This window comes from Siniperca chuatsi, linkage group LG6, assembly GCF_020085105.1.
Source record: "Siniperca chuatsi isolate FFG_IHB_CAS linkage group LG6, ASM2008510v1, whole genome shotgun sequence".
NCBI classification, from domain to species: domain Eukaryota; kingdom Metazoa; phylum Chordata; class Actinopteri; order Centrarchiformes; family Sinipercidae; genus Siniperca; species Siniperca chuatsi.
The window spans coordinates 24,325,352-24,395,904 of record NC_058047.1 but is presented as its reverse complement, the minus strand read 5'-3'; the positions used below and the strand labels follow the sequence as shown (position 1 = coordinate 24,395,904).

Sequence of the window (70,553 nt, the reverse complement as noted above, 5' to 3'; positions counted from 1 at the left end):
GGCTGACCTTGAGTTGCTGTTGGAGCTCGCTATTAAGGCGTGTCAACACTGCGTTGGTTTCCTTGTTTTTACGGATTGCTGTCTGGATCTCCCTCTTCTGTTTGGACAGCAGCCTGAGAGAGAATTTTATCCACTTTTATCATCAGGTTTTAAATAAAATAGTATAACATAACTGACCTTGTTCAGAGCACAACTTAAGGGAATGTATGAATAAACAGATTCCTGAGCTACCGCCAATTCTTTCAGTCATATTTGGGTCTAAACACTGTGTTTGGAGATGGGATTAAATGCATTGAGTTAAAGTGAACAAACTCTGAAACAATGGGTTGCTGCACTCAAAGACGGTGGACACCAAAATGATCAGAACAAAGCACGGGGGTTTTACATCAATCAACCAGCCATTGCTAGCAGTCACTACTGTTCTTGATGGTCACCGTCTACTGCACTGACAGACAGTTTCAATGAGCTGTCTGGTCAATAAGGAGACAGGAGCACATATGCTAGAGTCATTACGGTGGGTTAGGGTGTGCCTTAATGTCTGTTGAATTCCCCTTTCTGGATAGCTTTAAGGGGTTAACCATCACCTTACAGTACTGTAGGTACATTTAAGAAGTTCTTAAACCTGCATTAATTGATTTTTTTAGCCACTGGTGGGCAGCGCAACAAGCTGTGATCACAACACTGACACATATCACCTAATAAAGTTGATATGGTTAACGTGCTAGCAAACAGAGGCTTATTCACACACCAAGCAGACACGACGCAACATTAGCATTCATTTAGAGTCGTGTTTCTTCCCACCTGATGAATGTAAGTCTAATATTCACTCTCCTTTTAGGTCTGCTTTGCTCTCTACCATCTTCTGAGGGAAAGATGTGTCTCTTTAGTCTGATGTTTATGCTGATGTGAGTGGGGAGAGTGAAACTAAATATTAAAGTCGCGAGCTGTAAAACCAAAACAACGAGTTAAAAGAAGCTAAAAAGCTTCACAGAGCGGAGGGGAACTGCAGAGAGGAGTGATGATTCTTTGCTAGGAGCGATCCTTTCACATTACACATAGTCATTTGATCCATTCAGGATTGAAGAGCGAAATGTTTAACTAACTTTTGAGCAGGTTTGGTGGGGGGAGGAAATGGCATGGCAGGTGGAGGTACGGGCTCCAGGTTCTGGCTCTCTGTGTGGTATTTCCTGCGGACTGGCTTCTGTGGTGCCTGACTATGAGAAACTCCAATCACGTCCTGTGAAGGAAAGTTTCAGAAAGCCTTGGGGTGAGGAGGTGAGAGCCTCCTCACCCCAACAGAGACATAGACACATAAAATAATATCAGCATGGCTCTCACATGTCTATGTTAGCGGTTCCGACCTGTTTTGAAGCATTTGTCGAGTCTTCTGTACTTGGACCAAATCTAGAGCATGGACCCTTTTCTTCAGGTTTCACACTGCTCTCTTCCTGCAACACAGACAAAAGCATGAGTAGAATTAAATTACTCAAAACAACTTGCTGGGACACTGGCCACATAAGCAATACTATAAAACATCTCTTCCTACTGACGGCCGACGTAAGAGTGTTGATGTCACGATGAGGTGAAATAAAATGAAGGAGCTGCTTAAGAGGCAGGATGAAATGTGTCCGCCCTGACCGTGGATAAATCAGCACCTTCCCTTCAGGCACCACGATCTAGTGCTCTCCAGCCATCGCTTCCTGCCTGCTCAGGGGCAGCCATGATGGATTAGCTTGCCTTTATTGCATCTCCCTGCTGCATTTCAGCCATTATTCTTTTCTAGACCTAATGTATAAAAGTATCACCACCTCCTTTCATTCAGCAGAGAGGTTAATAGTGCAAGAGTGTGAAAATAGGGCCTACACGTGAAGGTCAATTTCTTAAATTTTAGCTCATAGCAAGACTGCAAGATTTGTTGTTGTGAAAGTTGAAGGAATTTCATACTAGGCAGCACCTTCTCTACTTTTTCTGCACTACATCATTTACCATCTGTTAATGTTGGATTTAGTGAATTTGATCCACTAATTTCTATGGGCTGCTGTCTGCATTGCGGTGGCAGTTGAAATGCCTGGGCTTTCCTGATGGTTTAAACAGGCTAATGCTGCTGCTGTAAATTGTACCCAAGAAACCCAAAAATCTATTTTGCTGAGCAACGCAACTGACATGCAAGCAGAAACAAATAAATGACCCTGAGATTCACTGCACCATTAGATGTGAAACACAACCACAGCATGGAAACATTTAAAAGTACTGTAGTAGTTGCTACAGTGGCAATAAACCACAGGAGCTCCATCAGCAACATGTGTGGTCACATCAGCCATAAGTCACGGCTGTTTCACTCCAGTACAGTCATTGTCACATAAACCTTTTGAGGACAGGATCTTTACAACTGGCCTTATTTAACTCTTAAATAAGAGCAAACCAGCAAAAAGAATATTCAAACCAGGTGAAGTAAAATTATAGATACTAAAGCTCCCTGTGGTGGTGTTGGCACCACAGGGAGCTTTTGAGTGAAGCAAGCGAAAAACAATAGGAACAAGAGAGGAGAGATGACTTTGACCCTGTCTAGCAAATTTCTCTACTCGCTGGAGGAGACGATGAGCCTTGGTGAGTGTGGATGGTAGTTGCGCTGACAGATATGTATATTTAGCTCTGCTGTGCTTTGGAAAAAAAATACAAAGATGTGGCATTTAGGTCATGGCTGCAGTAGCATCACTTCTGGCTGCCTGCCCAGTGTCTCATCGACTGCACTGTAGTTTCTTCTTACTGACCCTGCTGTGGTCCCTGGAAAAGTTTGTTGTTGGAAAAAGTGAAGTGAAATTAAGTGAAGCGAATAGATAAGTTAAGTGAAGGTAGGTGAAGTAAAGTGAAGGTAAGTAAAGTAAGGTGAAGCAAAGAAAAATCGTGAAGCAAAGTGAAATTAAGTGATAAAGTGAAGAGAGGCGAAGTAAAGTAATGTAAGGTGAAGCAAAGAGAAGGTAGAGGTGGAGTGAAGGGAGTTACAGTGAAATTAAGTGAAGAAAAGTGAAGTTAAGTGGCTGTAAGTGAAGCAAAGAGAAGTGAAGTAAAATAAAATAAAGTAAAAGTGAAGTTAAATTAAGTGAATTTTAGTGAAGTCAAGTGAGGTGAAGTTAAGGTTAGTGAAGTGAAGTTAAATAAAGTCAAGTAAAGTGACATGAAGTGAAATGGGTTTAACTTAACAAGTCACACGCAAGTTACTTCTTTGCCCTTTTCTTTAACAGAACAAAGAATGAACAGTATATGACAGCAGATGTTAAGCTGTTTTTCCATTCACCATAACTGCAAATTGAACAACTCCCAAGGTCTCCCTGCAAAAGCAGGTATCAAATATTCACCCGTAACTCAAGATAGACATGTTTTATGTTAAGGAAGCTATTTTTAACTACCCCTATAGTTCACTTATGTCTCTCTGAGGGGTTTGGGCTCGTATGAGTTTCAGTTCCTCTTACTAAGTAAAAAATACAGGGTATTTATACATACCCCGTATGTATAAATATCTTGTATTTTAGGATCGTCCAGTCTTCTTGGTTTTAATTAAGACTAAGTAAAATATCCTGTGGGAAGACAGAGGAATGGTGATACTGCACAGGCAACAGTGAAGGAGAGGAGGAGTTAAAGATACAAGAGCAGAGAGAGTAATGAGAGGGCATGTCTACTGGATTCAAGAAATACAAACCATGAGTGATTAAAAAGACAGCCTAATAAAGTCTAACTCAGTAATGGGGGACGGATTTGAGGGATCATATGACATCCAGGATAGAAGAGGAAGGATTGAGCCAGTCTGTTTGAATAAAATTAGGAGCTGCAGTGCCCTTTGACCTTAAAACTACATCTGATTTGTCAAATAGGAGTCAGGTGGATGCCATAAAGATAGAAACCCTTCAGGCTGTCTCCCAGAAGCATGGTCAAAAAAATACAAAGAAGAGCTTTGTATAAACATAGCTTTTACCAGGAATCACCAGGAAACGCCTAAACTTGAGTCCAAATAATACAAAAGTTGAGCATCTGCACATTTTGTGTATTATGTTTGTTGTGCATACAGCTAATTTCAGAAATTGGAGGTTTGAAAAAAGTATTTTTCATATTAATCTGCACATCCGTAGACTCCCAAATGTGGTGCGGTAATTAGCATCTATTTAATTTATCTTGCCTATGACTGAGTAAATCTGATAAAACACTATAAAGAACAGCTTGAGACAGTAAAATGACATTTAATAAGTTGGTGTGTTTTAACCAAGAGTAGACATTGACCACCTAAATGCTGGATCATATCATATAAGGCAAACATTTTATAAATTTTACACATTTTCATTTTGGCTTTAAATGTCCCTCCTTCCAACTTTCTATGGCTATTTTCTGTGTGAGAATGATGTGTTTTGTCATGAATATTAAACATGCACTGGATTGTTGTGTTGTGTAATAGGATACAAGTATATACTCAAATGAAATAATAAAAAGCGTCAGGAAAGACAAATGAAGGACAAAGAGAATGGGGTTGAAAAGGTTGAGACTAAATGAGCGACACGTCACCTCAGTCATAAATAAATCCTTGATGGATTCGCTCGCTTGCAGTTTGATGTACACCGCTGTCATAACCTTTGAGTTCATTTGTGTCTTGAAATAGAGGCTCGTATATTTGACAAACATGACATGGAAGGCGGAAAATTGGGGAGTGGAAAACGCTGACAATCTGGGATGGAGTTTTGAGTTTGCCTGCTTGTTTTCCCCCAGTTTTGCAGTCAATTTGTGTTGCTGCTTGCTACATTTGCAAACTCCAACCAAGACAAATCAAATCAGAAAATCTGATTTTATGCTCACCTCTTCTCTAAAGTGACTGAAGTCAGCAAAGTTTGGCTGCTGCACTTTTTTCTGGGGAGTTGTCTCTGAAACGTTGATAAAATGAGACACCTGACAAAAGAGATGATAGGTACTGATTAACCAAAGCTTTCTTTCATGATTAATTTATGAGAAATTTGTACAGTTGGAGTTCAGAGGAACAACAAAGGCTTTGTTCACGTGATATAAGAGCATGTCAAACCATGCTTACCTGTGAAGTTGATGGTCTAGGTGGGAGGGCCGGAGGCGGTGGCAACCATCCACTTTTTACCCCTAAAATCCAGACAAAATATCACCAAGATATAAACTAGTGTGGCTATATTTTGCTCTCAGGAGTCACATTTCACTCTTTAAACAGAAATAAACCACCCATATTTTCAGAATCAGACACTGAATTGCACTCTTGTGAGCCTCTCACCTCTCCGACTGAACAATAAAACCTACCTATCTCCACTTCTGCTTTTGTTCTCCATGAAAGGAGAACTGTCATAAACAAAAAACAATGATTCGGTTGCAAAATGCACCGTAGCTCCAGGCAGTGTGAGTGAGTGTGTGGTAGAAAACTAATATTGTGAGAGGAGCTGAGTGAAGACAGGAAGCGTCCTAAGGTGTGAATCGTACCTGGAGCGCCCTGCTGGAAGAGCTTGTTGAGGTCCAGAGAGGAGGCTCTGGAGTGGGTTTTTTGGGGTCGAGGTGGAGGGGTGGGAGGCTCTTCTGCTTTCTTCATCGCATCTTCAAAAGAAGTGCTGGAGTAGGACCTGGAGGTGAGGTCACCGGAAAAACAAAGAGTATAATGAGGTTAGTGAGCAATGCCGGAGTTCAGAAGACTTGTAATCCATTTCTGTAATTTTCACCTCGGCCTAGTTTTTGTCCTCAGCTGTGGGTCCAGGTCCTGAGGCGGCTCTGTGAGGAAGGACACATTAAATGAATAAAGGCCCATTTGGTCTTGTTTGTTAAAGCACTGAGGGTGCACTGTGGTACATGATGTGTGCATGTACAGGAACAAAGTATTCACTGTCATTTTCCCACGTTAAAAGGAGTTTTAGTATCACCTGGCCTCTCAGGAAAAGCACCGAGTTGTAGAGTCTTTTTCTCTCGAGATGTTGTCACCCTCTTCACACCTACATCTGTAGACACAGGGATAAAGGCATCAGCAGTAGGACAAGGTGCACGAAGACTCGACTGCTTCAGAATATACAATACAATATACATGAAGAAAGATGCTACAGTATGTTGTTTTAAAATACTTGTATCAAATTCTAATACTTACTAATATAGTATAATCTGGGATGGCAGCACTCCAAAATCACAAATCATTTTATGAATATGTTGCTTTCCTGACATATTCAGATTTGTAGTTTCAAAATAAAAAAAAAAGTAGAAAAGAATATTTAAAGATGTTTTTTAAAGCTTTTGCTACTATCCCAGTTCATATTTTGTGTGTAACACCCAGTTAACTCAGAGGAAGTGCATGTGCCTTACATCTGATTTTAGAATGTAATGTTTTTCAGTATTTTTGGATGAATTGCTTAAATAAACAAACTGGAAAATGGTGCATCTCATTTTACCTTGTTTACGTAACTCCTCTTTCAAATCTTGTTTTGTTGTGGTCAGGCTTGGATGGAGACTCTCTATAATGCTCCGATCCTAAAAAAAATAAATAAATAAAATAAGCAAAAAGAATGCTCTGCGACATTTAGAACAACAACAACAATAATAAATAATAATAATAATAAAACTTTATTTATAGAACACTTATCAAAACAAAGTACAAAGTGCTTCACAAAGAGAGAAATAAAATACCACAGTGAATGATAAAATATAAAATGCATAAAAACAATACAATAAACAGACAACTCAGGTAAAATCAAGATATGCTTTCCGACTTAAAAGAAGACACTGACTGAGACAACCTAATTTCTTCAATACAACATTGCTGCCAGCAAAGACTGAAATAATGTCAAGTGTGTAGTGCATTTTAGAAAGTACAGGCTTATGCTCTAAGCTCAACATGTTGATGGGGATACTCTTGGAAGAACTTGGAGCAGCCTCATGTTCAGCTTGTTAGTGCCCCCTACAGGCACCAAAGACTAGTGGTGGAGGAAGTACTCAGATCTTCTACTTAAGTAAAAGTAGCAATACCACAGTGTAGAAATACTCTGTTACAAGTAAAAGTCCTGCATTCAAAATTATACTTAAGTAAAAGTACAAAAGTATTAGCATCAAACTTTACTTAAAGTACCAAAAGTACTCGTCATGCAGCACGGCCCATTTCAGAGTAATGTACATTAGATTACTGGACTATAATCATTGATGCATTAATGTGTTCATCACTGTAATGTTAAAGCTGGGGAAGGTGGAGCTCATTTTAATTACTTTCGATCCTGCTGGATAGCTTGTGACCCCCCCGGGATCAGTAAAGTCTTATCTTAACCTGTAACAATGGATTTATTTGTTGATTATATTTTGTATTATTAATCTGAATCTGCAAAGTAACCAGTAAGTTTAGTTATCAAATAAATGTAGTGGAGTAAAAGAACAATATTTGCCTCTAAAATGTAGTGGAGTAGAAGTATAAAGTAGGAGAAAATGGAAATACTCAAGTAAAGTACAAGTACTTAAAATTGTACTTGAGCAAATGTACTTAGTTACTTTCGACTGCCAAAGAGGGACTCCACATGAACTTTTTTTTTTAAACTGGCATTAGAGTATCTGAGGATTTGGTTTACCATCTGACTAGGCCTCAATTCAGCGTCCTCAAAGACAATAAGAGCCTCTGCACTCTGCAAAAAAAGCACAGTTTAAAGGGTTTAATTCTAAAATAAGAGTAACCAGCAAACTAAAGCAAAGACAAAGACATGTTTCATATAACAGATTCATGGCTGTTTTCCCTTACTTCAGGAGTATCCGGTATGTCCTCTTCCTGCTGCATGAACCCTGGCCGCAGGGTTGGAGGAAGGCTCTCTGGGAGAGGGTAACCGTTTTTGCGTGCCACAATCAAGTGAAAGGCTGTGCAGAACTCGGAGAAAGTGAGAGCTCCATCTCTATCCACATCACTCAACTCCCTTGTAAAAAAAAAAAAAAAAAAAAAAAAGTTGAAAAAATGAAACATCTGCAAAGAGTGAAGTTGTAGAATTATGTCTCAAACAATAATCATGATTATTAAATTTAGGTTATCACTAATACGATACGATAGTTTTTAACTACATGATACTCATTTGAGGAAAAATAGAAATTTCCTTGAAAGAAAGTAGATGTTCATTAGTAATTCATAGACAAATGTTACATTGTTCACAATAATTTCCATGTTCAGCGGATCTGCTGTGCACTGACTAAAAGACTCTCTAGTTAAGCTAGCAATTTATTGCTAATTTATTTAATATTGCTAATTGGAAAAGTACAATTGAACACAGTTTGTATTTTCGTTATAGTTTGTGCCAAATTACATAGTTCTTTTCGGAAACCTTATAGGAAATAACTAGCAAATTATTTCAGTAAAATAAAGTGCTACCACTATTTTTAGCCTCTTTAACACGATGCTGTATTATCATATAGCATAGAAACATCTTGAAATTGTTTAATAAATACGGTGTCAACATAAAATCTTGCCTGGCTCTGTCCACAAAAATCCCCCTACCAGCACCTCTAAAACTCACAGCCCCCTGTAAAACCACAACATGTCGCTTTTACACCTTGGTTTTTGAATGGATTAAACAAACTACATATAGCATGTTAATTAACTAACTAACTTTAAAGGGAAAGTTCCATATTCAGGTTAGCTAGGCTAACCAGTAGCAGCTTAGCACAAAGACTAGAAACATGGGGTAACAGCTAGCCTGGCTCCGTCCAAAGGCAACAGAATATAGAAACTGAAGAGTAAAAACGACACATTGTGCTGGTAGGCGGATTTTGTTACATTTGGACAGAACCAAGCTAGTTGTTTCTCCCTGTTTCCAGTCTTTGTGTTAAGCTAACTGTCCCCTGGCTTTTAGCTTCATATTTACCGTACAGACATGAGAGTGGTATTGATCTTCTCATATAGCTCTTGGCAAGAAAGCAAATAAGCATATTTCCCAAAAGGTCAAACTATTCCTTTAAGATTGTGAGAAACATCTTATTAACTAACTGATATTTTAGTGCAGATCACAATGTTACATTTTCCAATTAAATTTTCTTTTATCCAGTCATCCTCTTTGTTAAAATAAATGATAAAACAGCTCAAAATATACTTTTTAGTTTGAGGATGAGAAGACAGTAAAAAGGTCTGCACCTTTAAAATGAGGCCTCTGTCTGACTCAGTGGGCATGCTGAGGTGGCTTGGCTGATAAACCAAAACTGACACCCAACTGACCCCAGAACAGAACAAGGACAGGCAACACTATGAGTCAGCACTTACCAAATGTGGGAAAGTTCTGGTATTGGGAGCTTAGATTTTGTGAAGAAGTTCTTTGCAATGGCTCCTATAAAAGAAACACAAAGTGGTAAATTTGTTTTAAAAGTAATTTTTCAATTTAGAGGGTGGTGGGGGGGGGGGATCCATACCCAGGATGAGAGCCCCTAGGTCAGGCTGCAGACTCTTGAACTGATTAGTGTAATACTCCAGCTGTTCCTCTGTGATCCTCCAGGGGTCATCGTCAGAATAGTCTACTACACCCTGCTGGTCCAGCCTCTCTGACGAGGAAGCCTGGGAAGAAAGAAATCAGAACATAAATCATAATATAGACTTAATGAACTATAAAGAACCATTAACATGGCCGTACAGCTATAAGAAATCTGGCTTTACCCGAGCCATTGCAGGATGCTCCACAGTAGGTTTGGTTCCGTAGTTACTGGGCGAGGAGTGCTGCTCTAGCTGAACGATCAGCCGTGAGGAATGTTTGCTTTCATAGGCTGAAGGATAGGAGAGAAAAACACAGCTTTGGTGGAGTGGAAACCTGAGACTAACATGCAATGATTTCCTACCGATTACACCCCTCAAAAAAGATCAAAGGACCAGGAGAGAGTAAAGCGAGGAGAGAGCTTCCCATTTTGGAGGACTAAACAGGTGTCAGAGATGCAGTAAAACCATGAGTAGTGCAAGACATGCCCTTCTTGCAGTTTTAGTCCACTGCGTAATCAACAAGGAAAGTGCTTTATCAAAGAGACCACAAGCAAGTGTAATGTACTGAAAATGGTCCAAACATGCTGAACTACAGTATATTTCTTAGTAATGAAAACAGATGTGAAGTTGAGTTAAAAAAATAAGTGGCTGAGTTGTTTCTACCAACAGTGGAAACTTGAAAGCTGAAAAACACTAATCAAAACTGAGGTATTAAAAACTAAATAAAAATCATGAAACAAAGGCTCTGAAACCTACAATGGTGATAGGTTTCTTACTTGAAGCCAACATTTCTATTCCTCTGGTCTGACCAGTATGACTTTAAAACAAACATATGAGGTGTATTTGCAGAGTGGAAATTGTCTTACTGATCTGTGAGTCAGCTCCGTTTCTCTGCTTGGTGTACGGGTAGCTGCAGTAGGTCAGTGGAGAGCGAGGTGGTGAGCTGCATGGTGATCGTGGTGGGGACCAAGGTTCCTTCAGGGACACAATATTTGCTATTTCACATACACAGAACGAAAGAAAGTAGCCGCAATGCACATACTCCTAGTTACTCCTAGAGCAGGAAACTCTCCCACTAACATGACAGAGTGAATGGATTATGCACATTTTCAGTGGCACAATAATGTTATGAACAACCTGTTAGAACTCATGCCAAAATGTGCACTATTGCATTGAGGTCTGGTGAGGGTGGAGGCAAATGTAACCTGAACTAAAGTAACTGTTATGTACCTGTAACTATCCTGAGATAATGTTTCTTTCGTGGCACAGCGCACTAGCTTCTTGAAGTATCTATTTGAGAACAGGCAGACTGGTGTCTCCCAAGAGCAGGACTACTGCGGTAGAGCACTGACCTGGAACAACTCTTTTAATTCAGTCCATGTTCCAGTTTTGAGGGGGTTACAATAAATGCAGACTAAGGTTGTTAAAAGTATTGATACTTTGATACTTTTTCGATACCATGTGTTTAAAACGATACGATCTCTGTTAATTATACCTTCGACAGTATCGAAAGTACCGAAACCATAAAGCTGCACAGATGAAACAACAGGGAAGAAAAATGTGTTCAGTGACTTTTTCTCTACCAGCACTGTGTGCAAGTTGAAAAAAATATATCCTATTTTGTGTGCCTAGGACTGTTTTTCTTTTTTCCGTGGTATCGAAAGAGGAATCGAGTATCGTTTTTTAATACAAGTATTGTATCGAAGTTTAAAATTCTGGTATTGTGACAATCCTAATACAGATTTCTTAATACAATTTCCAATGACGATGTTTTTTTTTAAACTCATCTTTTAATTACATAGAGGACAGTAGAGAGATGAAGAGATGACAGGAAATGAAGGGGAGAGAGATGGGGAATGCCATGAAACAAAGGTCTCCTGCTGAACTCGAACCAGGGACATTATGATTCATGGTCGGCGCCTTAACCCCTAGGCTACCAGGGTGCCACAATGACAATGTTTAAAGGTTAGGTTCACATTTTTTCAAGTCTGTCTTAAATCAGTAGTCATGTGCCCATTTAAACATTGAAACAGGTTTTGCTTGCTGTAATCGTTCCTCCTGTTCATACTGACCATGAAAATATGCCTTCCTTATGCACTTTCAATGTAAGGGATCAGGGACAAAATCCACAGTCCTCATTTTGTGCAAAAATGTATTCCAAGGTTAATCTGAAGTTAATATGAGTTAATCAAATCAAATGGATATCTTCCAACGTTAGTCTTTTTAGTACATTTTTGTTACTATCATTCCACTTGCAGCACAACAGGGAAACACTACAATATGTTTTTGTACAAAATGAGGACTGTGGATTTCGTCCCCCATCCTGTACATTGGAAGCACATTAGGAAGGAGTCTTTTAACGGCCAGTATGAACAGGAGGAACGATTACAGCAAGCAAAACCTGTTTCAATGTTCAAATGGGCACATCCCTATTGTTTAAAGACTGACTTGAAAAGTTGTGAACCTATCCTTTAAGTATAATGCAGCATTAAAATAAAATCAGCAAGTTGTTACAGGTGTTGCCAGAACAGGCTGCATTTTGTCGACTCTTCAGTTATCCAGTTTGGGTGATCCACATCAAGTTTTCATTAGGTTTGTATTCTGAGATGCCCTTCTGCATATGAGTGTCTGCATACTTGTGGCCGGTCGGGTACCTTGAAGGAGCTTGTCATTCTCCTCTAATCTCTCATCAACAAGGAATTTCAGCTCTAATGATTAAAGCTGACCGGAATGTCTTTGCTCAGTGCACCATTCTTGGTCAACTCTAAGCATTTCCTCAGCATTGCACCCACTCAATGTTGTTCTAAAACATCTTAATAGTGATCTGTGTTTTATTCTGAACTCTCTTCCAAACTCAAAATTAGCTATTTAAATCTAAGATGTCAGAGAGTAACTTTCACTGCAAGCTCACCTTCTTCTCTACATTGGCCTCCGGGGGCCTGAAGGCGCTCCTGTCTGCTGGACTCCAGGAGACGGAGCCAAGTGCAGTCCCACACTGAGTCCCCTGACTGTCTACGCTTGGAGGGACGGTTGAGTATCGCATCTCTGGTTCATTCTTCAGCCCAACAAATCTGGGCAGAGGTAGATCTAAAGGGAGAAATAAGGCTTATTTTTGATTCTTGTTTGCCATGTTAGTTTGGGATTTTTTCTTTCTCGATTATGCAGCCTTTCCTTTTTTTTCTTCTCCTTGGAAATAAGTCAATAACAAAAGTATTTAATGTATAAAAAGATTGTTTGTCTTGTCTGATCAGGAGCTTTCTGTATGATGACCTTTGGCACATCTAGAATTACACTGAGGGAATTAATCAGGATGAGCGTCTTAACATGTCTTATTCTACCGAGGTGAGCTACTACTGAACCACACCACACCGTGACTATAAAACTCTGAACATGCTTTTTCTAATAATCCATCAAGCTACCATGTGCTAATTAGAAAACAGATTTTCCTCTTTGGTTGGGGTGTGACTGATTGTGTGCTCTTGTAATAAGGCCAAACCCACTTAGCCCTTTCCACGCGACTCCCCTTTCATCCAGATTAGACCAAATCCTGCCATGTTAAGATAATCTCCTGATCCCCTTTTGCTCTCATAAGACGCCTCCTCTCTGAGCAGCATACTTACTGGCTGTTACACTCTCCAGATGGATGGGCAGACCAGACTGGGCGGCCGCGAGCAGCTTCAGGGCCACATAGAACTGAGGGGTACCAAAGTAGCCCAGACGCTTTGCTCCACACACCTCGGTCACCTGAAAAAGACAGAACGTTTAGAATCATTTTGGACATGTTGTAACAATATATTACCCTGATAAATCTCATCTTTTATATTGCCTACAGTGTTTTCCTCTTTTCAGAAACCTAATCTAGCCAGGACCAGAGTAAGCTTAAGTATGTGATTATTTTACACCGTGATCAAGATAATGTGTAGTACAAAATTACAGGCTCTGCTAACTAAGCGGCACAGTGGGATCTGTTTATCCAGTACTCTTTTGATTAGAGGTACAATGACTGCTTTGGGAGAGCAAAGAAGATTAGGATTATGTGGGACAATCAAAGAAACATTCCCCAAAATATAACTGAAAGAATTTTTCTTTTGAAAAAAAAAAAAAAGTAAGACTGTTTATAACTGAGTTTATAACTGCTGATATGAATTCAAGCTCCTCTATGATTAAATGTACATATGGCTCTTAAATACAATACTGAAACAAAGCAACCGTGAATACAAACAGCAAACACACACACACACACACACACACACAGCTTGATGATTGGGTAAAAATGCATAAAGAAATAGTTTGACAAGTTGGAGAATATGCATATTTGCTTCCTTACTGGGTGTTAGATGAGAAGATCGATACCACTCTCATGTATGTACAGTAAATATGAAGCTACTGCCAGCAGACAATTAGCTTAGCCTTGCATAAAGACTTGAAACAGGGGGAAACAGCTAGCCTGGCAGTAAAAAGGTAACACAATCCACCTACCAGCACCACTAAAGCTCATAGCCCACCTGTAAAACCACAAAGTGTGGCTTCTACACCTTGGTTTTAGTGTAGATTACACAAACTAGATATAAGATGACACACTAACATTAAAGGAATAGTTCAATATTTGTGCTAAGCTAACAGCCAGCAGTCCGTTAGCTTACCTTAGCATAAAGCCTGGAAGCAAGGGGAAACAGCCAGTTTTGTAAAAGAAAGCAAATAAGTGAATTTTCTCTAAATTTACTACAGTTGTCACAAAGACATCCTGAGTCCTCAGGGGCAGCGGGACAGTTTCCTTGTCTAACTGGTGCTTCAATAACCCTCAAACTGTAACCAGAAACTCTGAACTGTAGTTTTTCTGGGAATTTTTTCTCACTTCCTCATCAATGTTTGTGGTGTGGAAGAGATTTGTTCTAATTTGACAGTGAACTTGTGTTCCCAATCATTTCAATTATATTAGAGTTCAACCCCAAATTGTAACTATGACAAAAGGCCCGGACATATCGAGAACAACACATATAGTATTGTTAAATAAAAAAAGCAATATGGCTACAGCTTGATTTTCCCGAGTCACTTCAACAACACAAGGATGTCCAATGGACTGTTTTAGTTTCAACATGGAAGGGGTGACTGACAGATGACAAGCCAAACAAAAGAGAAAAGCTTATGCTCTTCTTGTGGCAACAATGGATTAACAGTGTTTACCATGAAAACGTTTTTTTTTTAATAAACATGCAAGATCCAAAAGTCCACTGTCTAATGAGGTCGAGGGGCGGGTGGAGTGTGTGTGGCTTATATCGCCTTTATGAGACATTATTTCTGCTTGACCTGCATTGTATTCATTCAACAGCTTTCACTGGCAGATGAGATCTAAAATAACTACAGGCCAGTGAGAGGCTAAGCAGACAGCAGAGGTCAGCAGAGAAAGATTAATGATGAGATTATTTCAGGAACACCGGTGAAGGCCTTGAGGAACCAGACTGGCAGGTCAGATCTATGGGCTGAGGGGGAAAGTTATTTAAGGAAGATGGAAAAATGCCATTTCAGCTTTCGACTTTCCGGACATCAATAAATCATATTCCCTGTTGACAATGTGAATGAGAAAATTTGAATATTAGCCATGTTAATATGCTGGATATCTGACACACATGACCAACAGATTTGTCCTTTTTTTTTTTTACTTTGTAGCAGATCACCTTAAACTATGACTAAAACATTTCTGTTATTCAATTATTTGTAATGCAAAATAACAAATAAGCTAAGAGCACATATTTTGTGTTTACCAGATTCAGTATCACTGTTGAAGTATGAAAACAAGCATGCTAACATGCTCACAGAGACAATGCTGACATGCTGATGCATACCATGTTCAGCCTTAGTCTAGCATGTTAGCATGCTAAAATGTGCAAATTAGCACTAAACAAAAAGTACAGCTGAGGCTGATGGGAATGCCATTAGTTTTGGAAGTATTCAGTCATAAAAACCAAAGTACAGGACACATTGAAATGTTGACCTGGTGAAAGGGCTGGGGGTGTGGCGTTAGAAAAAGTGAGCTTGTCAGACCTCTGTAGCCTGCTCCTCATCTCTGCTTGAGGCTAGCAGCTCAAGGCTACATTAGATGATACTAGCATGACACACCTGAACATGAATCAGTGGAGTACTTTTTTTAAAAGGGATCCCCAACGTTATTACAATTCATCCTGAGGGGGGCATGAGTATTGGTACCAAATGTCATGGCAATCCCTCCAATAGTTGTTGAGACATTTCACCAAAAGGCAGCAATGTCAAGCCTCAACTCTCAAACAATGTAGCCGATTAAACCAAGATCAATGTGCCTATTGAGCATTTCAGCAACTATTTTGCAAGCAACATGTGGCCCGACCAGACCTGGATGTGACAACACCAGGAGAGATGAGTTCCGGAAAGTTACATCTTGAACAAGGCCACACCTTAGTCAACCAGACAGGTTCTACAGCAATGTCTCTCAACACATAATTACGTGTAACTCAGCACGTCACTATATTCAGCACACACCAGAGACTTCCTCTTTAACTTGACAATGTAAGCAGAGACATTAATGGGTAATTCATGCAATCTCAAATCCATACTTAAATTACATGAAATAATTTGCTCACACAGGGGAGGCATCCAACTAAACATTTAACCTTCCACTGTGTACTCCAAATGGCTACTCTGGCTGTTATCATGTTCACACGATAAACCGTTATGGGAAACATTTGCTGTACTCTTAAGTCCATGAAATCAGCATAACAATTGATTTAATCGCAGAGTAATGTGTGGGAAGCTGAGCCCTTTCTCTGAGAGACTACTGGCTTCACAGACAGCAATGACAGCTCAGCAGGAAGAAGGGTCATGCTTTTTCTACTTATCTGCTGCAAACACAGGTTACACATAAAGATCCTTCCTCTGTAAATCTGGTCAATCTAGGTGACTCATGACTTAACAAAACACACCTCTCCATACAGTACATGATGGAAAATAGTTTTGACAAAGAGTGTATTTACAGTAAAACCAAGTCAAATCAAAACACAACTTCTATCTCTCATTATATATTGTGGGGTAAGTACACCATGTATGATCTGATACTGTTTGACATAATGACCCAGAAGTCAGCACTGAGTCCAAGAGTGATCGAGCAGGCATCCTGCGGCGGGGCCAAACACAGCTCAGAAGGCTGTGTGTCAATCACCCCCGTGTGGTGGCGGCAATCCAGGCCAGACAGGAAGGAAGCAGAGCTCAATGCCAAACTTCCTGACACCCACACAGAGACACAATAGGCTGCGATCGCTGGGAGCTGACCCCACGGGACAGTAAGTGGCGTGAATGGAGGCGGCAACACGCTGTGTTCATCTGAGCTGGAAAAATATGTTTATGTCCCTGTCATGGGTCAGCAAAACGACTGAGCTCTAGAACCAATGAAAAACAGTTTAGCACTACCACTGCTAACATATTTACGGTTAAGTATGTATAGTATCATCCCTTGACAATAAATCATTTGAAAGGTGATAGAAATATTTCTATCTATGAGATGGTACAGAAAAATCTAATTGTTTTAATCTTACATGTTGTTTTTTCCAGGTTTGAATTCGACTCCCAGTCTTCACTGGGTCAATGGTAAAATAGTGGGTGCAAACTTAAAGGACCATGCTGGTGTTTTTGCAAGTTTTAGCTCCTTAACTACAAATTATGTGTACTTCACATTTTTGTCGATTTTCTTTCAAATACTGCATAATTTAGTTGTATTTTTCCTCTTGCTCCAGGCAGCCATTGGTTTCCATTCATTTCTGTACTGTATAAAAATCAATTAGCGGACTTGAAAATTGCACGAGTTGTGTAACAGCGAACATCAAGTCTGTACAAATTTAGTCACATTATCATTATGTGGTAATGCAGTTTGAAAAGTTTGGATAAGCCTGTACAGCATTACTTCATACTAACAGAAAGTAATGCAGACTCAAAGTGACTCTATGTAACTTTACTGTTGCCGTGAGTGACAAATACAGGATAGTGTAAAGGTAGCAAGTGGGGAAAAGTTAAGAAGTCAAAAAACTCACTCATTAATGTATACAGCAATATCTTAGCTAAGGTTTGCTAACATTAGCCAACATAAACTACTGGTCATACCAGACCAGTGAAGCTGTAGCAGCAACAACACTGAACAGAGCAAAGATGCATTTTATTGCTTATGAATTTAACTTCTCATTTGGAAGCGTTAGAGTGTTATTTCTTCCTTCAAAAGTTACATAGTCTCGCTTCAATGTTCCCTGTGATAGATTACACAACTCAAGCAAGTTTCGAGAGTCTGCTATAGATTTATTAGATACTGTGCAGAAATGAATAGAAAACAATGGCTGCCTGGAACCACAGGAAAACCAAAAATCTAAAATACAGCAGCATGGTTTGCAAAATTGTTATCTGAAGAGCTGAAACAATTAGCCAAATATTTAGTCGACAGACACAAAATTAATCACCAACTATTTTGATAACCGATCAAAATATTGTTTAAATCAAACATTTTGTGGTTCCAACTATACTGTAAGGACTTTAAATCGCTGTAAATTCAATTTCTTATGATTTTAGAGCGTCGGAAAACAAACAAACAACCTGAATGTGTCACAGTGGACTCTGGCAAACTATAGCAGACATGTTTCATTATTTTCCAACATCTAATAGACAAAAAGATGAATGGATTAATTGAGAAAATAATCGGTAGCTTAATCAAGAATGAAAATAATCATTAGCTGGGATGTAAGGTATATGTGGTTTGTAGTAAATGGGCTAAAATGCAAAACCACTTCAGGGTCCTTTAAATAGAGAAGATTTTGCTCTTAGTAGCAGGCGAGTATGACACCAACAGCAACTTTAATACAAACCTTGAGACATCAGAAATTCTTCTGCTCACAGTAAGTTAACTAAGCAAATAATGATTTATGATGTGGACAACTAGTGCACACACCTGGATATTGAAATGCCATTACTATCTCTAATGTGACACTTACAACTAAAAGCCTCAACCCAACTATAAGATACATGTTTTCTTTTTTAGTGGATCAACAGACAAAATAGTGGGCTAGGAATGTAGTGAGGGGGACATGCAGACACATTTCCAGCTAATGCAGTAAGTGGAGGGACTGCCCTACTGTGTGCGACAGAAGGGGTGAGAGAGAGGAGACACTCCACAAAGCAAATATCAAAAGATCATACACTGCAGCCCACAGCCTGATCATTTCGACCCCTGCACATCACTGAGGTCTGGTGATCAGCAGCCGCAGCTCCCAGCCCTTCACACTTGATAACATGTGATGACCAAGCAGGCGCAGATGTGCGATACGGGCAGCACTCACTTTATGCAGGGATTCGGGAGGTAGCTGAGACGCCTTGAACAGCTCTGCCACTTTGCTGGACGACACTTTTCCTGAAGTGTCAGCTTGGCACAGACCGCGGAGACCTGAGTAATACCTCTGTTCATGTTCATTCAGGGAGATGAAACTCCCTGCAGACGCCACACCGGATTCCTGATCCATTCCCGGGGCTGGCGCATGGAGGAATCCGCCGGAGAAGCACTACAAGCAAACAGATCGATACATCCTGCTCCGGACACCGGCTCCTGTTTCAAGTCGGAAGCGGGGGTTTGGCAGGAGGAGGGCGGTATCACCTCCGACAGGAGCGTTCCTTGTGCAGACAGAGTGACTGTTCGGTTCAGGCTCATCCACTCCTACTGCCTATTATGGCTGATTGTGTCACTCCCGGCCTGCGCCTGCTGGGGGCGGTAGAGCACAGGAAGAAGAGGGAGGCATTGTCTGTGAAATAAGGGGCTGCTTTGTCTTACCACCCCATAATAAAGAAACAACTGTACTGGTGGGGGTGGGGGGTGGAAATTCAGATCAGCTTGATCTTACTAATAAATAAAAATCTATGTTAAATCTGTGAATGACTCCAGGGAAACCGAGGAACCCACTTTGGGAGTCACTGTATTAATTCACACTTGTCAGCATTGGTGGAAGACATGTTCAGATCTTTTATTCAGGTAACATGCCTGTAAGTTAATATATACAGTAAATACTCCATTACAAGTAAAACTCCTGCATTCAAAACCCTACTTGAGTAAAAGTACAGAGGGATTATCAGCAAAATGTATTTTAAGTAACAAAAGTAAAAGCACTCATTCTGCACAAAAATGTCCCCTGTGACTGATATATTATTATAAAGTATTACATTATTAGACTGTTAATATGCATCAATGTGTAAGTAGTATTTTGCTGTCGTCGCTGGTTGACGGTGGAGCTAGTTTACATACAGATTGATATTTTAATACAGTGTTTCCCAACCTAGGGGTCGGGCCCCTCCAAATGGTCACAAAATAAATCTGAGGGGTCGTGAAATGATTAATGGGGCAAGAAAGAATAAAAACCAAAGTTCAGTTACGTCTTGGCTTTTTGTGAAATATTGGATCATTTAACTGTTTGGACCTCAAACAGTTATTTAAATGAAACCACGTGAGACGTTTAGAGGGGGAAATCGCTCTTTGGTGGAACTGTTAACAGCTTATAAACATATCAAATGTGACAAGGGAGAAGGGATCTTTGACAATGCGTTGGATTTTCCAAGTTTATCGTATGTTTTTTTAATTGAAAAATCTTAATCTGAAAAGTAATAAATTAATTTCTTCACATTATGTAGTCGAGTAAAAAGTACAACATTTCCATCTGAAAAGTATTGAAACAAAAGTAACGTACAAATATCTCAGAATTGTCCTTAAGTACAGTACTTAAGTAATTGTACTTCCACAGTCACTCGTCAGTAATAAAAGTAGACTGAATGAGTTACCATAGCAACATCATTAATGCTACAAGACCTATAGCCCAACTTGCAACACTGAAACCAGTCAATTATCTAATTACCTTTGGCTGTAGAAGCACCAGCCAAAGACAAGACTCAGTCATTTTTTTGAGATATTTCAGAAACAACAAAATACAAAAATAATGAATGTTGCTCATCATCAGTGACTTTAGTAAATAGCCTGAATTCATTCTTGCTTTCGTAAATCCTAAAGCCCCTGTGATGCCTCTGCTGCCATCATCTGTTCAGGAAAATAGCTGCAGTGTGTGGTACTACAGCAAAAGCAGGTTATGTAAATCAGTCAAAGTTGAGTGTTTTACCTCAGTTTATTAAGATTTACTTCACATTATGGGATATCCCCAATAATCTTAGGAGAACTTTAGATTTTCCATTACGTTTTTCTGCATAACCAGACTTGGATAGAAGAGAAAAGAACAACACAACACGAAACAACAAAGTATTTTTATTTTATTTTTCTTTAATGTAACCGGCATCGTAAAAAAAAGGATCAAGCAGGACTTTTCTGTCCTGTTCATATTCTTACGCCATGGGTGTTGTCTGTTTTATGGAAAAACACTTAGGACATGTTATGGGAGCAAAATATCGTTTATAGTAGGCCAAGTGCACATTTTAATGTGGTCAACTATGGTCTGGGTTTATTGTCTGCTATCATGAGAGAGAGGGACTTAAAAAGCAAACTTGGCAACAGACTTTGCCTCGAGTGCCCTGTGTCAACTTAGTTTCTTATAAATGGCTTCCGCCACTATGCAGTGGTTGAACAATTAACCAAATTGCAAACCTGATTGTCAGGGCAGAATTGATGATTAACCTTGAATATCTGTCTCAACTGGGATGGTTAAGAATTTTCACTGGGATTTTCTATTGCCTGTTAAAGCGTTTCTCACCTTCGTCCAGTGAAGTGAGTCTACCAATGGGAGACTTGGTTGAAATGAATCAGCATTTTATGTCTGCCTCACATAGTAAAGCTAGATTAGGCGTGATAAGCATGTTTAGGAGAAGCAGGGAGTAAGAACATGACAATGTGTCATGAACATCAAGATTTGGCACTGTAAAGGAGGCAGAAGAACTGCTTAGTCTGACATGTACTAGTGTTGGGTCGCTATGTGCTGAGTTTAGTGTATACCATCAGCATCCTGTAACCAAAATCAGTCATTTACCCTACAAGGAATGCAGCTGCTGGTCTTATCTTAACTAATGAGCAGATATGGTCAGATGCTTTTCCAGTCGGTTTGACTTGATACAATCAATGTGTTCCTGTTTTCATGCCACAAAAAAAGAGGAAAATATTGCTACTTATATAAAGGTGCCTGGCACACTGGCTGGCTAGGTCACACTGTACTGTGCTGAGTAAACAGAAGCAGACTGAGCCGTTGCATTTCTCTCCGTGAGGTCTGCCTCTCTCACATTAGCAAACCTATCTGGCTCCTTGGAAGCTTGAACAAACACTAGCACTTCCACTGCAGCACACACTTTACAGTTTCCATGTTATGCAGCGACAGCCATAAAAAAAAAAAAAAAGGGGGGACGGGTTGGTTCAGGTGTGTCCTGGCTTAAGCATTAACCTCAGTTTTATCCAATGAAGTTCCTCTGCTGACCTCCTCAAATTACTGATCACTGGGAATTTCACTTGCGCTTTATGCAGCATTTTATTATTTTGCTTCTTGTTCTCTGGGGAAATGTTTGAAAAGATCTTATTCCTGCTCTGTTTGTCATCTGCTTTGGCAGAACAGCTCTGTACACCAGGTAAGTGACCGTACTTAATACCTTAAAATGGAAAAACGTTTGGTTAAATATTTTGTATTCACATTTTATCCTACATTGTATTTCTACTAAGATACTGTCAGCAAACACAGGCACTGTTACTGGGAAGCCGCCAGTCTAGTTCTTTTTATTTGTTGCCTTTCAAGTGCGTAATGCAGTTTCTAATCTGAAACAAAGTCGGATTAGATGCATAACTCAAATGTTTGTCTCATAACAATGGCCTCCATTTGACATCAACAATTATTCTAAAATACGTGCTAGACTTTCTCTAACTTCTTTCTCTAACTCTATGAGGAAGCAACTGATGAAGCTTACAGGAAATGATGGGAATTTCTCCGAACAGGGCATTTGAATGTGTTTTATCTATTTAGATTCTTCAGATGGCTACAAAGTTCGACTCAGCATCAAAAGCGCTCTGGGAGATCAAGCAGTACGTATATATTTAAATATTCATCCGCCTGCACAAAATGATCAAAGTGTCAGATCAAAAATAACTGTTTGAAGTCTTACTATGCTATACGTTCTTCTAACACTGTAACATATTATTCATAATCAACTGATCATTCATGCAACTAGCACCCCTTATGAATAGTAATATGCTGAATATTGTCCAGTGTGTGTGACTGCTTACTACGAGGACAAGGTCCATCTGGTGATCAGTTAACCTTAAAGGTCTTCACTGAAAACAGCACATGACCTGTTGTTGTTATTGCAGTATGTTTGGAATGAAAATGAAATGTACCTTTTCCGAGCAACTCTGGCTTTTGCCATGAGGAGTCACTTCAGCGGCCAGGAATTTGAGTAAGAAAACTTTTGTGTGTTCTCTTTTGCTGTTTGATAAAAAAAACAACCCAAAACAATAAAAAGTGTGTGTGTTTATAAAATGGGCACAATAACTATAAAACTATAATATAATCTCTTTTTACCGTAATGAAATCAGTGACTCATGGTTTATGAACATGTTACGACACTGACATGGTCTTTATTGTCTTGTGGAACTTCACCAGTGTGTCAAACATCATTGTATGTGATGAGACTCCCAGAGTGTCGTTCTGGTTCGTGGTGACGTCACCGCTGAACACGTCACGCCTTGTTGATATAGAAAATGTGGAGAAGGCTGTAAGGTAATCACATGATACAGTGACACTGCAGCTCTTTTTAAAATCCCCATTTGGAAATATCTTGCCCATTTCTCAAAGAGGTCAGAGGTCACATGTCAAGGTTCCTTTTAATGCTTTATTTCTCATATGTATGGTTTTGATGCAATTTTATTCTGTTTGGTGCAATTGTGCCATTGTCATAATATGTGGGGATCATTGATGTAACTATATAGCTATGTACCGTAAGTGCAACCATTTATTGATCATACAGTATTTTAACATGGACCCCAGAAATAGTAGTGCCAAGATGACTAATGGATAATGGGGGTCCAGATAAGCAATAAAAAATAATTTCTCAGTTACACAAATATAATTCCTTGAGCTGGCAATGATTAAATGTATTATATTTGTATTATAATGTATTATATATGTATTATTATTATTATTATTTATTATTATTTATTATTATTTACTATGAGATTTTGCCTTTGTTAACTAGTTAAAGACTATGTAACTTTTGCTGAACAATTAAGTGATAATTGTAGGATAATAATAAATAATAAAATGCAGTGTAACAGTAGCACAATTAGAGAAGACTCAAAATAACTCAGTTACTCAACAGTATCTATCTTAAGTATGCTAATGTTAGCAAACATTAGCCACCAGAAGCTACTGGTCATACCGACCGGCTGTAGCAGCAAAACTCCTGAGTATAGTAAACTAGGAGAAACTAAGAAGAATGTGTGACTATGCTAACATGTTAATGTGTTTGCTAACATTAGCTAAAATTAGCCACCATACAAGCTGATACCAGAACAAGTAAGGCTGTAGCAGCAAAACTATGCTGAACTGTGCAAACATGCGCGTTATTGATTGTGAATTCAGCTTTCATTTTTATAAAAAAGAATTATGCTAACAGGTTCATGTGAATGTGTTATTTTGCTAACATTAGCTAAAAGTAACATTAGCCACCATAAGCTCATACCAGAACAAGTAAGGCAGCAACAGAAAAACGATACTGAAGGTTGCTTTGGTTGTGAATTCAACTCTTCATTTTGATGAAGAAGAGTTTGTTATTTTTTCCTTCGTAGTCTCATAGTCTCACTTTAAGGAGCGGCCTCTCAATTCATTACACAAACCTGCTGTCCAAAGCTACATTTCAAATACTTCAACTGCAAATACCACTGATATGGACCCCAGTAAATTTGTAAATAAAAAGTGTAGCACTTTTTGTACCCTCTTACATAGTATGGAGGGGTCTTATGAATTAGCGAATCTGTTGTAGACCTACATGTGTTTTTTAGTTCTTGAAACACAGAATTGAATGGGGGTCAACAACCTTAAGACCTTAAGTAGTGGACCTTTGACTTGAGCCACGACTCTTTCACACTGGGAGGAGCCAGTTTAAATTGTTTGGGCACCTAGTAAGGATTTCGCCCTGGCCTCTTACCTTTGGAGGTTTTCCAGGTTCAAGTGAGGTTACAGTGTGCTGTGTGTTGTACAGACTGTAAAACCCTCAGAGTAAAATTTGTGATTTTGAGCTACATAAATAATTAAATGGTCTTGACTTGACGAATCAAAGCTTGAGCCACATTTGTAGTATTGAGAACAACTTTATCACTGATGAAACATGTTTTGTAACTCATCAGTTTCAAGTAGAAATCCCCAGGAGGAGCTTGAAAAGTTGCCAGGGAAAAACTTTGTCTGAACTGTTCTGCGCACCTGTAATCACTGACCCTGACCAGAATAAGTAATTCAAAAACTGATGGATACATTTAAGCATCAGCGGCACGCTACATTTGACTAGTGACACACATGTTGGCCTTAAAATAGTCAGTATTTGAATGTCTATGTCTAAATCTAAACTTTTTATTTTTACAATAGAAAGTCCAGGAATCGCATCAACAGTGCATTTCTGCTAACTGATAAAACTCTGGAGTTTATCGGCATCGCTCCCACCCTGGCAGCACCAGCCAGCCCTGGCACCCCTCCGTGGCTCATTGTGTTTGGGGTGGTCATGGGTGCTGTGGGTGCCGGCATCATCGTTCTGCTTGTGTCCTCTCTGGTCCAAAATAAACGGTGAGCTGATGATTGCAGTTGCATTACATTGATCATTTTGTACATGTGATTACTGAGCTTAGTCAGTCTTGTTTCTGGCTTCTTATTCTAGCAAAAAGAACGAGAAAAGTGATGATGAGGACAATGAAGAAGAGACGCGGGTGAAAACGGTGGAAAATGGCACTGCAAGTGAGGGTGTTTACAACATGTCATTCTCAGATGATGAGCGTTTCACACAGATGTAAACCCCTTCTATAAAGACTCTACCATGTCAGCAATAAGAAGGTAAAAACGTTATTAAGCTGCTCCAGACAGACTTTTGTTGCACTGTAATATTTAATCTGCAAAATCATTTTTAAGTTGAAGTTTATCATAAGTTTGTATGATTTAATACAGTTTCATGATTTTTTTTCTTTTGGAGAGGTCATTTGCTGAACATTTCTATACTGTCATTACCTGCTGCCTCAAAAAGAAACAAGCATGTGCAATTTGTTAATGCCAGTACATTCATATTGAATTCCAAATGAATGTATATTTTCTGTATGTTTTCTGTGTTGAGGACTGATGAATTAAAGATCTCTGTGTGAGAGGGTATGTGTGTGGATACTTTGCAAAGGCCTACATCTGTAATCTGCTCTTTAAAAAGAAATCTGGTGACTGGGCTATCCATTTACTCTACTGTATATTTAAACAAATAAATGAATGAGATGGAAACAAGTCAGAAACTGTTCCCAGACAAGAGCTCATTCCCAGCTCAATACGGCCAAAAGTGTGTATGTAGAACTGGGATTTATGGCAGAAAATTAAATCTTGATATTTGTAAGCCTTTTCATGATACAGAATACACAGTGCAGTATTTTTCTGATCAGGAACAAATAAGATATATAATAGTTGCTTGCTATATTTAACCTGCATTTTTTTCCAAAATATGATTGATTTTGATGTGATCAAATCAAAACGAGGGCCCAGAGGTGATGTCTGCTGCTAGATGTCTGCTGCTGTCTTGTTTGCTGCCATCCTCTTTCTTTTTCCAGACTACAGAGTGACAGTGGAAAACCCCCTGAAGTCAGTAGCAGCTGCAGTATTGTAGCAGCATCCCTAAATTAAATGCTAAGTTGCAAAAATGCAATTATTGTTGTGGCTGACAGTGGTCAAGCTCATTATCATGATGGTATAAAATTTGGTATCCTTGTTCAAAATAGAGTTTCTGACATGTACTGTACACTAACCAGTATTGTGAACAGCTTAGTAAAAGCCAACTTTCCCAAGTCTAGGCCACTGAACATGCAAAACAAACGGACAAAACAATATGGCCGTCATTGGTCCAGATGAAGGTCTGATTTTGTGGAGACCTTTGGGGAAATTTCATAAAATTGTGGATCAAAATGCTCACGATGCCTTATCTGTACTCAGTATTGGTAAGAAGTGGTCAGTTTGACTGTACTGCCTCCTGTAGGCCATTTTGATTAAGAGAGTAATATGTTCACTTTCTTCTTCTTTTTGTCCCCCACGTCTCTGCAGTGGTTTAGAATAGATCTTGTTTCATAGATGCCCTCTAAAAGTATTTTTGCTTGCATATGTACACACAGATCTTTAAGTGACTCTCTATCTATGGACACTGGATGTTACAGTAAAAAGACTTCTTGTGTCTCCCTGTGTGTCTGCTTCCCCAGGTGTGCACGGAGCTTTTAGGCCAGTGTTACCCAACCCTTTTGGCTTGTGACCCCTTAAAACAAAGCCATGTTGACTTGCAACCCCATGTCTTTGCATATGTCTAATGGGTTTGACCAATTCAACCAAAAAGTTTGTTTTCTGTGAACAATTTTCAATTTTTTAGAGGTCTGAAGAGCAGTAGTAGTGAAGTAGCAGGATTATGTTTTTTGCTTACCTATCCTGTTAATCATCTTGTGACCCCTTAGATATATTTTACAACCTTTATGGGCGTCCCATCATGGTTTGGAACTACTAATGCAGTAAGAAATTGGTAGCTATAAGAAGAAATAATTAGGGACTGTACACAAATTATTGGGCTGGGGAGGGGGGACTTTTCTTTTTAAACGCAACACCCTTCCCCAATATTTCTAAATAATATGACATTATTAAATTGGTACAACTCATTTGGCCATTAATAACTACAAGTGCACAAAGAATTTAAACTCTAATGGAATAATAATTTTCACATGGCACCCAAATCGAACAATATGAGTGGAGGAGCCATTTATGTTTGTTGTTGGCATGTCATATTATTTTGTTTAGATATATCTTGCAGTATCATTTTGGACACTTGGTAGCGGTCATTAGATACACAGAGTAGTATATGTAAGGGCATAAGTGACAGGAAATGGAGAGCACAGGGAGAGGGGGCGCACACAGTTCTCACCAGACCAGGACAGAATATCATGCTACAAGTTACAGCACTGGAAAACCGGTACGTTCATCTCTTTGTACCAACCACTTCAATAAACAACAAACTAAACTGTAATATTGACATTAGTAATTGCAACAGTTAGGGAAAACATAACAAAATGATGTGCCATGTTTACAGAATATCCCAGCCGTTCTTTAGTTTTGAACCAAGAGCTGTCACTATCACTTTATATGACACATTTAACACAACTTACTGTAGTTCTGCTTTCTGTTAAGATGCAGATAAATGTAAAGGCAGGTGCTATTGTAGGCTAAAAAAATATCACGCTCTGACAAAGTGAGCTGTGCCAATTCAGTAGTGTCATATTATTTTGAAATGTTTGGACGAAGTTGTTGCATTTTTTGCCCTCCTCCCCACCACAATCATTTTTGTACAGTCTCTAATTAGCTCTTCTTATAGCTACCAATTTCTTACTGCATTAGTAGTTCCAAACCATGATGGGACGCCCATAAAGGTTGTAAAATATATCTAAGGGGTCACAAGATGTTTAACAGGATATGAAAGCAAAAAACAAAAACATATTCCTGCTACACAAAACTATTTGTCAGACTTTCCTCAGAACTTTGCTTTTTTTCTCCTTCCCCCATAATTTTCATACTGTCCCTTAGCTCCATATGAAGTCTTAAAATGAATGTGAGCCATGAACAGTGTGATAGTCAGTGTCCCACAGCAGGAAGCAACTAAAACTTTCTTGAAAATCAAAGTTAATCAAACCAGTCTTTTATCTTTTTATAGATTATCATGATCTATGGTCTTTATCTAAACTGAATCTATTTTTCTGTTGTTTTATTTGTATTGTATTTCCAGCTACTGTGTCCTAATAGTACAATTAACTGATTATGCCATGGCAAAGATGCAATCCATATGTTTAACTTAAGGTGGCACCATTGTACTGTCAGTTGCTGTTGCCTGGATAGACTCTGCTGTCCTCTACTTCACAGCACTCTTCTTAGCACTCTTTAAAGTGTGTGTGAATGGCAATACGCCTTTTAAACATTTGAATTTCAAACATATTTTAATTTACTATTATTCTATTTTTGTCTAACTTTTTTTAAAGTGGTAATACAGAGTCTTTTGCGTTCTAACTTGTGTCTATATTTAGTTCATTGTTAAATTAAATCTGTTCCTGATCTGTAGGTGAGGATCTGTCTTGTTCTTAAGCTTTTGTACAATGATATTTCTGCTGCAGTCAGTATTATGGCTGAAGCTACCCACTGTGTACTGACAATATGCAGCGTGGTGATGACTAGTTATCATTTGGCATTTCATGTAATATCCTACTCCGTTTCCTCTGCATTTCATTTTCTCGCCTGAGGAGTCCAGTCTTTTTTCACCTCATTTTTCTTGTCAGGACGCCAAAGATTTCCTATCAAATTTGGTTTGAAAGCATCGCAATCTTATTAGAGCAGCGGCTGATTAAGACCTAAATTCCCACTGTAGAGGAAGATAGAAAGCGGGAATAATTGCAGAAAGCTAAACACATTTTATCATATTATTGAAAATAATGTTATTATTTTAGTAACTCGCCCTTGTACCTTCTGAATAATAAATGAGTCATTGTCAAATGACAGATTGCCTGAATAACATTTCACAATTTCAAAGTAAATTATTATTTTGCTGTTGCCTCTGTGTTCTGGGCTCATCACAAGAACAATGTCTGTGTGTCCCGCATCGCATAATAACTTTTGCATAATTTTGTCTCTTTAAAACATGGCAGATAAATAAGCCTTTGGAGATAATTCTAGATGAGAAGACGCAAACACAATTGTGAATTATGAATAATCTTGTGTGGGTGAAATTATGGGGAACGTTGTATATTGTAAGTCTGCAACACTTTAATGACTGAAAATCAAATGCTTAATTTCCTGTGTGGATTCCAGTAAATGCCCCCCCCCCCCCAAAAAAAAGATTGTCCACTCTACTAAAGCAGAAGTTGATATTTATCTACATATGGACATTATTTACTGTACTTTCACAACAGTACACACGTCTTTGACACTGACAATCTAATCATTTCTAACTGTGTGCAAATTGCATAGTGAGCAGGTTTTGCTACCGTAATGGTGACTACTTGCTGGAGTGGAACTCTCTCTACGGAGCTACAGAATATAAATGTATACACTTAGACTCATTGGAGAGGCTCTGTGAACAGGTGGCAGTGTAGGCTTACAGTCATGTACGCTTGTGTGGTTTTAAAATTCTCAAATGCAGATGCAAATGTCGCATTCAAATTCCAAGGATTTCTAGTGAGCGTGCCCCTATTAAACTATCAATATTAAATATCACAATTCTGGTCAATATTAGATGAGGCCTATTTTCTAACAATGGAGCTTTCAGGGTTCAAAATCAAAATTTCAAAAAAGTTAATTTTTCATAACTTTAGCTTTGAAAGCCCAAGTGTATTATTAATATCAGTTACAGGAGCAGTGTGAAAAGCGACAGATTTCATATGCATTTTATAAACATAGTGGAGGTGAAAACTATACGCTGTGCACTGATCCCACCATGAATCTTGACTATACTGTCAACCTCCTGGATTTTTTTCTGGCAGGGGAGGGGGGGACAAGAAGATTTCTGTCAGAGGCTGTGTGTTTTGCCTCCCCTGCGGTGTTTAAAATCCATCACTGTGAAGAGAGTTCTCCTCTTTCTAACTTTTCTTTTACTGCAGTCTAGAAATCCCATCTCGGCTGTTCTTTTTCTTTGTCCTTTTGTTTATGAGTCTCATCGAGAGTAGCCTCTGCAGTCTCACCTCCCTCGGCCTCTCGTGTCTCTCCTCCTTCTCCCTCCTTCTCCTTCTCCTTCTCCCTCTCTCTGATGATCTCCACCAGCCTCTGAAACTTCTGGTTTAACTCCTCCATCCCTCCCACCACTTTCCCATCGTCCTTCTCTCCATCGCTCTCCAGTGAACTCAGTGACTCAGCTCTTGAATCACGGCCCTCAAACTCATAAGTCTGCAGTGAGTCATAGGGCGGCTGCGTCAGGTCAAAGGTGACCTGATCCAGACGGATATTCAGGAGGTCTTCCATGCGAAGAGGCTGCGGGTTACTGGCTTGTGCTCTCGCAGGCTCCGCCCCGCACGCCCAGCCTCTGTTGTTGCCAAACACCCCCCCAGGTAAGGACAAAGGCTGTGGGGTCAAATGCTTTCTCTGGAGTCTGCACATGTTCAGTAGCTGCACACCCGGTGGGTACAACCCACTGCCACTAGTCCCGTTCATACACGTCCCTCTGCTGTTTGGATTTAGCGAGCCCACGATGCTGTATGTATCTCCTGTCAGGTAAACAGGAGGGTTTACGCAGTTGATTTGACTGCCATTTGAATAATTTCGCTCTGAAATGGAGGGAATGGAGGAATCAGTATCAATGTCATCTAATGTGCAGCTGGTGGCTCCAGTGCTGATCTGAGTCTGCGATGACCCCGGTCGCCCCTCTTGCTGGTTTGATGAGGAGCTAGTGTGACTTTGGAATGAAGACTCATTTGGGTCACAGTGGGTCAGATTTGCAGCGTTGTCGTCTGGTGTCGACTCTGTTTCTGTCGGGTTTATCTGTAAAAGAGAAGAAGGGAGATATTAGATTAATTCAGGAAGACATGCAAGGATAATTGTATGGAAGCAAAAAAAAAAGGCCATGATAATTTTTTTTAAGCAACTGAATAACTGCTAATCGTGAAATGTAATCACTACTGAATACTTAATGTTGAACTTTAAATACCACTAAATTGACTGTATTGAAATAGTTTACTCTGAAAATTAATTGGTTTGAATGAGATCATTTCAAGTTTTGCAACTGCAAAAACTTTATTGGAGGGGTTGATAGATTCAGATAGAAAAATCAAATGCATCTAATCATCTAAACTTCCCTCTCTTGGATCATGTGACTGACAGAACTTAAAGTAAACATTTTTAATGTTATAAATGAAATGGTACTGAAATTTCAAGGCCCTGAAAACTTTTTTCCTTAATCAGCTTCTTACTATGAGTGATGGGATACTTTTTGGTTATTTCACATGACAGATTTCTATATCTGTGTTTTTGTCTGAGCTCTTCTTGCTGGTTTGAGTTGGGCGGGACATGGTTAAAAAAGGTGATGTCACTTACTTCTGTGCACCAATCAGGATTCAGCAACATTTGAATCAGAATCTGATGACTGTTGGTGGGTTGCTACAGTGACAGTCAATCAAATCTGATTAAACCACACCCACAACTTACATTGTTGCATATTTAGTCATGTATATTTCAGGCTTTTACAGGGAAACACTGTTATTCACTTGCTTATACTATTTGAATCCTTATGGCCCTTCTTTGCTTCCATATAACTGCTACATATGTTTATCTGTTAGTATTAACACTATCATCTGACCGTGGCCTGATCCTGAATCTCTTTTGTGTCAGCAGTGTTTGTTTCGCTGCCTTCATTTCTGTCTGTGATTTTGCTCTTCGCCAGCATGTGTTCTTGTTCGTAACAAGCAGGGCTCATCTCAGGAGAGCGCAGCAGAGGCTCAAAGGTGCTCTGGTTCTGGATGACAAGGGAATTGCCGATGTGACCTCCGGTGAGGCCATGGGTCAGCTGCGTTAGCTGCAGACCTGCCTCCAGTGGCCCGGCTGGATAATCTCTGAGAACAGGCAGCGTGTGGATGCCGTAGCAGAGGCGTCCGTAGAGCGGAGCGGAGCCTGGCCGCTGCTGAGGGTCCAGGCTGGGGTGTGGGTTACGACTCCAGCTGTACGTCCTGGCCCTTGGCGGGTTCTGCTGGGTGTACCATCTGTGCCAAAAGATAAATGTCAGAGAAGCACACAGTCACACACAAACATGCACGTGCTCCCATGAGCCACAATCGCAAGGATACACTTTTTTTTTTTTTTTTTTTTGAGACCAGCTCACATGTTTCTGTTGTTGTGCATGTGCTGTATTCTGTGCATGCTCTGCAGCGCTGTAATGTCAAAAGCTGCGGTGTCTGCCTCCCCTCCCCCCTCGTCATCATAGGATATGATGTTCTCCCTGACATCATCCTCCTCGAAGGGTGAGTGGGAGTCTCGCTTCTGATGGCGCAATGACAGCGAGAGTGCACACACCACTAAAGGGCAAAGAGGAGACACATGACCACATACTCTTCAAATATTGCAGAAGCAACCTGACACAACTGCTCAGCATCTTTCAAAAAGTCCCTAACAACATATTTATAGTGCTTCAGAAGCTTCAGAGAACCAACCACACCTACCCAGCAGAGTGGTGACACAAGCCAGCATGGCCAGTAAGGTGACCAAGCTGAATATGAGAGATGTAGAGGCGGATGGCACAGGGAGACAAACCATGTGTCTCTCCCATCTCCTGTCCCTCTGTCTCCCCCTATCCTCTGTCTGCATGCCCCCTCGCAGACAGGGACAAATGGTCACAGTGACTGTGCCAGTGTTGGTCAGACCCGAGGCCCCGTCACGCAGCACAATTGGCACGTAGAGGGTGAGTAAGGATGAGGAGAAACCAGGGAGGGGCTCCAAGGCTGACTGGAGCACCAGGCTGGCTGTCACACCTGATAACGTAGCAAAAAAGCATACATCAACCACAGTCACTGCACAACAACGGTGCACCACTTGTGGCTGGTGTCGTGTTTCTGGATTGTGCATGAAATAGAAAAACAGAGCAACCTCCAGTTTCCCTGATGGTGAGGTTGAGGGCAGAGCTGGACTCTGGAGGGATGCTGAAGTGGACCGGGGTGTCCTGCCCTGCTTGGTCCCTGTCGATGGCTTGCAGAACCTGAACTACCTGCATAACACAGATAAGGATGGAATTACATTTTGGTTGACTTTTCTCTCAGTTTTTTCTCTGAATATTATTCAAATGAAAGAATCTGCCATATGACCATATCCCTCTTTGGTGGAACTGCTGACAAATGCAACATGTGACGAGGAATTTATAATCCTTATGATTTTAATGAAATCAACCCCCCGTTTTAATACAATCTATTGTTGGCATTTTGTCTTCAGTAGCCATTCGATGTATTTGCATTCTGTAATTACCTCTCCGTATAGTAGTTTTCATTGTTAGTGGCGGAGTCTACCACAGGAAACTTTGCAGCATGTTATCCAGTGTTACTGTTTTTAATTTTATATCAGCTTCACTGTTGACTGTTCACTCTCCTAACAATGTATCAGAGCTGCATTAAGTTGCATTAACTGCTAATGCTAACCCAACATTTCCTACTGCTGTTGCTTCACAAAAAGTATTCAACTGGCATTTTTTAATTTTTTGATTAGTTTAACAAGAAAAAGCTTTGAAATTATTTACAATTACAATTATTATTGACCAACTTCTTAATTAAAACAATGTACGTTTGTTTGGCTGCTCTGTAAACAGATACACCAGTTGCTCGCCGTTTTTTCTGACAAAGTAGCTGCTCAAGGAGTATTAAACCACATTCGTTACCATGGTAACCTTGGGTGTTGCCAAATAATCCAGAAATGAAATCTTTAGGATTAAAACTTTAAAGTCATACTAATGTTTTGGTTTTTCAGGATTCCCAATTTAGTGTAACATGGATAACATGGATAGTAGTAAGGCAGGATAGCTTATTTTAATACAGTTAAGTTTTGAAGAATACAGCCCCTTACAGTTTATTATTAATATCCATCATATCAGCTTATATTAGAATAAAAAATCGATACTATTTGAAAATGTAAAGATGAGGTGAGTTTGCCTCCACTATACACATTTCTAATCATGGACTGTTTTAACAACAGAAGAACAAAATGAAATCATGTCAAAAATCAGAAAGAAAAAAAATAATCAGAGACAGAATGGATAAAAACAGGAATACAATCTGAAGTAAAATGTAATATCAGGCAAAAACAAAACAAGAACAGACCTGACCGGGGGCACTGGAGTCACATACAGATGTTGTGTACTGCCTGTCCAACTCCGGCGCATTGTCATTCTGGTCTAGTGTCTCTATGGCAACCACAACTCTTGACACAAGATTTGGATTGTCTGAAAGAAAAAGAAACCGACACTAATGTTGAAATCATCCCTGAATATTTATCATTTTTACTCCTCACTTTGTATTCCCAACTCCAGGCGGTGCTTTCGGTGAAATATGACTCTCGTAAGCTCTGCTGCTCATAGCGCCTGAGGGCAGAGGGGCTGACATACCCCTCTGTGTGGCGATGACTGTGATATTATGCCACTGCTCCTGCTCACGGTCCAACTCCATCACTGTGCTGATAAAGCCTGTGTCAGATGTGATGCGGAACAGAGCCTCGGGGTCTGACTGGGGATCGATGGAGTACCTGAGATACAGAAACAGGCACGAGCGAGAACAGGGAGGAAAAAGATAGTGAAGAGACCCCTGAGTGAGCGAGCGAGTGACTAAATGAGTGAGTGATGGTGTAATAACCACCTGATGTTGGTGCTTTGTCCTGTGTCTGGGTCCACAGCGTAGACCCGGCCAACAGAACAGACAGGGGGGCAGTTCTCAGACACGTCCAGATGGTACCGAGCCTGGGAGAATCGCGGCGGCTCATCAGCATTAAGGACCATGACCCGGACTGTTGCCTGGCCCTTAAAGGGACCTTTCCTTAGGTACCGGGCATCCACTATAGGGTTGGCAACTTCCACAGAGAAAGTGTATGAATTGCAGGTCTCATAATCCAGCAGCTGTTGGGTGAAGAATAAAGCAATCCGTAGACTATACTTTATTGAAGGTCTTTCATATATGATTCATATGTATATATGTTCTATATTTCTTCCACATACAGTACTTCATTATTCATTTTAGATACTTTTCTCTTTTTTATCTCTTTATTTAACTAACATACAATATTCCATTTTGGAGTTATTCCTTTCTTACATTTCTGCATAATTAATCGGCCTCTTCTTACCTCACCCTCCACAACCTTTAAATTTAAGATTTCACAGAGCAATAATTATCTTTGAATGCCCAATGCTGTTAAACCCTTAAAAGGAAAATTCACACTGACTGCCTTTAACATGGCCTACTCACTTCAAATGAGCTACAATTTTTCACCAGCTGCTTATTTGTTCATTGTTATTTATTAATTGCTTGCGTCGAGCCTTGGGAGTCTGAACCTGTCGGCAACAGAATGTTTCTGAGTGGAGTAATGAAGTGTTTAAATGACCAAATAAAAATAATTTGCAATTCCAGACAGGAGCAAATTTATTTAATCTCCTGAAATGTCGCATATTAGATATTTTTCCAATTATATGACCATTTTAGCAAAACCACCTACATGTAGCTTCAGATCTTCGGCTATTATGAAAGCTTGTGTTCATAATGAACTGAAGTTGCTTTACACACGTACACTGTGTGTGTACCTGTGTCTCGTCACTCACCTTGTTCAGCACAATGACAGCCTCTTGGTCTCTTCCGGTTATATTGAATATTTCAGCTTCCTCAGTGTCCAGGATAGTGAACTCCAGCTGTGCATTTTCTCCCAGATCAGGATCAGTGGCAGTGAGACGGCCCACCTCCACACCTGGTGCTGCTAGCTCTGATACAGAGAATGACCATGCACCTGCAGAGAAGAAAACAGTGAATATAATGGTTCTGAGCACTGAATGTTGATGTTGATGAAGTACAGCAGGATGGTGTCTGGCTCAATTTTCTGTCAAAACAGTTATTGACAAAATGCATGTGGGTATTATAGCTTTCATTCACATATTTCATGACCAAGTTTAAAGGACTGGTTCACATTTTTTCAAGTCGATCTTAATACATTATTCACATGCCCATATATACGTACATTGGAAGAGTTATTGGTTGCTGTAATCCTTCCACCTGTCCATACTAGCTGTAAAGAGATCCTTCCTTATGCAATTCCAATGTAAGAGATGGGTGACAAATTTCAGTCTCTGTAAAAATGCATTCTAAGGTTAAGCTGAAGCTAATATCAAATCAAATCAAGTGAATTTCTTCCATAGTCACAGTATATTTATTGTGGAATTGTGGGAATGTACACAAAGAAGAAATTCCGTACTAAAAAGACTAACTTTGGAAGATACCTACTTAATATGACAAACTCAGACTGCTGACGCCTCACATTAGTTTTGGCTGAACTTTTAAATGCATTTTTACACAGAATATAAACAGTGGGGTTTGTCCCCAATCTCTTACATTGGAACTGTGTTAGGAAGGGATCTCTTTCGGCCAGTAAGGAGAGGAGGAACATTTTAAGTGACCAGTAACCCTTTCTGCAATGTACATATAGGCATGGGCATGCTTTAAAACAGACAAAAATGTGAAACTATCCTTTAAATGTCGTTCATTAGTACTTCACTTTACAACTTAATTGTATGCTACTTTTTTTAGCTGAAATTATTAGTCAATCGACAGATATCATTGTAAACTGAGTATCGGGGGTTTTGAAGTGTTGGTCAGATAAAATAAGCAATTTAAAGACATCACTTTGGTCTCCTGGAACTTGTGATGGATATTATTTGATAATTGCTTAATTGTAATTTATCAAGCAAAAAAGACAAAAATGTACATTTACTACTCATATGTGAAGATTAACTACTTTTCTCTGTTTTACATCATTGTAAATGGAATATCTTTGGTTTTTGAAATGTTGGTCAGATAAATTGAACACGTTACTTTGTTTCTGGGAATTTATGATGGGCATTTTTAAATACCAAATGACTGTTGTAGCCCTAGTTTCTTTGTTTGATTTAAAAAATAGGTATTGACTCTATTAATCCCATTACTAATTCTATATGGCTATACAGGTCTTCTACAGTACTGTGTAAGATTAAATTTACACAAACTGGTTCTCAACTTCATCAGTGGTGAAACAAGGTGATGCTTTGTCCCCCACAATGTTTGCAATTTATATAAATTATTTGGCTAAAGAAATTAAAGCTTAAATTGTGGTATAATGTGTGGAAGGGAAATGATAAATATTCTTTTGTATGCAGATGACATTGTTTTAATATCGCCATCTGAAGGAAAACTGCAACAAATGCTCTCCTACACTAATGAATGGTGTAAAACATGGAGACTATTCATTAACAAAAAGAAAACTGAAATAATTCACATATAGTACATAGAACTGTAAAGCTTCAAATTAATTGATAGTTATCTGTCCCATGCTGTTATTATTGAACCAAGAATTGTATTTATCAATGTCGCAGGTCATGTCATTTACTTGCCATCACATGATGACCTCTATATCACTTGTAATGCCGCACAGCAACAAGCTGCAAATTCAGAGACATTCTCTCATTTTAATCAGAGCAGCGCTACTTTGCTGATTGTTAATCATTAAAATCCTCCACATTATGAAGAACATTTAAAAACCACGCCCCTCGCATCCAAAGAGCATACTAAATGAGCCGCTTGCTTAAATTGTGGAATTATTGTCAAACGGAAAATAATGAACTAGAGTAAGATGGTGAGGGAGGGAAGATATAGTCAGATATCAGTAAATAAATAGCATACTGCTGGCATTTGGAAATATTAAATTGCTTGTATAAAGCACTGTACTGCAGCACAATATATCAGCACAAGGAAAGGGGGCTTTAAACATTAAGATGAATGGCAGTAAGCAGAAACTGTCAGGAAGAAGAAGTAGGGAAGAGGGGGGAAAAAGCGAACAGAGGAGAGGTAGTATATAGAGAAATGCAGTATATGTCTCAAAGTGTTAGACACATTCTGCAGTGATTTTACTGTCTATTGAAGCAGAAAGCACTGAACTTTCAGATGAAATATTAATAGCATGGAACAGGGAAAAGCTTGGATTAGAAAAAGCGGACATGATCTTTCACTCTTCTACGTCAAGGCACAGTCCATTTGAACCTCAGGGACCAAACGGGAGTGTTTATATGAATGTTAATGGCAGTCATCTTGGCAAGGGTTATGTTATTCCAGCTGATGTTAAAAACAATGATTAGGAAGAGTGCATACAATAAGAGTGACACCGGACTGACAAGCTGTTTAGCTACTTTGGAGCTTATATCTTATCTTCAACCTGTCAAGACAACTAGGACCCAACGGAGGCAAAAAATATCAGACTGCTGTCACAAATGCCATTACAAGATATTTCATCATTTTAATCTTGACTCACACACACACACATATTCTAAAAGCTACAGAGACTGAAAGCAGCCAACAGTAAAGTGGTGATTTGATAACAGCAGTGCTTACTCCTTCTGAAGTGAGGGGGGTTGTCGTTGACATCACTCAGCTTCACAGTGATGGTCGTAGTCCCTGATAATCCGCCCAGATGCCCTCCCATGTCTTTGGCCTGGAGGACGACCAGATATTCATCCCGAGTCTCTCTGTCCATGTCAGGTACAGCTGTCCGCAGGATGCCTGGTGGAGAGGAGAGCGGGACATAGAGCAAAAATCACAACAGTAACAGATTTCACAGTGACACAACATCTCTCGATATTACCATCACAGCGAGTCAGATGCATACATTTTAGAATTAGGACATTGAAAAACTTATGACTCCAGGCTACTTCTGTTTCTGAACAGATCATATAAAATGTGAGTTAAAATGTTCTTATGCACATTGGACATATGGTAGCAAAGAAGCAGCATACGATTTCTAACAGGACCACTGGGATTTACTGTATAAAGTGTAATCATAAGCTGGAGATACATGGTAAACAGCTTTGAGGGGATGTGTGATACATGTGAGGCTATGACCAGACCTGTCTGAGGATCCACAGAGAAATAGTCCTGGCCCTGAGTAATGGCATACACCAGCCGGGCACTGTTTCCATATGTTGGATCATCAGCATCTGTGGCTGTGACTTGGATTATGGACGTGCCTGTGAAAGAGAGGCAACAAAGATGATAAGTCAAACGGCCCTTTCAAGGTATAGTAGTTAAAGCTGCCTGGTGGCTGGTTCATAAGCTTATAGTGATATTTCACACAAAATGTATCTTTTCAATATCAAGTACTTACATCTGTAGGATTAAAAGGATAATGCAGTTCACTGCTGTCTATCTGTATGTGCAGTAAAATATGAATAAATACTCCGTTTTCATGTTGAACAATTTCCCGTACCAGATGCAGTGTATTTGTCTAGTCTGCAACTATTTTGATAGTTAACTATTTCAGTCATTTTTCAAGCAAATATGTGATGCTTCTCTTTAGTTTTTTAAGTTTTGTTGCTGTAAAAAAAAAATTAGCTATTTGAATACATCGTATTGGGCTCCTAGAAGTTGTGATGGGCATTTTTCTGATATTTCATAGATGAAACGAATATTATTACTATCAAAGATTATTCGGTAAAAAATAATAACGAGATGTTTCTATAGAGTTTTGTCAAATTATTTTCATCAAGCTAGTTGCGTGGCTCTAGTGATGTCAATGTCGGTCTGTTAGTCAGTCCGCCACTTTGATCCAGGCTAAAATATCTCAACAACTATTAGATGGATTCCCATGAAATTTGGTACAAAAAAAAACAAAACAAACATTGGTGATCCCTTTGATTTTCATCTAGCGCCATCATCAGGTCAAAATTTCAATTTGTTCAACACTTTGGTTCGTGATTATGTGTTTAGTGCTAATTAGCAAATGTTAGCATGCTAACACATTTAAAATAAGATGGTTACAATGATAATCATTTCCTGCAAAACACCAGCATTTTGTCATTGTGAGCATGTTAGCATGCTGACATTAGCACTTAGCTCAAAGCACTGCTGTGCCTATTACAGTCTCACACAGAAATCACTCCCTATTTACTATTATTATTTATATTATATTGCACTATAATTACTGTCCGCCATTTTATTTGCGTGTCTGAATTCTAAGAGTGTATATTTAGCCACTATTACACCCTCAGAAATTCGAAAAATCAAAAATCAAAATCGAAAAAATAGCATGTACACTACTCTCTGCTAACAATCCCACAATGCAATGCTGTGAAAATTACGGTTGTGCAACTACACCTGTCAGTGATGACGCAAAATGATGTGTCCAAAATCTCAATTTAATTCTCAGTATAGAGTAAATTATTGAGTGTCTATTATATAGGGAGTAGTGAATGAGTGAACAAGAAAGATATTTCGGACACAGCCTTAGTCTTGTTTTGCTGTGAAAACTCATCGCCACTGGAATCCATTGTAAGCTAAATAAATTCAAGCTGACCACAGCCATTGCTCCCCATGAAGGACAGCACTACTTGCATTTTACAGCCACCTTTCAAGAGATTTTGGGCGGAGTATAATTTTAATGTTGTTTTAGTGCTGTACCTATGTTGGCCATCTCTGGTACCATGGCAACATAGGGTTCATTGGGGAAGACAGGCGGGTTATCGTTGATGTCCTGCACTCGGATGATAAACTCAGAGGAGGGCTCCAGAGCTCGGCCAGTCTGACGGTCTGTAGCTGTCGCAATGAGACGGTACTGGTCCTTCTCCTCGCGGTCTAGAGACTTGGTGACATGTATGTTGCCTGTGTTGCTGTCAATAACAAACACAGAGCCCACTCCCTCTCCCTCCAACATATACTTAGTGCGGCCATCTCCTTTGTCCATATCTGTGTGCAGCTGGAAAATAAAAACATGGCAAGTGATTCACTTTCAGGCAACATCAGTCTCAGACAAAGTGTGCTGATGCAGGTATCACTCATTAACACTTATCTATTTGTCTAGCAAGTACTGCAAACATGAGTATGTGAAATGGGTGATTTATGTTAAGACAGGATGTGCTCAGAGAATTTGACACGAATGGCACCAGGTGTGGAATATACATATGGGACCAGGATGAGTACTGATGCATACAGTTAATTAACTCACTGGACCAAACATATCATTGGGGGTTTGTTGAGGGCAAAACCACATCAATATGGACAGTGGCCCTGCAAATGTCCTACATGTATATTCACAGATGCATTCTGCTAAGTATCCATCTGTAAATCTTTCTGTCTCTTCTATCCATCTGTCTCTTCCTTCCCTTCTTGTAAATCCATCTGCCTGACTTCCTTGTACCTCTTAAACCACCTCTTTTTCCAGTCCTTGTGTCTCTCTCTTTTCATCAAGTTAGCTCGGTTACACAGAATGCCCATCTGCTCACATTTCTCACTCCTCTCTCTCTCTCTCTCTCTCTCTCTCTCTCTCTCTCTCTCACTCTCAGACTATCTGTTGTGCACCCTGGTGCAGAATACTTGTTTGGTATTTAATGGCAGAGAGGATATTAGTGTGAGCTAGATAGGTAAGGCCAAACACACAGAAATAGAAAGCAAAAGAGATTACTCAGCCTTCATCAAATTGAGCTTTCTGACAAGGAACCTTCACATCTCTCTACCCTTAAGGCGCATCTGCACATGTTCATAATTATGGAAAGCCATGTGGACCATAAACATCTCAGAAATGTAGTGTCCCATCCAACAGGCACGTTACAAAAATGCCTGCTGAGGCTATAATGAACCCCTTGGTGAGGCTACAATTGTTGCCTCGCCAAAAGAACTGCTCAATGTGGGACTCAAACACTGGTTTCATGCACCAAAGGTCAGTGCATTAACACTGAGCTATCAGTTTTGGGGAATTGCAAGGGAAGATATCAGTAGAGAGAGTGAAACCTGTGATCAAAGCCCAAGGTACATTCCAACCATACGACCAGAAATCCGAAACACAACAAAAAGCACAAATTCAGCTCGATTTCAAGTTCCATTCTTACTGACAAAACAAGTTTGCCACTCAATGTTTTGTTTTCATTGGTGGGTGGACCTTCAGTGCCCCCTTGCTTCTCATTGGCTAATGTCAATTATGTTTGCGCTGTACTTTTCAAATAAAGGTTCTACCTCTTTGCCTTTCAACAGTACAATCATATCAATATATATGTGTGTTTATATATATATGTGTATATTACATATATTACAGTATAATTTGCATTCATTCATTTTTATATTTTTTTAGCCTCAGTGAGGTTACAATGAACCTCTTGAGGAGGCTACAGGCTACAATTGTTACCTGGGCGAGGCTACAATTGTCGCCTGCCCAAGGGGTTCATTGTAGCCTTGCCCAGATGACAATTGTAGCCTCCGTCCTGGCAGGCTACAAATTGTCTTGCCAGGTGACAATTGTAGGCGTTTTTGTAACGTGCCTGTTGGATTGTACACAACATTTCTGAGATGTTTATGGTCCACTAGGCTTTCCATACATAATCCACAAGGCTTACTCACAACCTCTGCTGTGGACCTTAGATACTCATGAACTAAAGCCTCAATTTGAATTCAGCTGCAACAATGACTGTTTACAAATTTACAGAGCAATTTCTAATTATTGATTTTGCAAGGCATATTCATTTTGTTACATGGACTTTGTTTGGGCAACAGAGAAATTGAGAAATTTTATTGCCTATATAACGATAAGTGTAGAATTAGTATTTGTGTGCTTAAGACAGATGCCCACTTGAAAGTATCTATACATTCCAACATAATGCATGTTAACAACATTTGTTAATGCAAGTGCAATTCACACTCACTGTACAGCATGCAGGCAGAGACCAGGAGAATATATAAGATTAGTGTATCTGTGTGTGTGGTGTGTATGTCTTGGAGGATAAAGTTGGGGATTATAGAAACTCATGATAGCATACCCTACAAATTGCTAGATAAGGGACTCAGGGTTTTTTATTCATCCCTACACCCACATCCCTCTCCCTCCTTTCTTCCTTAAAGCTAGCTTCGATTTTGATCCCACACTTCACCACGAGAGACATCTTTGTCAGAGTCTGTGCCTATCTCGCTCCCCTGCTCTTTGCACCCCCATCCTCTCTCTTTCTATCCAGCCCTCCTCTCCTCACTGTCTAATTGCTGGCTCAGTCCTGCTGTGCTTCAGTCAGCATGGAAAAACACTCTCACGGTAGGGAAGAAATTTATCCGCCCTGTACAAACAAAGCTGGAAAAAGAGGAAATTGTCTCTTCTAATTCCTTTGCCACTTTCTCTCCTACTCTGTAATCTGAATTTTCCCCTCCTCCTCACTCATGCAGTACATCCACCTCTGTGTTTATATCTACCTCGCGCTGCTTTGTTTAGCAGCCAAATTCTTCCTTTTTTCGCACTTTCGGGTTGAGGCACCTGTGATTTGAACTGTTGATAACTCACCTCAGACCTTGCACTGGCAATGGGTTTGAAGAGATCATCTCTCTATTTTTGGCAAACAAACTGAGCTGCTTCTGAGAGAAAACGTGCTTGCAACCCCCTCGCAATGCAGGGATGCTTTATTACATGAATATCAACTTCAAGACTGTGCTTGCAGAGGAATGAGCAGTCTCGTGTGTCTACTGATTGCTTTAACACCCCTCCCTGACTGTATCAATAACACCCAGAGAGGAAGATTAAACATTTATGAGGTGTATACTCCACTGGTAAGAATCCAATCTAGACTGTCACTATAAAGTATACGGCTAGCTACAAAGTGGCTGGCAGCATTCCCTGTTAGCGTTACAGCTGATATAATCCTACTCTGAGTATACTGTAGTTGCCAGCAGCTGCATTAGTGGGGAGCGCCTGACTGTGAAATGCTACAAGTAAACCATGGGATCTGAATGGTTCAGGTGTGCAGTGGATTAAATCATCTCAGACACTTTTCGTGTTGCGACACCGACAGCAGTTGAAGGTTGCTGGTGTGGTGACTGTGAAAAACTCAAGTATGTGACACGACATGTGGGGGGACTGCTGCACAAACACTGCAGTTATATGGAGTTCTATTTGTGCCTTGTTCCTGAGCGCGTGATGGGGCATTTTGAGTTTTTGCAAGCACATAAATTATATTTTGTAGAGAAATTTTTTTCATGCAAAGAAAGTAAAATTTGGTCCTCAATAAATGTATTTTGCTAATATCTACACAAGTGCACAATTTGCTCATTTGCCCTCTGTCAATGTCCCTGACCCTTGGACACTCATTCAGTGTCTGTCTTGCTCTTAACATCTCCGCTCTGTGCGTTCTCAGGTCCGCCTGCACGCTCACTCAACTTGACTTGTACAGACAGAAGGCGAAGGGAATTTTAGAGGCAGGGCAATGGCATACAAAGTCAATGAAAAGATGCAACTTTGCGTTGCAAATTGAGATGAAGATGCATTAGTTGAAAATGTTACAACTTGAGTGAAAAATTCACACGTGTCCTGAGGCTTTATGAATCTGCTTAATAAGAGAGTGTATTAGAAACTGGAGGGAAGTTTCTGCTGACTTCTGAGTTCAGCCAGAGGCTGAGCTGAACACAAACACACAGACACTCCCACACAGTAGCTAGCACACAGCTAATGTCTGTACAGTTGATACATTGGCTGTTGGCGAATAAACACAAACGATCGAGCTGTCAAATTCTTGAGAATAACGCACGGCAAAGAATCGCTTTGCTTTCTTTCTAAATGCACCTTTACAGACGGATTTGTAATTGTGCCTTTTTCTCTCAGTCCCGCCCTTTTGTCAGTTTTGCCTTGGATCTATAATAGTCTCTAAACTATATAATATAAATACTCGGTTCAATACTATATTAGCCTATATACTCTATAGAGTAGTGTCACCTTCATGATCAAAGTGACAAGTAGCACATGTAGTCGCGGAAGAGCGAGAAGATCAGAGAGACACACTGCTGCCTGTAGTATTCCTATAATCATTCAGTGGCGTCTGTGCTGCTGAAAATACACCCCCAGACCAAGCAACCCCTGTAACAAAATATTTTAGGAGACATGACTACAGATATAGTTTTTACTATAGCTTGGTGTAACCTGGGAGTGGAGCATGTAATGTGACTGAGGATATCAACCCGCACTGCGCTTAGCTGCTACAGTTACATAATTCGAGGTGAAGTTTATACCATCAAAACTATGGTGTGTTTTGAAAAATAAGCATTATTAAAATGCTTAATGTCTTACAGCCTTACTGTAGCCTACACAAAACAGCCTAATAGCAGATCTATTAAATTGAAATTATAATCGCAATTATAATATCAAGATTAGGCTAGGCCTATATGATAATCCTGCAGTCCTAATATAAAGTAGCCATACAGAAGCGGGTTCGGGTGGATGCAGGTCTCTCTTACTCTCTCTTGTTTAGAGGAGCACAACAGCAGGGGGGGGAGAGTGTGGAAGCAGCATGACAGAGGCCAGGTCAGAAACGAACAGCTTGGAGAGAAAGTGCCCTTTATTTGACAATATAATGTAATAATTATACATTATTTCAGAGTTTAGTAAATGCCCCTAAAAATCAGTTCAAGGGGCAAAAAATAGGCTACATAGGCTTAAAAAGGCACAAGAAAGCCCCCCCCCCTCGCTCCTCCTACGTGTGCGGGGGGGGTTTAATCCATTTGGGCCATCCCCCCTGCTATGTGCAGTGGGATGCACAATGCGGAAGCAAAACCGGAAGCCAGAAAACTTTTTTGGCGTATGTGCTCTGCAATCAATTTTCATTCAAGGGAGGCGGCCATCTTTAAGTCTGGTATCCACTTCTCATAATACATCCTTGGAATGTGCAGGCAAACCTGACAGCGCAAGACAGACACTGTGAGCGAGTGTCCGTGGGTTTGTGAGCACACAGAGCAGGGAAAGTGAGAGGCGAAATGAGTCAAACTGAGTGAAAGACGTTATTATTGTGCACTTACAAAACACATAAATAAATGTCCTAAAGAATAGATTTTTGTTTGCGCAAATTAAATTCTCTCACAACAAAATATATTTCATTCCTTGGAAAAAATCTTTTTCATTGCTCAAAATGTCCCCAGGAATGAGGCACAAATATAACTCCATACAATGAGAAACAGGTTATTCACATGCTGACTGGTTGTGACAACAGCTTACCCTTCCAATGAGCACAGGCTCGGGCCCTCTGTACTCCTCGATCACAAAGAACTGGTTCCAGAGCCAGCTCCTCCGGCGGCGAGAGCGAGGCTCCACACACGGCAGGTACGGCCCCAACCGACCCTCTTCAGACTCTGTGACCCACTTAGAGCGGCCCTGTGTCCTCTCAGGCAGAACGTCACCGACACCTGTCTCCAAATGGAGCTCAGGCTGGAGAGCGTACTCCTTCTCTGAACTCGGCACTAGACTGTGAGCATTAATTACACCTTCAACCTCTCTATTAGTCAAATTGCTTCTTTTCTTGCGGTTCAGGGTGAGTTCAGGGCTATGTTTAGGTATTACGGACTTGGCAGCAGATTCAGGATGTTTAAGTATAACTGTTTGCCTCACTTTGTTGTCCTTAAAATCAAAATCATTAGGTTTTCTGTCATTTAGTCTAAATGCCACATTTGGCAGGGTTCTTACATCATCCTTTGCATTCTGAAGCAGGCTTTCCAATTCTTTGAAACTCACAAAAAAGTTGTCCACTGGCTCTGGATGACGTAAAACTTGTTGTCTTTTGCTTGATATTACTTGCAAACCCTGCTCTTCCCCTGAAAGGCCAACAGCCACTGAAATGCCACTTATTTCCCCTTTACAGAATAAAAGAAAAAGAAGCACAATATGTGCTGCCATTGCTAAGATGAATTGATCAGTTTGTTTCAAAGAATAACTGATGGTTGGCTGATCAGATGCTGGTTTTCATGATGGCCCATCTTGTGTTCTTATACCGCATGTCTCCTCCTGCTTCAGGTTTCTTCTCCCCAGAGTGGGTCTTCATTTTGCCTTCTTTTCTCACATTTTCCCATGCAGTACACTTGCTGCACAGGAGAGAAGACACAATTAGTGTGATCTTGAGTGTATTCATTAAAATGGGAAACAAGTGCTTCAAGATACAGAAGTGAAAAGACGAAGAGAAGTTGACATCTTACTCATTATCTTTGGAGAAAGTTTGATATTTTGAGACAAATTTGTGGATACATTTTATCCTACTGTTTGTTGAACAGCTCTGTTTGCTAATCTGAGCTCTCTGCCAGCTGCTGTAAAAATAGCTGGGAGTTTTGCACAGAAATGAACATTACGGTCTGATAAGAAATTACCTAAAAAGGAGAATTCCCCTTATACCAGATGCTGTTATTCATATTATGCTCAATCCTGTTATTGATCACTCAGGCATTCTCAGAGAGTCAAGTGTGGTCTTAAAATTTTTCAATTAATTTGGAGCCAGAGGGCCTGGCATTGAGGTGGAGCTCAGGTACTTTACTGTTCCTTGTCACACACAATTGCCTGGACATCAGGTGATTGATGTCATCCCTAAAGATGGTCTCCCCATGCCTCAATGCCCAGTAGTGAAAGAAGTTCCCCTTAAGAGATTAATTAGACTCATAAATAATTTAATCAATGACTTGTCCTCATTTCCCAAAAGTTTAATGATCTGAGTTTCGTTAGTATTTGAGTCAGATCCCGGCCATTGATCTTTGAAATTTGATGTACTGAAGAGTGTCAGCAGTTTAACAAGACTGAAACTGTGTAATCACAGTTTTTCCATCCCTGTTCTACCTGCATCCATCGCTCTGCCTCACTATTTCCTGCAATGAATGTACATTTTCTGACATCTGTTTTTCACATTTATACACGCATGGAGGCAAGTATTATCACACACACACAAACACACACACACAGAGACACACAGTGAATGAGTCATAGGTACACAGGGATGCTGTCTTCAAACTATTTTAAATAAAGTTTTCATGAATCTCTTTTGAACAGTGAAAGATTTAAGCATTAGAATTCTAAAAAAATGAAGAGAATTCCCTGCTATGCTATGCAAATGATCAATATCGTGGCTAAAGAACATAAATGGCCTCATCTGTGTTCTGACTAAATAAATGTGCAGTGAAACACGCGCTTTGATTAATTTAGATGCAAATAAGCACAGAGTGGGCCTACTGTATGGCAATGCACAAGCCTTTGATGACACTGTATAATATGAACCATAACATTTTCTGATATATCCAAATTGATATGCATCATGTGGAAGGAAGGACACATGAAAATGAAACCAATGTTCTTTTTCACTCCAGATACTGACCTACTTTCTAAAAAGTAGGCTTTAGAACAGAGTCAATTTGAGCATTTGATCATAGTTAATAGTAATAGTAATTACTACTCTCTTTACATAATTTCTTCTTAAAAGGAAATTCATCCTTGATTTTTTTTTCATTTTGCACACCAATTATACCAAGTCATCCATACTGCATTTAATGCTTCATGTTCAGCATCTGCATCTGCTTACCATCATCTTAAATCTAGCAAAATACAAGAAGAGGTTCTTCCAAAACACTTTTGTCTCCCTCAGCTATTGTGTATTAGCATAGACTGAGCTCACGGCTTACATTTCTCTCTGCTAGCTTTGCTCCAAAACCACGTTGCCAGCAGTACATGTCATTCACTGTTGTTTGAAGTCTTTAGAGTATGACTGCATATGAGATATGTGTGAAACGTAAGGCAGGGGTAGAGGATGAAAGCGTGAGGACGATTTGCTGTTGCCGGCTCAGAATGGAATGAGTGGTGACATAGCTCTAAATTGCAAATCTCTGTTTCAGCCTCACTTCACTCTGCAAAGAGTCGCTTCACTGCAACAAGGCTATTTCATTTTTATTAAAAATAGCCTGTGCATGTCAGGGCTTTTACATAGGGAAAAATGGGAGATGGAGGCAGAGAAGGAATGGCTGGGGGGTGGGGGGGTGGGTGTGGTGGTGGTGGTAGAAGTACATTGGGAGGGGGCCAGCCTGGCTGGCTTAAACGACTGAGACGTGGACAGATTCTGTTCCATTTGAGCATCTCTGGCTTTCTCTCCTTCAGCCATTCGTCTTAATGCTTATAGAGCTCTCGCCCATTCTCACTGCCTCTCTCCTGCTTCATGCACACATGGAAATCTCTTAAGTCTATCCAAATCAGACTGGTGAGGAGAGGCCCACTGTACTCAGCACATCAGTCACCTCATTATAGTCAAGGCTTGACACAGCTTAACCTTAAGTGATACCACAGCATAACAACTGTGCTGAGCAAATGTTTAGCCACAAGGTGCTCTGTCTCTATCTATTTGTGTGTGCGTGTGTGTAAACATGGACGGACATTACATTTCTCAAAGCACATGATGGTGGCTCTTTGCAGCTTCTCTTTGGTCTGTGTCACACACAAACCCACATCCACGCACACGCACTCACATCTGGACTGCTTATTAGCATATCTAGCACTAGATAAACTAAACAGCCCGGAGCGTGACCTTGCCTTGTTAGAGAAAGCCAAAAAAAAAATGACCTACTTGATCCATGTTAATGTGATTTACACACTTGGGCTAACTATTATAATGAATGCAACGTCCCAAAATATTGCTGTCGGCTACTAACCAAGGTCCAGCGGTCCCCCATCATTTTTAGTAGGGTCATTTTGGCAAGCTAGCGTCCCCGCGTGAAAGTGCACGCGGCAGGTGAGTATGGCGCGCACTAACCGAGCGCGCGCGCACATACACCAACGGTACCTCGCCAGAGAATTAGAAGGGAAGCACTGCATTATCCGTGCCATCTGTCAAAGCTTGGCGCTCAGTTCACTCACTCAAAACATGGTTTGCTTTTCCAAACCTTCTCTCAGCCGTTTATTATTTCACCTAAACAGCCCGCTCGTGGTAACATCTGCTCATGGCAGCAAAAGGCGAAAGGTTTGCTTCTGCTTATATGCGAACAGCTCCAAACTGACAGTGAAACAGTTGGAAACGCACCGAGGCTAAAGCCCCCAAAATTAAAAACTGAACGATAAAGTAGAGAGCCGAAGAGAGGAAACTTGTCGCGTCTGTGTAGGAGTAAGAGGCTTCACTTCAATAAACTAGTGAATCGTGAAGATATACAAAGTCCTTTAGTAGAGTAGAATAGAGCTTACCGTGTGCTTGCATCTCTGCTCTGCTGGTTCTCTGGTTTAACGGAGCTGAAATGATCCAACGTGGGAACGGATGCCGAGGTTCATCTGAGCTCAACGTGAGGTCTGTCCACTTAGCCCAGTCTCTCTCTCTCTTTCTGTGTCTCTCCCTCCCTCCCTCTCTCCATTAGTTTATAACTATCAGAAAAATGGTCACCGTCACCCTAAGAGCCTACTATTTTTGAGAATGCATATAGTGACCACAGTACCGCACAGATACAATTCATACCCATACTGAGAAATTAACCATTCTGGGTTGTCTCAGTTTGTTCTATTTAAACCAAAAATCATAGCTTTGGTTTCTAATGATCACATATATTATAATAGTTTTCTCAACAATATATGCATTGTTGAAGCCCCTTCAATATTTTCTGGTTAGGCGGTATCATTTCCTTGAAGCAATCCAGTGTTTTGTAATCTGCTCAAGTATAGCCAGTCTGCATAGTCATCTACAATAAATTAGCATTTTCCCAGTTGTTCCACCCAGAAGTTGGACCAGAAAATTGCTACTCAAGGATGCATGAAAAGATGAAATTTCACCATTAGTGTTCTCCCACTTGCTAAAAACATGTCTACAGTGTATGACTATAATTACCCCCCTTCTTTCCACTTTGATAGGATATTTTCTCCAGTGAGCTAAATGGATTGTTCATAATGTGTTTTTCTTGGAAATGTATGGTCAATGTAATATACAGTACATCTCTGTAATTCAGTCTTCCATTAACTCTTCACTTTAAGCTGATTTTTATGAGCAATTTCAATTCTGTGTCTCAGGAAAAAAAAAACCCAACTTCAGACAAGACAATTTTCAGTTTGTACTTACTAATCAAAATTTCAAGCATGAATTTTCAAAACAACATTGTTTCATACTTTGTCTATTTGTAAAGTCCTTTGGATGCCCAAGATCTAAATATTAAGCCCAATTTATCTGTTTGGAAATCAGGGTAACATAACAACAAAAATATTAGGTATTGTGATATTTTTACATTTTGACATATTTTATCCCATACCTTCTGGAATAGAATATGTTCGTTTCTTAGCCAAATGTTTTGGATATTTTTAATTTGGAAAGAAAAGAAGACAAACTGATCTTTTGATGAAAACAGTACAGCGGCAGAATCACATGCTTTGAGCATCTCAATACTGTAAAAAGTAATCATTCATCTACAGAGTGCAGTCTTGCTTTCCACATCGATGTTTCTTGATCATTCTTGAGTTCTGTCTCCTGACTAAGAAACAAGAGAGCCTTTAAACAAGTGGTGGTGAGACAAGTGTTCACTGATATGACTAGAAAGCAGCAACCGTAAGGTCGCTCCTCAGATCCCTTGTACCCTGCTGGGTACGGAGATTTATTAATGCCAAAACTACTGCGCAAGCACAAAATAAAGCCAAGCCGTAATGAATCTGCTAGTCAGGATGTGAGAGCACACAGGGACAAATGTACAAGTGCGAAACATGTTCTGAGTTCCAACTGTGAGCGGGGGTTGTCAAACAATATTTGGGAAATTTCTGGCTGTTATGGTCATATGTTTTCAAAGTTCTTGTAGACAATTGAAAATAAACCCCCAGATGTACTAATGTAACTTAGAAGGCTGGCTCTGTGACATTTCACTTCTTGGTCAAATCCGGCGAAGATTTGCTCTGCTTTGAAGAGGGCAAGCAAAGGAAACCCTAATGCTTACTGAGTCACAGCTATTCTTGTAGGCTCCAAACTTTGATTACAATCACGATTCAGTCCTTGCTTGCTCTCAGAACTTGTATGTACTCCCAAGTCTGTCCCAGCAAGCTTTCAAATCTGGACCACCAAATTGATTTCCACTCGTTTTTTGTTTTTCACTTGCTCAATAATTCTGTCATTAATGAACTTCCGAAGATGGGAATTATGGATGAGGTTGGGGAGGAAGGGAGGCTTTCCCCTTTTCCTCCCCCTCACAGCTGCAATCAGTCATACAGTAGTACTAGAGTTGGTTTGAAAAGACACTCGACTCTCTGATGTTGCACTGGAGATGTGCTGAGCATCATCACGCAACCCTGCCTGTAGGGTTTATTTCCTACCCTGGATTACACAGGCAGATGCACACATATCCACACATTAGCCACTAAAACCTCGGTCATATATGGCACTTTGTAAAAAACTCATCGTATCAGCATGTAGGACCTCAACCTTAAGCACCACTCCAACATTTTGACATGTTTCCTCCCATATAGTAAACTGCCTCACCCTTGAAAACTTTCACCACCATACTTTGGCTGCCTTAACTGAAGTCTAAAAAGGCAGTGAGGATGAGGGTGAACAGCTCAATACCTTTTGCCCTAATATCCTTTCTAACCATTGTCACTTGAATAATTACTAGTATGCTTAATTTACTACCAGACTGCTCAAACAGAATGAACAGGCAAGTTCAGCAAAATTTCATTCATTCATTAATTTATTGAAGTGTCAAAGAAACTTCAGACGAATTCTGACAGCAGACACAAATCAGTTTTCAACTCCTTACTGTTTATTACTACAGCTAAATTAGTTCCCTTATACACAGCAATAGATTATGACCTTCAGACTCCAGACATTTAGATTATTTAGACTATTCACTCTAGTCCTTTTTTGCTTCTCTCTGTGTTTATGCGATTCAAGCACATGCAGGAATAAGTTGTATTTATCTCACATACTTGAAATGATTCATAACGTTTTAACGTCTAAATCGAAATGCCAGCCAGCAGTGTGCTGTTAGAATACATTTTATCATCAGCGCAAACAAAACATCAGCTGTTTATTACAGGGAACGATATGCATGCCCAAATCATTTGAGAAATAGCCTGGAGGATGCAACTGCCTGTCCTGTTCATTAATTTAGTATCTGCTGCAAAGATGCCATCACGTCTCTCCAAAATACTCCCCAATGTTTGCCTTTCTTTTCTCATGCCATTTTTGTTTGTTTCATGTCTTTACTCAGACAGAGTTACGTCCTGTCTTCCTCTTCTCTCTTGTCTTTCCTTTTCTCTGTAATATTCCTCTTTCAAATCCTCTCTGCTCCTGCGAGTCCATCCTTTTGAGGAGATGTGATAGATGTCTACACAGTTTCCTGAGTATGCATCCCTGTGTGTGGCTCTGTATACAGCCTCTCTGGCTATTGATGTGGCCTCGTCCACTGTCAGTCCCCATTGAACCCCTTGGTCCAAAATTGAGTAGGCATAGGGTGATCCCGAACCCACAGAGAAGAGCGTTCCCTGCAGCCGAGTACCATCACTGCACACATAGTACAGACTGGGTCCAGAGAAACTCACTTTCTTTCTGGCAAAGCACTGTTGTCCACCAATTGCTGAAGAAGAGTTCTGACTCTTTATCTTTGCCAGAGAGGTCTTGTCAAGACTGGTATCTGCAGACTTTCCAAGATCAGTCTTTTGATTCTTTGTTGTTTCTATACGACCACTGAGATCAATCTTTGCACCTCCGTGGTCATCTACCTCTCCTCCATCCCACCCACACAACGTTGCAGCCACACACAGCTCAGTTCCCTTAAACGGGTGAAGCATGTGGGAAAGCAATTTGGCAGCTCCGCTTGTGGACAACCGTCGGCCGTGGCGGAGTTGGTAGAGCCGCAGTTCTCGAGCTAGAATCCGTTTCCAAAGGGCACAGTCGGCTGAAGTACCTGAAGTAGTACCCACCAAATGACTGTGAATGGGCACGATCTTCTGGGAGGCTGGGCATGCCACAAGCCCAGAGCAACTGGAACGAGTGTCTGCTGCAGCCAACACTCCGCCCTGAAACATGAAAGCCAGGGTGGTGGTGCCATGAGACATGGGAAAAGGCAGAGGGACAGACTGAGAGGGCAAGGAGAGGGATGGTAAAATGGAGTCTTGAGATGAGACGGTGCTGGAGCTTTGGACGGTGTTGATTTGCCCAAACTGTATTGGACTTTCACCCAGGTACTCTGCAACTGGAATATAAAAATTAAACAGACTTGTGCTACTGCTAAAGGGCAAACCACTCACATAGTTACAGCCAGTCTTCTTTCCAAAAGGCACTGAAGAACATTCGGTGGTTATACTGTCCAGAAAGATGTCCTGGAAATTGCACAGGTCCTGTAAAGCCATTAAATATGATGGCCTTTTCCCCCCTCTCTGATCAAGTTCAATCAAAAATATTCATATCAGTTGTCTGACAAAGGTTTGTATGCCATCTAGAGTTGTAGATTGTCTATTTTAGCAGCAGTCACCCTTTATATGGACAACAAGACCACGTTCATCTATGTGTGGTCATCTAAAACAACCCATCAGCAACATTTACCAATGCCTCATTCCCTTGACTTTGAAGCATCAACAGTCAGAAGCCCATGGGTAATTAGTTTTGGCTGTGATATCAGGTTGTTTTTCAGATCAGATTTCTTCAAAGTCTTGTGTGGGCGGAGGCCAAAGAGAGCGCATGGTGATGGCAAGGCCTTGGCTCGAGCACATCAAATTAAGTTAGACTCTGAGCTTTGATGAATCACTCCCATGGAATGTTCCTTAATAGAATCAGGAATAAAATGAGTCAAACAACATTTTTGGTTATCCAACAGAGTCAATGTAGCCAAGCCCTAAAGGCAGCTTAGGCAAATTGCTGAACTTGCAACACCAGAATATCAGGTAATAAACACAGGGTGTACGCTGTTTGGGAAGTACGCTGTCAGGTGTCAACATTATCTTACACATTACTAACTTTATTTGTCAAATGGATTACTAATGAACTCAAGGTTTACGTGTTTGTTTTTACGTTTTAATTCATCTTAAGCCAAAAAATCTCAAAATGAACATGTTACACTCCATCATTTTTGGATATGTCTTCACTGCTGCTATTATAATGGTAAGAAACTCTATTACACTTTACTGTAATTACAGTGATAACCCTGATATCAATTGTTGAATGTTTAAAGTGGCTGTGATCGATATTTTTATAATAATGTATTAAATGACAATGTGGCAATGTGAAAGGTGTTGCTTGACGTGATGAATCTACAGAGAATCATCAGCTGAATCTGCAGCTCCCCTTGGCTTTATGAAGGTTTACAGAGTTTTACCTCATTGTTCAGCTGTCCGGCTGCAACTTTACTGTTTATGTTGAGGTTCTAGCGTACGTGGGAGAAGTTTGCCTTGAGGGCTCTCTGCCTTTCTTTTTTTCTAAACCTAACCAAGTAGTTTTGGTGCCTAAACCTAACCAAGTAGTAAGGCTTTCTGGCAGACAGTTGGAGTATAAAAGACTGTGTGCAAGACTGTTTTTCTTTATATTCACTTTTAATTTTATTTACATATCTTTCACTTCACCCAGGGGCACTGTGAGTTACAAGCCATTTCAACCTCTTCATCCCAGACTGGTGAGAGCCTGCCTGACAATTTTATAAGGTTTGACTTAGCCCCTGACAAAGTTGTACATGGCTCAGTGGTCCGTGTGCGGTACCAATGCTCCAGGCCATGTCAGCTTGCAGTGGAGGTGGTGGTGTCCACATTAAGGAAGACAGATTTAGTGGTCTTCAGGAGGAAATGGATCAGCAGCACAGCCCGAGTCTACAGGATCTGCCAGGTGCAGCTCAGATTGCCTCCATCCATTTTATATCAACAAGACTTTTTCAACAGGCACATTTTGGATGTCCAGAATGTGACAGTTCGTGCTTGGTTAGACCATCTTAATAATGGCAGTGAACCCGGAACATACCATGGCTCCATGTTGAGGATTTATAAAGTGCTGCAAATAAAGCCACTCTCAGAGCGTCCAACTAAACCTCCTACTGAGTGCCCTTCATGGTCTGCTCAACTGATGTGGCAGATGACGAGAAACAGGACTTATCATTGCCCACACAAGTCAGGTCAGACCCTTATTCACATTTTTTCATTTTGTTCACCTCCCATATTTATTACCTTTTAATATTGTTTGTGTATGTAATCATTTGCTGTTTTGCTTGTCCATAGACATTGTTGATATGCTAAAGTTCCCCCTGGCAAGTACTGGTGAGCACTTTGGAGTGGTCCGCAGGTTCCAGCCTTTCATCGACAGAGCCCTGGAGAGAGCTCGTCTTCATGCTGTGACACAGCCCAGGTTGGACTTAAACTTCACACACTGACTTCTCATTTAGTTCATTTTAGTTGGAGTTTATTCTGTATGAAGTTCAACTACACAGCATGAAAAAAAAATCTCCAGCAGGGTCTCTGAATGTTGTATCAAATTCTTAAGAATAGCAGAATTTTTTGTTATATACTATACAGGCGTACAATAAAGTCAAATAATCCTGACAAACCACCATGTATTGCTTCAAATGTACAGTATATAATGCCGGTGGTTTGTGTTGATATCAGCAGATTGATGGGCCACAGGTCAGTGATTGTTTCCCTTTCAGTGCTGGCAGCTGTTATAACACACTCCACTTTTAGTTTTACTTCACTGTCATTACAAATGACTTTACAAGCTTCACGAAGCCTCTTCACCAGAGCATATAAGCTTTTTATTTACGGTCAATGACAGACAGCGAGGTCAGCCATTTTTAGCAGATAGTGCTGTGTTTTGAATTCAACCTAACGCTTTAGTGGCCAAAGAAATTATTTGTCAAATCATGTTTCATTGCTTGGTTTCCAGCGTCACCTTATCTGTGTGGATCTACCTACTGAAATGGTGTCACAAGAAGCTCTGTGGGATCATCCATCATGTCAATAGGAAAAATTTATACGACTCCATTCTGATGCAGCTAACAGACACAGGTGGGTCACAGCAGCTTGTGGGTACACCTGATACCAGTTTAGGGGATTGGAATGAGGTATGATGAGATGATTGTGAGTGATGATGTGTGTTTTGTGAGACTGTGGAACAGACTGTGTTATGTATTAATAAAGAGCTTTGGATCTCCTGTGGTGAAATATATGACTGTCATATCTCCTGTGTAGGGGACGTCATAATTCAGGCACGTGTGACAAAAGGAGAAGATGAAGCTTTCCAAGCCAGTGCGGTGTTGCCCCTGTGGAAATGGATTAGATTGGACTGTTACATACAGGACTCAAAGGTATAGAACTTCAGTGTGTGCTTCTGGGAGGTGGGATAAGGAAGAGAAATCAAAATACAGCTCGGGGCAACTAGTCATCCTTTCTCTTCTGACTTTTGTTTGGTGCCCTTGCTTTGCAGTGTTTGATTTCCTTTTAGAACAGCTGTAAGATCCTGAAAGATGGTTCCTTTCCAGCTGGGAAACTCCAGGCGATTGCAGTGTGTACTCCAATTTGAGTCGTTCACAGCTGAGTAGGTTTTATTCTTTGTGTGTCGTGAGCTCATGCATTATTATGTTTAACTTTCAGGTGCAGCTAGATGCAACATGGGATGATGAAACCCACAGATATGTATATGAGTAAGACATGTTTTTTTTAAAAGATGCTTTATATTAGTTCTGATTTAAATGTTGTAAAATAAGCAAAATACAACTGTTGCTCTTACAAATCACCTGTTAGTCCAGTTACTGCAATACAGCAGGGATGACAGATACATGGACAATGATCATGAGACCTGGTTTGAGTGGTATTGAATATCTTATAGATTTCAGGACAGTATCCATTATGATGACACTGATGGATACTTTGTGATCGGAGGAGGCAAGTACATGGCAGGCATCCATGGGTATTTTGGGCCTATCAAATACTATCGTTTTGGAACTGAAAAGGTAAAGTGCCTGAATTCTAATGATAAGTAAAATTTCATTGTTACGTTGTTTTATTACTGTTAATACCAGTGTGTTGAAATACAATGTTATCCATGTCACAGGTAAAAAATCAGCTTCACCCCAAGTCAACTTTACAGAAACTGGATAAGACTCATCAGGTGTGCCAGGAAATAAAAGCATTTACAAGAGCTTTTCTCCAAGAAGTAACTGAGAGTCACCTCCCATCACCACACAACAAAGGTGAAATATTATTTTGACAAGTCCCTTAAAACAGTGTTGCAACCATTCTACAGGGATCAACCTTATATAGATGTCATATACAGGGTGTCAATACAACAACTGCACACTTATTAATTATGAGAAGATTACAGTTGACAGGTTGCTTTTTTTGTTTTTATTTCAGGTGTCTGTACCCCTCACTTCATAAATCTGTGGGGTCAGTTTGGAGAGAAAATCTGCATACAAACATGGACCTGGGAAAAGCAACTTGAATACAGCACGCTTTTCCATTTCTTGCAAAGAAAAGAGGAGGAAATCAGAACAGGTGTCATAGCGTGTTGCACTGTTTGATATAAGTCATATATAACTCACATCATTATTGGCAGTTTTTGACAAGTATCTGTATTATTTTCTGTAGGATCTTTTGGCATGAAGGACCTAAGGAGTACTTTGTTTGAGCAGGCAGTTGGTGCAATGTTTACCATGGATCAGGCACAAAAAAAAATCACATCCAAATCAATGGCTCTACTACAAGTATCCTCCTGCTTTGGAAATCACAAAGCGTCTCTCTTATTGGCCACTATCCACATCTCTGGCCTGGAACACTCAGTGGATCAACAACAGGTAAAGTTAATGCCCTCCTTAATTGCTACTTTATCACATGTAATGCCACTTCTGTAACGATAACTGATAATATTGACTCCTGTGTGTTTCAGGGTCATGTCTATAGTTTGATCGGCGCAGCAGGTGATAGCCGTTTCGCCCTGATGCATGCAGGGTACAAGCACACACAAGAAATTGATGGGTTTCCAAAAGACTTGGACATTGCTTACAGCTACTATTCCAATGCTGGGGCACAGAGCAACATTGATAGTTCCAGGGTACATGAAAATAAGGTATTTTTAAACAACTGAAGTCACTGTAAAATGAATTATTATTTTTAGCCATGCTAGCAGCATGTCTTTACAGATGGGAGTATAGATCTGTCGGTCAGTTCTCCGTTATGGCTTTCATGGAATGCCATGAAATTTTATAGACATTGTTGAGGAGGAATTGTTATACTTGCAATAATTGTGAACCCCTGAGCTAGTGCCACCATCAGGTCAAAAATTTTAATTCAAGGAATTTTTATTTTGTGTTGATTCTGGTGACCCCTGTGGACAAAAGCGGTAGTGTTTCCACCGCTTTGTGTCGTAAAGATCTTGATCTGCCTAACGCGTGCATTTGTTTTGGAAGCAAGTGAAAGAAAGACACAACTTATTTTATTACTATTTTTGTTTTTTAAACACAGTTGTTCGCATGTATATATTTGTGGCTATATAAGATTAATAACTGTAATACTTTTAATAATAAAAGTAAACTTTGTTTTAGTATCGTTCATCGACCTAGGTTACATGCGAGCCTACAACTCCGGCTTCCTTTTAACTAGCTAACTTACTACTTACTGTGAAACTTTGCCTGGGAAAATATAAACGTAGGCTCTCACGGTCTGCGTGCCGTAAATTGTTTTGTCTGATTTTGAGGGGAATCCGACACGGTGACAGGCATTTAGAATACCTATATAGAAATAGCCTCATCTCTTTGAGACTGTTTCATAACCAGTTAAAAACTCCTTGTAGTATGTTTAGGCTACACTATAACACACAATTTATCTCCATACATGTAAGTTAGATGATAAAATTGATAACTCCCTCATATCTGTCAGTTGAATATAAAGCTAGAGCCAGCAGCTATTTAGCTTAGTTTAGCATAAGTACTGGAAACAGGGGCAAAATGCTAGCTAACCGCTAGCTTGGCTCTGTCTGAAGGTAATGACTGCACCCGTCCAAGAAATAGTCTGTCACATAAAACAACAAATTGTAATTTTTACATTTTGGTTTTTGTACGGATTCCTTTAAAAAAAGTAGAAAATAAGGAGCATAAGTAAAACATAACAATCAATTCATAATAAAAATGAATAGGAACTATATATCAGAAGTCCAAACTATATATACAAATGCACAGTATGTACAGTATAAACAAATATAAGGAAAATGAGTAAATCCATAAGTCATTCAAACACATAGACATCCACATGTACATAGACACACAAATGCAATTCATACGCACATGCACAAACACATACTATATGTATACAAACACATGACAGCAGTGATACAAAAGGGACTGACACCATAATATGACTAATAGTGTTTGTTGGTCCAGCCAGGGAGAATAGGTTGGGCTTAAATCTTAATTTAAAAATGTCAATGAGTTAGCTGTCATGATGAATAGAAGAAGAGCACTCCAAAGATAAGGAGCCCGCTATGAGAAAACTCTACTTCAGACTGATTTCCTGTTTATTCTTGGAATATTTAAATAAGCTGCATCAAATGAACAGAGGATCATGAAGTCAACAGAAAGCCTTTACTGTCTGCTCCTGCTTGAATAGGCAGCCATTGCACCAAGAAAACAATTGTGGTGAAGTTTATTAGTGAAAACTCTAGCTGCTGTATTTGACCAACGTGGAAACTTGACAGTACAATAATCCATCTGGATTCAATCTTAATTAAAGGCCCTGAAAACCTATTTTCTCAGCTTTTTATTATTAGCGATAAGGTCCTACATGACCACAAAATGTTCTGCCACAGTTTTATTTATTTCAATCAAGCGATATCTGTCTGTGCTGGTTTGTCTGAGCTCTTTTGACTGGTTTGAAGTGGGCGGAGCTCAGTTGAAAAATGTGATGTCAAGCAGTTTGCTAACTGACTGTTTGCAAGCCCGTTAGCTCAGAGAGCTTTACTTTCCCCCTTCAATAACTTTTCTTTGAATTAAATGGTGTGCAATGGTGAACAAAATGCTAGGGGAAGCAAACAAAACAGTAGAGAAAATAGAGAGAAGCTCCAGAAGCTATTGTGAGCTAGCCTGGCCAGTCAGCTGGCAAGTTAATGGTAAGCTCACCAGCTACAACTTTTCACCAACTAGCGCTGGGAGTAGTCACTACGTCACCAAGCTTCTTTGTGGTGTGAACACTGCTTTACAGTAGCAGGAGTAGTATTATAACTACTACGAGTATTATTTGTAATAGTAGCAGTACTAATAATTTACTATATTAATTGTTCCATTTGTCTTTCCTGAAGCAATACACACCTGAACATATCTATCTAAGCAATCAAGAGGATTTAAACAGCTTCACACACAAGACAAGTGACGTCTTTCAGTATCTGAAACTCCAAGCAAAGAGAGGAGACGTAGAATCTCAGGTATGTTTGAGTTCAATCCTGCTTTTATTCCTCCGTTATGATCCGTAGACATAGTCAGTGTTCAGAACAGGCCAATAAAAATGTATTATCTTTAGAAACGCCTGGGAACAATGCTTTACTGGGGACATCATGGAGTCTCAAAAGACACAGCGAGTGCTGTGAAATGGTTTGAAAGAAGTGCTATGCAGATGAAGGATCCTTCAGCGATGTACGACTACTCCATCCTACTGATGAAGGTTCTGTAAGATTATAAAGACTCAACCTATTTCCGATTAAATTGAACACTGGATATTTTGTGTGTGTTTGTGTGTGTGTGTCTGTGTTTTGACAGTTATTGATTCACTGATTGATGCTGATTCCTTCAGGGCCAAGGAATGAAAAGAAACTACACCAGAGGTTTTCAGCTGCTGGAGAAAGCTGCAGCAATGGTACGTGTGTACTCCAAGTAATCAATCCGAGTGTTTACAGTATGTGCCTTCACTATACCACTGTCTGTTTCCTTGCTTTAGGGCTCAATTAACGCCTTGAATGGTCTGGGCTGGTACCATGGGATTATACTGAACAACCACAAAAATGCAGTAAAATACTTTGAACAAGCAGCGCTAAATGGGAGTGATGATGGCATGTTCAACCTGGGAGTTTATCATCTCAGTGGGAAAAACCCGTACAGCCCGTGGAGGAATGAGGTTTGAGTCCCACACCTTGTCAAAATTTTGTTTTATCACTGATCTGGTACGATCAGTGACCTGATATATTTTCTACATGATCCACAGTCGGCTGCATTCCAGCTGTTTCTGAATGCGTCTCGGTTTGGTCATGTAGCTGCATCAGTGGAGGCAGCTTGGTACCTTTCGACAGGAAGCCTGGAAGGGGTGTCTCAGGATGTGGAGAGGGCTGTGATGTAAGAGGCTTTCATTAGCTTGGTGAAGAAAGCTTTGTTATGGGCTGTTGCACTGTAGCCTGCAGCTCAGTGGCATCTAATTTCAATGACAGTGGCTAATTCAAGGTCAGAACCTAGTATTTGCATATCTAAAAATAAGAGTCACTGTCACTGCATTATTGTCTGGCACAGGGAAATTGTGCTTACCATTGTTCCTCTGGTATCTTATGAATTTAAAGAAGCTCCTGCTGCAGCTGTATTTTTTTTTTTTGGAATGACCTCAACAAATCAGAAACTATTTTTAGATCATGTTAAAATATTTTCCGTTTATATGGAGAAAATTATATTCCATAATTCATCACCCATCCTTTACCCTCTGTGCAGAATGCTAAAAAAGGTCTGTGAACAGAACGGACACCTTGGATTTATGATCAGAGAGGCTCTCCAGGCCTACCTCCAGGGCTCTTGGTAGGGACATTAATTTCAATTACTTTTCAATTGCCCTCATTTAATCATTTTCTCTGCTCTTCACTATTTGTTTTATTGTGTTGCAAACAGGCAGGAGGCATTTGTGAAGTATGTTTTGGCAGCTGAAACCGGTCTGGGTTTGGCCCAGAGCAATGTTGCGCACCTGTGTGAGGTAAATGGATGCTGTTTCTCTGGTTTTGACGCGTTGTGTCTGTCCTCAACAAAACATTGACTATTCTTTTGATCTGATTTTCAGCACATTCTGAAATCAGTGTCTCATAATTGGAGTACTGAAGGTAGCTGATGAACAAATTGCACCTAATTCCAGTCACATACTAAAAGAAGAAAACCAAGCCAGAGGGAAAATGTTTGCAGTTGATAACATAATCTTCATCATTGCTCTGCTCTTTCTCACCCTGCACTCATTCTCCCAAATGCAGGAACTGAATCTCAGTCATGATTGTCAGTGGAGATATCACAGCTACTCTATATTAAACTATGATCCCCATCCGTCCGGTGAGTTCCGCTCATTTCATTTTGCTTTAACCTCTCCCTCTCCCTGTCAATCTGGTCGATAAACAGTAAGTATTTATCTTCTTTTATAGCTCTGCTGAAAATGGGAGACCACTACTACTTCTCCTCCAGCACACGAGAGGACTCATTATCCTTGGTTGGTCAGGCCATATCAATGTATGGCAGAGCAGCTCTAGCAGGCAGCCCTCAGGTGACAGATTTACTTGGGCTGTAATCTCATCACCCTATGATAAACTTAATTAAACTTCCATGGGCTCAGGCCCACTGCAATAAAAACAACAAACAGCATTATACAGTGTTATTGTTTGGAGACTGTCTTTCTCTGTGAATAACCCATCAGCCCCTGTTATGATTTTATTTTCACACGGACTCACAGGGAATGTACAACTTGGTCGTTTTGGCACAACAAGGGCACGTTCTTCCATCGAACATCTACGGCTTGTTTAATGTGTCGCATCATGATGAGCAGGACATTGTGGCGGAGAAGATCTTAAAAAGGTGCTTTTTTAAATCCATGAACTGCCACAACAATGAATAATGACCATGAATATTATTTGGGTCATCCAAGGCTGTTTAGCTGTTAATAGTACTTAGTGGTAATGACACTTGCGATACAACGTGCTACAGTTACTTCAACAAAAATATGAAGGTTTGATATTTGTGTTATCAATGTAAATGGTTCAGGAAGCTTTGTCTTTTTCTGGGGCGGGGGTACTTATTTGCTTTTTTGCCAAGAGTTAGAAGGGAAAATTAGTAACATGCGCTCTCATACTGTATGTTAAATATGAAAGCACCACCAGCAGCCCATTAGCTTAGCTTAGCACAAAGACTAGAAACAGGTGGAAACAGCTAGCTTTTGTTGTTGTTTTTACACTTTGGTTTGTTTAAAGATTAAACAAACAAGATATAATGTGTTAGTTAGTGAACTTTAGAGGTGCTGGTAGATGGAATTTGTTACCTTTGGACAGAGCCAGGCTAGTTTCCAGCTAACTGGCTTTTAGTGGTACCTTCATATTTACCCCACAGAAATTAGAGTTTTCTGAGAGTTCTTCTCCTCTAACTCTTGGCAAGAAAGGGAATATTTCCCAAAATGTCAAAATTCTTTAAGGCAAAGTCAGTTAGCTAACGTTAGCTCCAGGGCGAATCTAGGATCAGATCTTTAGGGGGGCTCAGCCACTAATGAGAATGTGACATATGACAATCTTGACTTCACTATCTTCTTGCTCTCTCTCTGTGCCAACTCCATCCTGCTCTCCTTCTCTCCCTCTTTGTGCTGTCAACCACAAGGCAAACATAACAACCAAACAGTGTATTTATAATATAATAAGAGGTAGGAAGATAGAGGATAATCCATATGAATTCATAACATTATTCTAGTTGAATATTGGGTTGCTGTGGGCAGTACAGTCAGGTAACATAATTTGACTTACTCTCTCACCTGAACCTGGCTGTTTTGCTGAGAAAAAATGTGTATATCCACTTGTGGAAAAACAGACATTAGCCAATAATCTCTGAGTTAGCTAGCTAGCGAACAACGTCAGCTAACACTCTTTGACACTATTCACATCATGGAACTATAACCTTTCTAAGTCTTAAATCGACTTTGCTATAACTCTATGACCCACACAAAGTAACTTTAGCAGTACCCACACAAGGAAGTGTAGGAAGTGTAGAACGTTGCTCTCTCTCTCTCTCTCTCTCTCGTTGACTGTCCCTTGACTTCCCTTTCGTTTCCCTTCTGTCTGTGGATTGATGCGGCAATGGAGGAAAATGGAATTAGGGCCGAAAGTTCTATTTACAACCACGAAAAGCAGGCTAAGAAACCGAACTAAGTGACGCGTTCTGTCTGTCTGCCTATCGATCTCCTCCACTCCGTTTCAATATTATTGACAGTGCCGCTCCTACACATGCACCCCCTAATTTATCCATACTCATTTCACAATTTCACAGCACAAACGCCCACTTGCTTAGCTGTGGGGCTTACAGTAATCATATGCCAAAATATTTAGACACCAAAAAGCATTAAACCACACCAGCATACAGTGTATCTACCGGTATATGTGGGGTTTGCAGATTTTGGTATTGATAAAGGAGATGTCGGTGTGCTTGAACACCCCTAAAAAGAGTCTGAAATCGCCAATGGTTAGCTCACTTCAGCTCTTGCACTTACTGCTGTTACTCATTGTCATCATTCTTTTTGTTTTTTTATCTCCTAAGATGTGTGGCGGCTGAGGATGAAGAAGCAGTAACGCCCTGTTCTTTAGCTCTGCTCGGTGTCCAGATGGGAAAAGCCATGAGGAGAATGACTCAGAATGGTGCACAGCTTCTCTTGGTAGGCATAAAGCAATCAACTCATACTGTATGTAGTACGAGAACAGATCAACACACTGCAAGCTACACTCCTATAGTTTATTATCCTCCTTTGATAATTTGATATACCTTTAATTATTGAAACGTGAAAATGCAACTTGGACTTTCATCATGATAAGATATTAAAGGCACAATAGGCTGCTATTTTGCGAAAGAAAAACATCTGAATTTATTGAAGTAATTCTTCTTATTTCTCTTTAGGCATATGCATCTCTTCTTTCTGTCTGTGTCATTATTGTCATTGTGCCATTGCAGAGCTGGCTTGGTAAGTAATTGTGTTCTTTTCTACTGCACCCACTTGCACATATTTTCCACAAGATGGTGCAATTTCCCCACATATCAGTTTACTACCTCTTGCTCTGCCTTACTCTGATAATCGGTGTAATAATGGTTCTTTGCCATGACAAGTTACCTCCTTTCATCCTCCTCATCTGCAAATGAACACAGAACAAAGGGTTCCCCGTCACCGTGTGGTTGCACTGAGGGTAAGGACATCATCTGTCAACCAAGATGGTGTCAGCTTGAATAGAGAGCAAGATGGCATCATGGGAGGAACCTACAGTGCGGCAGGGAATCTAAGGCTTACCATCCTGAATGACAAGCAGTGGCTCCGGCAGACCGGCGATTTGGCTGTGACTCTGTCGGGCGTGTGCCTGTGTGCTTTCTGGACCACACTCCTCTATCATCTCTTATGACATAAAATGCCCAGCACAGTGACCCAATAGCCACAGCAAAAGCCCCAGACACTACATATTGTAAGAGCATACATTTAGCGGATGAGTTACAGCACTACTCATGTGACACATTTGTGTTTCGGAGGCATGTGACTTATTTTAGGTTATTAGACAGGAAGGAGATAAGTGCTGTGATCAGAATGTGAGTGTGCTGCTTTACCAGTGTTGATAATGTTTCCTCAGTAACAATTTTTTCCATTTCCATTTTGTTTGCGGAAAATAAAGTATTTATCATGCAGGTAACTTAATTAATGCTGAGTCCTGCCTACAGTTGATATTGTCTTGTCTTTGTGCCAAGGAGGGAGACTGAAGCTTCTGTTATGCAACGTGGAAGTCCAGCAAAACATATTCCAACACATTTATCTTGTGAAAATTAGCAATTTCAGTCATAGCATAGCACTGTTAAAACTGACAGACAAATACTCTGATGGCTGCACATTTAAAAGCATGAAGGATCAGCCTCAGGTGATGGATGTATTAGGAGATGTTGTACCGGAAGCTGTGTTCTAATAGATCAGCTATTAACACTTGTTCCTGGCCCTATCAGTGACGTGTCTTACAGGAGACTGGACATGCAACAACAGCATGCAGGCCCAGAGCAATGGAATTTTAGAAGTTATTGATTTAGTCTCTGGCAGGTGCTCTTGGTCGATACATAAGATAAGACAATATCAGTTTTAGCCATCGCTATGGAAGACAACAACAAGAAAAGTTTGGCTTGAAAGGATAAGTTACTATGGCAATGGAAGAGACCTTAAACAAATCTTTAGAGCCCTTGCTGGGGTATTAGTCAAAAAGTAATGCTTCTCTGTGGTGCTGTTGTTACTGTGTTCATAAAGATAACATAATGGGCAATATCCTTTAAGGGGTGTTTCTATAGCTGCCAATAAATATGAGGAATAGGCAGTGTTACTCAGTTCTTAACAGTTATTTACAGCTCTGGGTGACTTGTGATGATGTGCAGTTTATAGCACAGTGTTGTTGCCTGGTATTCATGGAGCTGTCATTAGTTAAATAAGGAGTTTCACAGTGTAAACAGCACCATGTGAGTTTAGAGTGAAGTCTGTATATAATTTAGGAAGGGAATAATGATCTCCCTCTTGCTTCTTCCATCTCTATTCCCTATGTCGTCTGTCTGTGTCTCTTTCTTTAAAGGGTCACCAAATCAAAAACACTGCATACTGTTACACATGTGCACTGCAGTAATCTTTTAGATGTTTTCTGTAGTTCATGTGGTTGTATTTCTATTGGTATTGCCATAGGTAATTGCTTAACACTTTTCACTCCGTTGTGAAAAGGAAATGTACGTGTTAGATCCCATAATCTGTCAACGCTTGTCGATGAATTTGTATGTTGAGACTATTCATGCTGTTAGCCAAAATAAGCTAAAATTCATTTCCAGCACTAAAATGTTTAATGTATGTCAAATCGTAGAAAAGGTTTCAGTCGTAGTCATCTGGACACTGATTTCGGCTCCCATCCGGAAGTCATTCTCAATTGTGAAAAAATTGGACGGGAACTGGAAATTTAAGCTACTCTGAGTTACATAAGCCCTGCCCTCAGGAAGGAATCTGCCTGAGTATCTGTTAATAGCTAGTTTCACCTGAAACTGACCTAATAGTTTCAAGATGGCCCAGTAATCAGTAATCAGGCCTATTGTTCTCTGGCTGCATCTACTTCATCACTGTTAAGTGCCTGATTAGCATGTGATAGGCGTGACCAAGGTGTTAATACACTCTGATAGACTTTGGGCAGATTAAATCTCAGACCACCATTTCTGTTCAAAGAGGGGTTCTCTTTCTTCACAAAAATGGCTTCCTTGACGCCCCGTTCAAACCAACTCTTCTCTCTACTAAGAATCTTCACCTCGCTGTCTTCAAATGTGTGGTTTGTAGCTTTTAAATGCAAATGCACGGCGCTCTGTAATCCTGAGTTAGCGTGTCGTCTGTGCTGATAAAGTCTTTTGTGAAGTGGCTGTTTGGTTTCGCCTATGTACCGTTCTTTGCAGTTTTCCTCACTGCACTGAATGGAGTAGACAACATTGCTCTGTTTCTGTGTGGGTAACCTGTCCTTAGGGTGAACGAGTTTCTGTCTTAAAGTGTTGCCTGGTTTAAAGAAGACAGGAACATCGTGCTGTCTAAAGATCCTTTGTAGTTTTTCAGACAGTCCAGATACATAAGGAATGGAGACACCGTTCCTTCTTGGTTCAGTTACACTTTTGCGATAGAACACTCCTGGACGAATGAGGGACTACACCGTCTTAATGTATGTCAAACAAACAAAAAGTGGTTAGCTTAGGTTAAATACAGGATACAAGTGGATCAATATCATCTCACATTTCTATGTAATTATACAGTTAGCCCGTCATGCGTGTCGTTTTTACACTTTTTGTAAAAAGGTTTTTGTACTGTACTGTATTAAACAAACAAGATATATAACGTGTTAATTAGTGAGCTTAAGAGGTGCTGGTAAGTGGATTTTGTCACTGTTGGACAGAGCAAGGCTAGCTGTTTCCCCCTGTTTCCAATCTCTGTGCTAAGCTAAGCTAACTGGCTGCTAGCGATTGCTTCATATTTCTGTACAGACATGAGAGTGTTATCAATCTTCTCATCTAACTCTCGGCAAGAAAGCGTAGTGTATTTCCCAAAATGACAAACTATTCCTTTAAGGCAAAGTAAGTTAGCTAACATTACTTGTGGTTGTGATTGCTAAACATATCTATGCTGGACCCCGACGTCTGCACTTATTGCAGTTAGCTACTCATTAACATCATTCTTGTCATTTCACCGCTAAATTTAATTAATTTACTGACTATACAAACATTGCGTTAGTATTTTGAGTCCAAGTTTGATACTGTAGTTATGGCTCAAAATCCAGTAATCCTTAACTGTGAAATTGCAGACCTGGATCAGCTCCAAAATCTGTATGGAAAATCTAATATTTTAATTCTGTCTCATCATATGTGTCATAACTTTTTGAAAATTCTACTGATAAACATTATTTTCTTTTTTCCTTTGATTTAAGTTGCATTCAATAAAACGATTGCCACCTGAAGTGGTTTTAAATTATGGGGTGGACAGTCTTGATTTCTATCTGTTTTTTTAATTGTATTGTGCTATACTGTACTTAAGTTCATGGCTAACAGACACTTTGACTAGCATTACTACACGCTGACAGAATCTCTCAACTGATGTACAGCTTTCCCACTGTTCATTCTTTTCTAGTTGAATTAAACTCTCACTGAACCTTCCAGCATATTTGATTAACATGGAGGGATAAAAAACTTTTGACCAAGAGACATTCTTTTTATGAAAAAAACCCCAAATATTTGATTTGTAGATGTTTCACAGTCTTGCAGTTTCAAACAAACTGACATCACATGGACATGGCATGTGCACAAATGTCACAAAAACACACACAATCATGTCAGCGTTATTCATTTTACACACCTGTGGAGTGCAATTTTAGTTACTATACAGTAATTGTTAATCAAAGAGTTTGATGATACTGTCTGTAACCATCTAACTAAATATCACTTCTTCTCAAATGGCTGCTGTAGCATGCAGAATCCAGCACCCCATTGACATTCCATTGAAATTCCTACACTGTTCACAATTATTGCCTTTTCATGAGAGTTGAGTAAGTGTGCGCTGAAACTGATACAACACACATGGCTGTGTGTAGCCTGGCGCTTGAAGTTGTGGTACTCTGTGGCTTTATACCTCAGCTACAAACACAGTAAGGCTTTTGAGGTCCTGCAGTGACATGGCCGATGGCTCCACATGCCATATTAAAGAGTGGAAGCAATGCACAGGGTCTAGAAGCAACAATGGCTAAATCACCTGCTGACCACCTGTCTAGCTCTAAAGAAGTACTGAGATAAAATAGTAAAATGAAGGGATTACAAGTATACAGTAGTCAAGTCAAGTCAAATTTATTTATAAGCATGTTTAAACACAACAGATGTTGACCAAAGAGCTGCACAAAGTAAAGGTACAGTAGGTGA

The 70,553-nt window shown here is 40.0% G+C and overlaps 5 protein-coding genes across 9 annotated transcripts in view; 2 read left to right on the top strand and 3 right to left on the bottom strand.

The window, feature by feature from the left end:
- Positions 1-19,559, bottom strand: part of reps2 (RALBP1 associated Eps domain containing 2) — a 22,665-nt gene extending 3,106 nt beyond the window's left edge. The window contains exons 1-18 of one of the 3 annotated variants that reach the window (XM_044198672.1): positions 18,802-19,552; positions 13,078-13,201; positions 12,369-12,544; positions 10,324-10,432; positions 9,641-9,747; positions 9,400-9,541; positions 9,254-9,317; positions 7,754-7,922; positions 7,587-7,640; positions 6,426-6,504; positions 5,910-5,984; positions 5,712-5,760; positions 5,479-5,615; positions 5,069-5,130; positions 4,840-4,929; positions 1,362-1,448; positions 1,104-1,237; positions 8-113 (exon numbers count right to left, since the gene is read on the bottom strand). In XM_044198672.1, coding sequence (XP_044054607.1) covers positions 8-113; positions 1,104-1,237; positions 1,362-1,448; positions 4,840-4,929; positions 5,069-5,130; positions 5,479-5,615; positions 5,712-5,760; positions 5,910-5,984; positions 6,426-6,504; positions 7,587-7,640; positions 7,754-7,922; positions 9,254-9,317; positions 9,400-9,541; positions 9,641-9,747; positions 10,324-10,432; positions 12,369-12,544; positions 13,078-13,201; positions 18,802-18,981 — 1,944 coding nt within the window. In that variant the 5' untranslated portion in view covers positions 18,982-19,552. Of the gene's footprint in view, positions 1-7; positions 114-1,103; positions 1,238-1,338; positions 1,449-4,839; positions 4,930-5,068; positions 5,131-5,478; positions 5,616-5,711; positions 5,761-5,909; positions 5,985-6,425; positions 6,505-7,586; positions 7,641-7,753; positions 7,923-9,253; positions 9,318-9,399; positions 9,542-9,640; positions 9,748-10,323; positions 10,433-12,368; positions 12,545-13,077; positions 13,202-18,801 lie in introns of all 3 variants that reach the window. The other 2 variants (XM_044198674.1, XM_044198673.1) reach the window with 2 other exon arrangements.
- Positions 19,560-21,873: 2,314 nt separating this feature from the next.
- On the top strand, positions 21,874-25,828 carry cltrn (collectrin, amino acid transport regulator). Of its 2 annotated transcripts, XM_044198669.1 has the most exons (6): positions 21,878-22,060; positions 22,450-22,508; positions 22,794-22,879; positions 23,086-23,202; positions 25,063-25,257; positions 25,349-25,828. In XM_044198669.1, the coding sequence occupies exons 1-6, from the start codon at positions 21,994-21,996 to the stop codon at positions 25,479-25,481; spliced, it is 657 nt and encodes a 218-aa protein (XP_044054604.1). In that variant the 5' UTR covers positions 21,878-21,993; the 3' UTR covers positions 25,482-25,828. The 2 variants fall into 2 exon arrangements, with proteins under 2 accessions (XP_044054605.1, XP_044054604.1); XM_044198670.1 differs by lacking the exon at positions 23,086-23,202 and having other exon boundaries at positions 21,874-22,060.
- A 3,758-nt stretch (positions 25,829-29,586) lies between these two features.
- LOC122877301 lies at positions 29,587-50,524 on the bottom strand. Its single transcript, XM_044198666.1, has 14 exons — positions 50,398-50,524; positions 46,420-47,279; positions 40,872-41,166; positions 39,323-39,442; positions 38,811-38,978; positions 36,002-36,183; positions 35,049-35,305; positions 34,802-34,938; positions 34,518-34,639; positions 33,301-33,418; positions 32,877-33,185; positions 32,540-32,732; positions 32,021-32,420; positions 29,587-31,206 (listed from the first exon to the last, which is right to left on the bottom strand). The coding sequence occupies exons 2-14, from the start codon at positions 47,092-47,094 to the stop codon at positions 30,334-30,336; spliced, it is 3,849 nt and encodes a 1,282-aa protein (XP_044054601.1). The 5' UTR covers positions 47,095-47,279; positions 50,398-50,524; the 3' UTR covers positions 29,587-30,333.
- Positions 50,525-52,965: 2,441 nt separating this feature from the next.
- On the bottom strand, positions 52,966-54,525 carry LOC122877919 (proteasome subunit beta type-5-like). Its single transcript, XM_044200111.1, has one exon. The coding sequence runs from the start codon at positions 54,523-54,525 to the stop codon at positions 53,377-53,379; it is 1,149 nt and encodes a 382-aa protein (XP_044056046.1). The 3' UTR covers positions 52,966-53,376.
- A 467-nt stretch (positions 54,526-54,992) lies between these two features.
- On the top strand, positions 54,993-66,795 carry LOC122877303 (protein sel-1 homolog 3). Of its 2 annotated transcripts, XM_044198667.1 has the most exons (25): positions 54,993-55,273; positions 55,736-56,270; positions 56,374-56,500; positions 57,035-57,156; positions 57,340-57,455; positions 57,593-57,652; positions 57,742-57,791; positions 57,977-58,100; positions 58,202-58,340; positions 58,504-58,644; positions 58,738-58,943; positions 59,036-59,215; positions 61,439-61,561; positions 61,657-61,797; positions 61,927-61,989; positions 62,071-62,247; positions 62,335-62,462; positions 62,826-62,909; positions 63,000-63,081; positions 63,350-63,425; positions 63,515-63,633; positions 63,820-63,941; positions 65,661-65,775; positions 66,015-66,078; positions 66,261-66,795. In XM_044198667.1, the coding sequence occupies exons 1-25, from the start codon at positions 55,217-55,219 to the stop codon at positions 66,506-66,508; spliced, it is 3,399 nt and encodes a 1,132-aa protein (XP_044054602.1). In that variant the 5' UTR covers positions 54,993-55,216; the 3' UTR covers positions 66,509-66,795. The 2 variants fall into 2 exon arrangements, with proteins under 2 accessions (XP_044054602.1, XP_044054603.1); XM_044198668.1 differs by lacking the exon at positions 57,593-57,652 and having other exon boundaries at positions 54,995-55,273.
- Positions 66,796-70,553: the final 3,758 nt, after the last annotated feature.

Excerpts from the sequence above, each read along its gene's own strand:
- cltrn (XM_044198669.1), top strand. The coding sequence starts at position 21,994 with ATGTTTGAAAAGATCTTATTCCTGCTCTGTTTGTCATCTGCTTTGGCA. Across the intron at positions 22,061-22,449 it reads AGAACAGCTCTGTACACCAG|ATTCTTCAGATGGCTACAAA; the intron begins GTAAGTGACCGT and ends TTATCTATTTAG. Across the intron at positions 23,203-25,062 it reads AATGTGGAGAAGGCTGTAAG|AAAGTCCAGGAATCGCATCA; the intron begins GTAATCACATGA and ends TTTTTACAATAG.
- LOC122877301 (XM_044198666.1), bottom strand. The coding sequence starts at position 47,094 with ATGGCAGCACATATTGTGCTTCTTTTTCTTTTATTCTGTAAAGGGGAA. Across the intron at positions 41,167-46,419 it reads AGCCTGTGCTCATTGGAAGG|CTGCACACAGATATGGACAA; the intron begins GTAAGCTGTTGT and ends TTTATTTTCCAG. Across the intron at positions 33,186-33,300 it reads CACCATCAGGGAAACTGGAG|GTGTGACAGCCAGCCTGGTG; the intron begins GTTGCTCTGTTT and ends CTACGTTATCAG.
- LOC122877919 (XM_044200111.1), bottom strand. The coding sequence starts at position 54,525 with ATGGCTTTACAGGACCTGTGCAATTTCCAGGACATCTTTCTGGACAGT.
- LOC122877303 (XM_044198667.1), top strand. The coding sequence starts at position 55,217 with ATGAACATGTTACACTCCATCATTTTTGGATATGTCTTCACTGCTGCT. Across the intron at positions 55,274-55,735 it reads TCACTGCTGCTATTATAATG|GGGCACTGTGAGTTACAAGC; the intron begins GTAAGAAACTCT and ends CACTTCACCCAG. Across the intron at positions 61,562-61,656 it reads GAGGAGACGTAGAATCTCAG|AAACGCCTGGGAACAATGCT; the intron begins GTATGTTTGAGT and ends TATTATCTTTAG.